The sequence below is a fragment of the Paroedura picta genome, chromosome 6 (assembly GCF_049243985.1).
Source record: "Paroedura picta isolate Pp20150507F chromosome 6, Ppicta_v3.0, whole genome shotgun sequence".
Classification (NCBI taxonomy): domain Eukaryota; kingdom Metazoa; phylum Chordata; class Lepidosauria; order Squamata; family Gekkonidae; genus Paroedura; species Paroedura picta.
The window spans coordinates 109738001-109798948 of NC_135374.1; the positions used below are offsets into that span (position 1 = coordinate 109738001).

Sequence of the window (60948 nt, forward strand, 5' to 3'; positions counted from 1 at the left end):
ACTCCAGTCAGACATCACAAAATTCAGTGAAAGCTTGTTCAGAATTTGTCATCAGGCTGAATTTTCAGTACTAGAAGCTTAAATGGTTCAACAGGGATCCCCAAAATATCTGAGCCTGAGGACACTTTTGAAATTATGATACAAGGCACTGGGCACACTCACAAAATGGCTGCCATAGGAGGTGGAGCTGATCACAACATGGCTAGTACAGGAAATGGAGCCAACTGACGGATGACTTCCGTCGCTAGTTGGACCAAGGCAGGTCAGAGCTGATGAAATTACTGGACTTCTCAGCAGTGTTCGACACAGTTGACCATGAGCTTTTAGCTCGCCGCCTCGCCAACGCCGGAATATGAGCAACAGCCCTCCAATGGCTGATCTCCTTCCTCTGGGGTCATGGACAGATCGTTGCAATAGGAGAGAGAACATCAAACCACTGACAGCTTATCTGTGAAGTCCCACAGGGAGCTGTCCTCTCTCCTATCTTATTCAAAATCTTCATGTGCCCTCTTGCACAACTGATATGGAAGTTTGGGCTGGGTTGTCATCAATACGCAGATGACACCCAGCTCCTCCTCCTGATGGATGGCTGCCCTGACTCTCCCCCAGAAACATTAGCCAGCTGCCTGGACGCAGAGATGAGATGGCTCAGACTCATCTGAAGCTCAGTCCTTCAAAGACAGAGGTCCTGTGGCTGGGTAGGAAGGGCCCATGTGAGGAAGTGTGTATGCCCACCCTGGATGGGGTGAGGCTCTCAACAGCTCACTCCACCAGGAAGCTGGGTGTGATTCTCGATGCTTCCCTCACAATGGAAGCCCAGGTCACAAAGGAATTGTGGAATTCTGCTGGAATTCTACCATCTCCGTCAAGCTTCGTGCCCTACCTGGCCCCGGAACACCTAGCCACAGTGATCCATGCGACGCTCACCCCTAGACTGGACTTCTGTAACTCGCTCTATGTAGGCCTGCCCTTGGCCTTGACCTGAAAACTATAGCAGCGGCCAGGGTCCTCACAGCAACATCATGGAGGTCCCACATTCGACCCATTCTCCATCAACTACAGTGGTTGCCAGTTGAATTCTGGATCAAGTTAAAGGCTCTGGTAATTACCTCTAAGGCCATACACAGTCAGGGCCCAGTGTACCTGAAAGACTGCCTCCCTGCCTATGCCCTTCAAAGATCTTTATGGTCTGCCACCACCAACTGGCTAATAATCCCTGGCCCTGAAGAAGCCCGCCTGGCCTCAATCAGGTCCAGAGCCTTCTCTGTCCTGGCCCCCACCTGGTGGAATGAGCTCCTGGAGAAGATCTGGACACTGACAGAGCTAAAACAATTCCACAGGGCCAGCAAAAGGGAGCTCTTCCACCAGGCATTTGGTTGAGACCAAGCAAAACCCGCAATATCTACAGAGCCCCTGCTCCCAACCTCCCAGAAATCCATTCATGCATTCTGCCCCTGGACCTGTTTGCACTGTTATAGTTACCTCTATTACAATTATTAAAGTTAATAGTATTATTGTTGTGGTTATCTACACATTTTTGGAAAAACTAAGTTCCTTCTATTGTTTTCTATGTTTTATGTAATCCGCCCTGAGCCTCGGGAGGGTGGCAAATAAATAAATAAATAAATAAATAAATAAATAAATAAATAAATAAATAAATAAATGAGAAAGAAAGAAAGAAAGAAAGAAAGAAAGAAAGAAAGAAAGAAAGAAAGAAAGAAAGAAAGAAAGAAAGAAAGAAAGAAAGAAAGAAATACACACACACGCATTGCATTGCATTGCAGAGAGTGAGCTGGTTAGCCTTGGATGAAACTGACCTACATTTATACATTTGGCTCTAAGCATTTTACTGTTTCCTAATGTGACCTCAGCTCTGTTTTTTTCACTATTCCCACTAGGGTTGACCGCTTCGGCATGGTTCGGCCACCTCGGTGATCAACGAAGCTTGAGGCGGCCAGTGCCGTGGTCCGGAGAGGAGGGGAGACAGCAGTGGCCGCCAGCCAGCAGATGCACGCAGATGCACAGCTCTGCACCTGCGTGTGGCTGCCGGCTGGGGTGCCACCACCGCCCCCCTCTCCACGCCGCAGTATTGGCCTCCTACTCACTTCCTCAAGCTTCGCTGATCACTGAAGTGGCCGAACCGCACCGAAGCGCTCAACTCTATCTTAACATATAAGTCTTCTATCAGTTGGCATGACTGGTAAAAGTCTATGGAATTCAGTGAAACGTCAGAAGTTATATATAAAAATTATAAACCATAATTCAGCTTTCAGAAACGGCAGCTGTTCAAATGTTTTTAAAAAAATAAAGGAATAAGTTAAGCCTCCAGGCATCCCATTGTCTTCACAGAGAGAGCTATGCATGTGCCGAAATTGCTTTCTCCAAATTAATTCAATGGAGTGGATGGTACCCAGACTTCATTGCAGGCCTAAAGTATTCCACAGGTGTATTTGGGGCGGGTAGCATGAGGGTGGGGGGAGAATGGGAATGAAAAGTTCCTGCCTAGAATGGAAATACAGTGGGGCAGGGGGAGGCATCAAGTGTGCATTATCTCTATGCTTGTTTTCTATTCAATTTCCATGCTTGAAGAACTAAAACTCTAATATGAAAGTTCCAAATTAAACTGTGTATATCAGGAGGCTAATAGTGCTCTGTAGCATGTATAATAAACTGTCACTTTGCTTTCCCAACTAATCATTAATGAATTAATGAAAGGCTTTCTCTTTCTCTCTTTTTTTTGTACGCTGTAACATAATGAGATATACAGCATTTAGGGCTTTTAAAGATTTAGGGCCTCTATTATTGAAAAATAATTATTAGCCTACAACAGTAATTAAATGTAATTTGCATGAAACCGACACATTTTCTTATCCATAATAAACATTAGCAATGTCAACAGTTCTTTATTGCTAGCCATGCTATGATTTTTAAAAAGGACTTTAAAAGGGGGAAAGGAATTGTACTGGGGAAACATCAGTAATTAAAGCTGGAGCAACAGGTAGACCTGATAACCACTAAGAGTAAGTTAAGGGCTGATGTTAAAACTGGCGCTTCAGTCACAAGAATCTCCTGGTTGTTTTAGTGGTACCACTCCATTTTATGCATTGTCAAAATATCTGTTCTACTGACTGCTGATTCCCATGTTACAAAGTTTTCATGTCCACCACATGGCTACCATGAAGACTTTCAATCAGATGTACCCTTGAAGAAGAAGATCAGTACTTGAATGCTTAAGGGATTTTGTGGAAGACACTGGTTCTTATATGCCACTTTTCTCTACTTGAAGGAGTCTCAAAAGCAGGGGAGGCTGGGGGAAAACTGACAATAGAGAAGCAGCCCTTGACTCCATGAAGGGATTGTGACAGAGATGGGTCTGGCTGGCTAAGCACAAGCCATCCTTCTACTACCAACACTAAGGGCCATTCCGCATGAGTTCAATGTAGCAGAAGGCTTGCAAATGATAAACGCAACTAATTTGCCGTTCCACATGACGTCGCACACAATCTGCAGCAGTCCTGCAACACTAGTGCTAAAATCGCTTCGTTGTAGCGATTTCTGGGGAATCCAGAAAAGTGGATTCACCCTCAGAAAATCGCTACAAATTGCCAACAACCTGCAACACTTGCAAAAAAGACCTGTGCGTTCTCAATGTAGCGGCTGCAACAAAGTCCCTCCCCCTGGCTCTTTCCTCCGAACTTCCGGCGAAGCGATCGCCATTGTTTTTTTCCCTCGGAGCGAGCGGGGAAAGCAATGAACCAGCGAGGCTTCATTCACCCAGCGAGGCTTCTCCGGCTACAGTCCCTCCACAGAAGTGCTTTAAAGCTCCCCTAAGTCCCCAAGCACAACACAGTCCCCTGTTTGCAAGTTCCCTTTATTTTCGGCCGAAAATCGCACCCGTGCGGGGGGGATTTTTTTCACTTGGGGGAGCGTGGTAATGATGACTCGCCAGCTCACACGCCTGCTAGATGGGTCTCTACGTTAAGAAGAATCAATGCATATTAGTTGCAACGTGTGTGTGTGTTTTTTTTAAACCTGTGCTTAAACGGAAAGGGGCTTTTCGGGAGCATGATAACAACCGCCCATTGGCTGTTCGTTTGATTGATGGCCAGGGGTGGGAACAAGCACAGAAAAAATCGCTTCCTTTCTAGCGATTTTTGCAAGACCAGAAACCTGTGGGGAACGAAAGGAACACTACTGGATTCCACTACAAAGGCAGGTATGCGGAACGCCGAGATTCCACTATTTAAAATAGCGTTTCCGCTTTGTGAAACCAATTGGAAACATTGGTCCTTGTGCGGAAAGGCCCTAAGCATCCCAGTCCCCAAGAGAACAACATGCCTGGAAGAATTGCTTCCCCTTTCTCAGGAAGGGGCAAACCGGAGACTTCATTTGTGCCTTTGGGTCAGCAGAGCAGACATATGGCGACAGGTCTCACCTGCACAGCCAACATTAATAAGTACCAAGTCAACATTAATTAGCTTTGGTTTCTGTCTCGGATGGGGGGGGGGGATTTCCTTACACTGGAATCGCATTGTTCCATGATTCTATCCTTAAAAAAAAAAAATACCAGGGTGGGAAGGCATGGTGCTCAAATGCGACAGAATGCTGCTGGAAGATGATTGGGGAGTTTTCGCCATGTGACAATGATCGGCGCGTAAAACAAACAGTGGGAAGTTTTGAGTCCCTGTCCCTCGGCTCTCCCATGTGTACACAACTCCTGGGAGCAAACGGGGGACACCAGGGCAAGGGCTTCCCGTGCGGTAGTGGGAAGAATCGGGGCAACAATCCGCGGGCCAAAAATCAGGGGGCAGTGTGGCATAACATCCTCCACGCGGTAGGCATTTGGCTGTTCTCACTCCTCTCATCCAAGTAACTATTCTTATATTTCAAGGCATACTAATATTTCTCATTTCCCCAGTTGCTGTGCTTCACATCGCCGCTTGCGCTGCTGCAGCGAAAGACGATTTCCCATACTTCTTTATGAGCAAAAACCAGAGTGAGACATTCAAACCTAGGCAATTAGCAAACGTGCATGCTAATCTGAAAACATCATGACATCTCCCTGCACAGCCACTGACTTAGGTATTACCTGGAAGTGTGAGAAAAGGAGATGTGATTGGCTGACTTGTCCCTCCAAGCTAGCACCCAGAATTTCTATTGGCCTCCTTCACACAGGCTAAATAATGCAGTTTCCATCCGCATCAACAACAGTTCACAAGTGGGCTGCGCCATTTCACACAGTAAAATCTGGTTGCAATGGGCATTGAAAGTGCTTTTTTTTTTTTTTTTGCATAGGAGTTCCCAAAGTAGGTGGTACATCCCCCCTGGAGGTGGTGGAAAGACCCAGGGGGGCAGTTAGGAATATTGGGGAAATAAAGGTGCAGCAGTTTCACTCTTCCTTCTGCAGCTGCGTTTTCCTAGCAAGAGGCGTTCCACAGTAGCTTGCCAGTGCCTTCCTCTGGGTAGCAGTGACCCTGGACTTCCTTGCTGCTCTCCCATCCCAGTGCTGACCAGGGCTAACCCTGCTTAGCTTCCTGAAGAAAATAACATCTTCAGAAGGTGGGCTGGAAGGGATCAGATTCCTGCCAAGCTCCTTCCCCTCCTCAGACTCTGTCCTTCCCAAGCTCCACCCTGGATCTCCAGAAATGTCTTAACCCAGAGTTGGCAACTCTTCCCCAACAGTCTCCATCTAAGCCTTCTCCTGCTTGCTCCTGGCACTATTACATATTCTTTTCCAGACTAAAATATAGCTGCTGCCCCACAATGAAAAAAGAAGTGTAGGCAATACAGTGTGTTTTGAATTTGCAGTAGGCACAACACCAGGAAAGCGATGTGTGTTCATGTGATGTATTTGGGGAGGGGGGGCACTAGGGATGTGGCCCGGAAGCCAAGGGGGTGGCAGCCCCCCAAAAGTTTGGGAATCACTGCTTTAGCATGTATAAAAGCACCTTATGTCACATGCTGTATTCCTGGTCAGGAAGGTTTCTAATCTTCCCCGTTTTGCGTTTTGCAATGCCCCCCAATAGCCACAGAAAAATGCATTATTCACGCAAGGGAAATCCCCTGCGTAAAGCCGCCGGAACGTGAACTTCCCAAGCACGGAGTCCTGTAGTGTAGATGTTATAAATGGGAAGCTGAGTAAATGATCCTGTCAATAATTAGTTTACGCTTCCCCTAGTGAGGCTCTTCCTACCCGTCTCCTGCTAATATCTTGGTCCACTTGGGCTTAGACACATCAGCGTTAAGTGTCTACTGTCGCCGTGAATCAATGAAAGATTTAATTGCTGCCACTGCTCAATATACTTGTGCCACTTCTCTGGAGGACCCAACTCAAAGTCAGTTTCGTTGACAAGAGAGAAAGGGACGGCCCACTCGTCTGCAAATGACCGCCTGAGTGGCGGAAGAACAGCCTTCCCAAAAATTTTGGGAAGAAGTATCGAAAGAAAGTTGCATCAGGACTGGTTTAGAGATTCTCGGGGGCCATAATGCCAGAGCCAGTTTAAGGATCTTTAGAGCCTTAGCCAGACTGGGGGCTGAGACACCACCCTGTGGGTGAAAAAGGGTGTCACTCTGAATGCCCTTAAAGAGCTCCACCAACCACGCTCACTTTTTTTAAAAGGCCCTTGCCAAGACTGTGTGGGAAGGAGCGAAGGAGGAGGGGGCTTCAACTCACCTGCTGCTGCCTCATTTGTGGCCCCCTCAGGAAGGGAGGGGAGGCCGGGGAGGCCATATGTGCACAGGGCATGGAGGAAGGAGCAGCACCAGGGAGGAAAGAGACCAAGCTCAGATGGAGGCAGACAAAGAGGGCTTCCTCTCCCCACTACGGTGCAGAGTGTGTGTGCCTGCAGGGGCACCCTTAGATCCCACCAGGTCTCTTGACTCCACCTTCTTAGGGCTGCACCCACACAATGTGGCCTCCTTCCTTCTGGCCCCGTTGCTTTGATGCTGCAATCCTAACATCCTCCCACCATAAAAGCTCATGGGGAAAGGGAGGAGGTGAGAGGCTATGGCCCTGATCTATGGGGGGGGGGGAGACACTATGTGGGGCTCCTGGAAGCGCAGAGCTGCCTGTGCAGCATGGATAAACCAGCCCTGACCTTCATATAGTCTATTTGCTAAGTTTGCTGAAAGTCAAGATTTGTACTCCAGGGATATGGCTTTTTCACGACTATGAAAGATCTAACAGATCAATATACGCCAACATTTTGCTCAAGCACAGGTTAGTCAGGTGCCTCTTAATTTGCAGCCAGCCAATGAAAATATCTAACAGTAGATTCAGATGGCCCCAACCTGGATAACCCAGGCTAGCCTGATCTTGCCAGGTCTTGAAAGCTAAACAGGGGCACTCATGGCAAGTAGTTGAATGGGAGATCCTCGAGGAATATCAGGGCTGTGACACGGAGGCAGGGAGAGGCAATGTCTCTTGTTGGAGTGTCTATTGCCCTTGAAAACGCCACCAAGAGTCTTAATTATGTTTTCAAAGATCTTCTCAAACGTAGCAGAGGACGTTTCAGGACCTCATACCGATTACCACTTGCAAGATCCCCTCAAATCATCTCGTAATCCCCAGCCCCATAGAAGTCTGACTTGCCTCAACCAGGGCCAGGGCTTTCTCTGCCTTGGCCCCTGCCTGGTGGAACGAGCTCCCTGAGAACATCAGAACCCTAATGGAGCTAGTGCAGTTCCACAGGACCTGCAAAACAGAGCTCTCCTGCCAGACTAATAGTTGAGGCCAGTTCGGGCAAGCGAATACATTGAACGCCAATGGGCCTCCCCTGTTGCAGCAAAGACAGCTCTCCGCTCGCCTTCCTTCAAATGAGGATGATAACAAGAAGCATCTAAAACTACATCCACTAAGTAAGAATTTCTGTCTTCAGAATGATGCTCAGTGACAAAACACAAGGAGGAAGAGGAGAACTGGGTTTTCATACCCTGCTTTTCACTATGTAAAGGAGTCTCAAAACAGCTAACAATTGCCTTTCCTTCCTCTCCCTACAACAGACACGCTGTGAGGTAGTTGTGGCCGAGAGAGCTCTAAGAGAACTGCTGTGCAATAGCAGCTCTAAGAGAATTGTGACTAACCTAAGGTCACCCAGCCGGCTGCACATGAGGGAGGAGTGGGGAATTTCCAGATTACAGTCCACTGCTCTTTAATCACTATACTACACTGGCTCTCTCAACACAATAAAAGCTTCCCTACAGCTATATTTTTAATCATCTTCATCATCATCCTCATCATTATTAAATGTATATACCGCCCCTCTCTGTAGACAGGCTTAGGGCAGTTTACAACATGTTAAAATCAGTTTAAAATACAATAAATCAATTAAAAAACCCGAAATGCTCCGATCTGCTCGCTACTTCTCCATGTATCCAGTATTAAGTATTCAGTGGTGGGATTTTATTCTGCTTGTTCTGGTGCAAGCCCTGCAGAACTATCATTATCTCTATATCAGCCCTTTACTCCGTACGCCCCCAAATTTCCTTTTTAAAAAAACCACCTGCCCAGTTAAGATACTCAGCCGAAAAGCTAGACTAAAACCTTCTCCTTGTGAGAACAGGCTCTCTGAGGAGCTCTGCTGTTTAATTAAGTTTCTGCCGTCGACCTGCAGGATCCATCCAGAGGACCGTTTTAAAGAAATGCACAGGAACCGTTATAAAGAGCACCTCCCGACCAGTCACTCATTCAGGGACTGTGCTTATTTATTCAGAAGGACCACCTTGACATTTAAACATATGTCGCTCACTTCACACATCTGGTCTAGCTCTCCTACCTTCTGGCTCCTTTGAAAAGGAAGCAGCGTGCCTTTTAAGGTCACCTGTCAAATGTCAGGCAAGCATGCATAATCGGCCAGTGTCCTTCCAGGGGCTCTATAGTGTTGGTCCTACCAAAAGATGAAATGAAATGCTATTCCATTTGGAGGGGTTCAGCAATAGTTTATTTTTTCCTACGATTTTCCGGCATGAGTTACAAAAACATGGATCGATCTCTTTGGACTGACTCCATTATCCCGTGATGTCATCAAATAGCAAGATCTGATTGGCTACACAAGCATACCTGTCTAGGAATTAAAATAACAAAGACAGACCCTTCTGAGTGTCCCATCAATCAAAGAAGCTTGCTTGGTAGCAGGGTCCACAAGAGAGGGTCTTTTCAGTGGTAGCCCCACTATGAGGGAACAACCTCCTCAGGGAGGTTAAATATTGTTAAATATATATCGGGTGATGTTAAATATTGTTTAATACCGGGTGAAATATTGTTAAATATATATGGCCATATATGGTCATGTTGACTTGCCCTCTCACTCCCCAAATCGCCAGTGATGGATCTAGAGGGGGTGGGAAGGGGAGGGGCACTAGGTGGGCATGTATACAACTCTGCTCCCCAACCATATTCTGTACCATTGGGCCACTTCTGGGGCTTCTAGAAGCCTGAGGAATGTTTCATTGGGTTCTCAATGGTTAAAAAGCTGAGAAAGACTGTCCAAGGACATATGGACATATGGACATCCTGTATGGACACCCTTGGACATCCTCAAAATACTGCATATCCTGGATCAAAAGGGGAACTTCAGTTGCTAAATGCATAATTGGAAACCTCAAGTATCCCTTCCTCCATAGAAGTCCGGGTCAATGATATGCTAGAGACCTTTCAATAAAAAACAGAATAGCTTCCAAAACCTTCAATTCTATATAGCATGAATTCCTGTACCTGTTTGAATAATGTTATTTCTTCACTTTTATTTCTTTTCTTTCCTTTCATCTGACTAGCGCTCCTTGAGTAAAAGTCTTGAGTGGTCAAAAACCCTTCTGTTAAGCACCATCATCCAGACACAACACTGTTTAATTGAATCCATACTATAGAAGAAGAAGAGTTGGCTCTTATATGCCGCTTTTCTGTACCCGAAGGAGGCTCAAAGCGGCTTACAGTCACCTTCATTTTCCGCTCCCCACAACAGACACCCTGTGAGGGAGGTGAGGCTGAGAGAGCCCTGATATTACTGCTCGGTCAGAACAGTTTTATCAGTGCTGTGGCGAGCCCAAGGTCACCCAGCTGGCTGCATGTGGGGAAGTGCAGAATCAAACCTGGCATGCCAGATTTGAAGTCCACACTCCTAACCACTACACCAAACTGGCTCTCTATTGCACCTGTAACCTGACTTTCCTAACCTACATCCCTGCTCTACCTTCCCTTTCACACTCCTTCTCTGCTAATAGGACACATTAGGGAAAGGGGGATTGTTTACTATATTAACTTCAGCATGCGGAAACAATAAAAATCTTAAGTTTAAGATCTCTGTTTCTGGCGTGTACAGGTACCAGGGCTGGTAGATTCATGAGGACTCAGATAAACAATATGATTTTTAATGTGTGCGTTCTCAGCCCCTGATCTGATTTGATCCCCAATTATCCAGGGCTCCTGTTTCAGATCGGAATGTAGCCTGTTGGTAAATGCACAGTCCCCCAGTGGGCCAAACAGCCTCTCCCCAGGATGGTGTCAGGTAGGGGACATGGTGCAAGGGGAAAAGATGCTGCGATCACAATCTGAATCAGTGCCTGAAACATGTTCCCCCACACCTACCATGGAACTGAGTCAAAGTAAGGTCAGGGAAGCCCAAGTACAATCTGTTGAAATTCATAACATCTAAGAGGAACCCTAGAAATAAATTGCCAATTGAATTCAACAGGTAGGTGGACCAACTTGTTATATGGATGTTTCATGCATTCTCCATAAACTTATGATGTGGCAGGCCACAGTATGAAATGTCCCAATGCACAGATCTTCAAAGACTTTCCAAGAGGCAGAGGAAATCTCCCTTTTGCTCTTATAATGATTCATAAGTTTGCATGTATTAGTCTGGGCGGCAGTTCTTTTCCTACTTGCAGAAGTGTTTATATATGCAACATATCTTATAGTACAAGTCAGCTCCCCGAATGATTTATCTTTTAGTCTGCAAATTACATTAACGACATAATTAATAACTCCGATATTAAAAACGGAGTATGTCAGAGCAGCGTGTCATGTAATCAATGGCTACAAATCGGTTCCTCTCGTATTTAATGATTTTTTTTTTCCGGGAGGACGGATCTGTAAAAACAGAAGAGTCAATCAATGCAGGGGTTGCATACATTGTCTCCCTTATTTGCAGCGCTGGAAACTGAAGTTGTCTTTATTGTTTAAATGTTAGAGATTGGAAATCAATTCAGGAGGATAAACAGAAGGGGAAATATATTAACGGTAGGAGGGGGGAAAAGTGTTGATATCTGCAAAATCTTATCAAATAATCACACCGTAGGCTAAGTGCTGAGTGCAGGAAATGTTTCTGAAACAATCATCGCTTGCAGAGAAAGCTCGGAGATGAACAATACTTTGAAAAATTAGTTTTTAAGGAGGAGCGCGACTTCTCCAAACTATAATGCAGAGCCTAAATCAATGGACTCCCTCAACCAGTCTAGTTCATTCTCCGGTGTCCCAAGGAGCAAGCCAGACATCGCGCTAAACAGGGGCTCCTGCCAAAAATGGCATTCACATGCATAAAACTGCTTCCAAGTGGCGACAATTCTCTGCATTCAAAGAGGCAAAGGTCCATCTGAACAACAGTATTCCCTGAACTTTTCTTGCCGCAGCCCCCTGTAGCTCAGCCATCACCCCAGGCCTTTTTTTTTTAATGACATTTTCAAGATCACTATAGCATTATAAGATTATAACAATCTACCTGTTTTTGTATATAGAAACCGGGGATTGTGCTATTGCTGTGTTAGTTTTGGTAAGTCTACTGATATTTTGTATTCATTTAGTATTGCAGAGCGGAAATGAAAAAGAAACAGAAATAGAACTTGAACCACCGATTCTTGAGGATGAACGGGTCTTGAATCGATTGCCAAACAAGGCCCCAGGCATCGACATCATGCCCCTGGAAATGCTGAGAAGCGTACCAATCAAAACTGTTACAGTTTGTTAAAGAAAATCTGGGAAACTAATAACTAGCCAGAGGAGTGGAAGTGATCTGTGTTCATACCTCTACCCAAAAAGGGTGACTCAAAAAATTGTTCCAGTTACCATGCAATAGTCCTCATTTCTCATGTTAGTAAGATCCTGCTTAAAATCAGATGACACATACCATAGCAACAACCATCGAAAGGGAACTGCCAGATGTTCAAGGTGGCTTTCGATGGGGGCATGGCACTCGTGACCACATAGCAAACCTGAGCTGGATTTTGGAAAAGTCACAGGTATATCAGTAGTATCTCTAAAGGTAAAGGTATCCCCTGTGCAAGCACTGAGTCATGTCTGACCCTTGGGGTGACACACTCTAGAGTTTTCATGGCAGACTCAATACAGGGTGGTTTGCCAGTGCCTTCCCCAGTCATTACCATTTACCCCCCAGCAAGCTGGGTCCTCATTTTACCGACCTCGGAAGGATGGAAGGCTGAGTCAACCTTGAGCCGGCTGCTGGGATTGAACTCCCAGCCTCATGGGCAAAACTTTCAGACGGCTGCCTTACCGCTCTGCTACATCTGCTTTATTGACTACAAGAAAGCTTCTGATTGACCGTTTACGCACTAGAAGTTTCATGCCGGGCTGCAGGCTGCAGTTTTAGTCATGGCACATTGCTCCACCTCTTCCTGCACTCACATGGGGGAGCATTTGGCCCGGTGCATCTCATCTGCCCCCGATTTGTGCTCCTGCATGGGAGCTGGAGTAGTAAAGTTCCCAGTGCATAAATGGGTATTGTGTGGATGACAACAAATTATGGGAAGCCTGGCAAAATTTGGGGGTGCCAGTGCATTCGATCACACTGATACAGTCACTCTAGTCTACGCAAACCAATAAGCCATTGTATGTATACCATTTGGTGACACTGACTGGTTCAAAATAGAGAAAGAAGTGTGCCAAGGTTGTATTCTTTCCCCCTTCCTGTTTAACTTGTATGCTGAGATCATTATGAAACTCAAAGAATCAAACATTGGAATTAAGATTGGAGGGAGGAATATAAATAATCTTCGGTATGCTGATGATACCACCCTCCTGTCATAAACCAAGGAAGGCCTAGAACAGCTGATTACAAAAGTCAGTGAAGTAAGCAAAAAATTTGGCCTTTTCTTAAACACTAAAAAGACAAAAATAATGACCACTGCAAAAAATAGACATGTCACCATAATAACTGATAGTAAAGAGATTGAATGCGTTTAAGAATTCACTTTTCTTGGATCACAATTTGATGAGAGTGGCGATTGCAGTATGGAAATAAAACATCACATTGCTTTGGGTCACTCAGCAATGATGAGCTTGAACCAAACCAAACCAAACAAGTCTGACAACCAAACGTAGATTAGTTAGATCTATCATATTTAGATCTATCATATCCGCAGGCCTGTAAGACGGAACTCTTCCGCCAGGCTTATAGCTGAGGCCGGGTGGTAAGGAGATCAGCCCCCCCCTCACAAACTGGCGGTACTCACCCCCCTCCTGTAGTTAAGGATGCGGAGACCAAATGAGTAAGATTAAGCCATCATTGTTGCCATTATTGTAAATTCATTGGATCTTATTGTTATTTTATGGTTTTTAGGGGACGGGGTTATGTAAGCCAGCTTGAGCCTTCGGGGGGAGACGGGGTATAAATACAATAATAACAACAATAACAATAATAACAATAATAACAATAACAATAACAATAATAATAATAATAATTTCCAATAGCCTCTTATGGCTGTGAAAGTTGGATGATGAAAAATTCAGACAAGAGGAGAATCGATTTGTTTGATCTCTGTTGCTGGAGAAGGCTTTTGCAGGTTCCATGGACAGTCACAAACAAGGAAATACTACAGCGCATAAAGCCTGATATATCCCTGGTAGGCAAAATCAGGAAACTCTGGCTCACTTTGGCCATGAGATTAGACCAGCGGTTCACCTAATCCAGCATCCTGATTCATACAGTGACCAACTGGTTCTTCTGGATGGCCAACAATAGGGCTTAGAGGCCGAGGCCTTCCCTTAATGTTGCCTTCAGGCTCTAAGATTCAGAGGTTTAGGGCTTCTGAATGTGGAAGTTCCTCTCAGTCCCCATGGCTAGTAGACATTGATAGACTTATTCTCCACGAATCTATCTAATCCCATTTTCATTTCATGGAACCATACATATAATAATTATAACATTCATATTATTAACTGGTATAACCGGGTAACAGTATAACATAACAGTATAACAGTATAACATGCAATAATAATTCAAACAGGTCCAGTAGTCTTAGTGGGCTTCTGGGAGGGGGGGCAGGGGGGGAGGGGCCCTGCAGATGTTGGCTTGGTTGGCCTGGCCTCAGCCAAACGCCTGGTGGAAGAGCTCCCTTTTGCAGGCCCTGCAGAACTGTTTTAGTTTTCTGTTTAAAGCTGTTTAGTCATCACTACATCCCCTGGCAGGAAATTCCAAATTTTAATCACTGTCTCTGAGTTGGAACTTTTGGACTAGGTTCCTCCAGAAAATTAGAGCAGCAGAGTAACAGCGTTTTGAAAGTATGTAGGTATTAGTTACCTTGATGAATTATACACAGATCAACACTCTCATCCACACTCTTGAGGTTTAAAAGAGTTATTGTCAATCATGCATTTTATTGCTTATAGCCGTAGGACATTGCAAAACAGATACACAATACACTGGATGGTTATTTACAGAACTATATCATATTAATCTGCTTCAGTCTCTCTACTGAAGCAGAGTGCAAAAGCTTAAAGAGTAGTTACAAAAGCAGCACATTGCAAGCCTCTTCTGGCTAGGCTGCAGGCAGACTACATGCCACACATCAGCAGATGAAGAGAGCTGAGAGCCTTAATGGATGCTGCTCCTTGTTGCAGCAAAGTGCGCACATGAGCGCGCACACACAGACACACACTGATCTTCTTTCTGAAGAAGAAAAAAATGGGTGGGAGCCCACCTTAAATAAAGGAATCACCAGGACATGTGCTCTGGATGTTTCCATTGCAACCTCACCTGTGACCACGATGCACTAGTGAGCATGCAGATATAGTTCAGCTGCTTAAACAGCTTAACAACAGCCTTTCAAGGCTGACTTCACCAAATTACTTGCTGATTGTATTTCCTTTTGTCTGTCTGGAACCTACTGCCCATCAGTTTCATTGGATGTCCTCAAGGTCTCCTCTTCTCAACACCACCTTCCAAATTTCTAGGAATTTCCTAACCTGAAGTTTGCAACCCTGTCCACTCAACAGCCAACCTACCATTGTTGATCCTTCCATCCTAAACTGTTCCTCTCAACCCCATTCCCCAGCAGCCTCTACCAGTTGTAGGGTGCTGGTCATCGAAGAAGGCCCACTTGTATGTTGAGGAACCCTCAAGGACTTGTGAGGTCATATCTCACTTTCCTCCTATCCATACTATTCCTCTTTCTCTCCTCTTGGCAACATCTGTAATCCCTGACAATCACTGCCTCATTCTCTCCTTCTCAGCCATTCACCAACCTACCATCTTTGGCTATATTTATTATTTCTTTACTTCACTTATACCCCTCCTTTCTCCACAGTGGGGACCGAAGCAATTTACATTATTCTTTCCTTCTCCTCTTTATCCATACAACAATCAAGTGAGGAAGGTTAAACCAAAAGTATGTGGCCTGTCCAAAATCACTCAATGAGCTTCCACAGTAAGGCCATGCTACAACCTCCCCACCTTCCCAAGCCCTCCCCTCCTTGGACTCTACCCCAAAAGAGGAATTTTCCAACCTGAAAGGAGGTTCTACCCTGGCTAGATCCCAATGAGTTCTTCCTCAAAGGCCAAAATACACCTGGAAAGGGCCTTGCTTTCTCCCTCTCCCTCTGTAGTTTTTTAGATTTCACATTTTCCTGGTGTACAGAAAGGTCTCTCTTGCCTATCCTCAACTCCAGCCACCACATTTAAGTATATAAAGATATCTCTAATTCACTATTAGAATATTAAACAACCTTATTGTCTAGTAGAGCTTACCTATATCCTGCCATCACAACATTCAGTCTTCCTCCATTTTCGTTCCACCTCACCAGCTGTTATCAGCAAGGGTTGGAGAAATGCAGAAAAAGATAGCAATTTGGACCATTTCCGCATTAGGAGACATACCTTCTTTTTGGATTTCCTTTGGATGCTGTGAGCCGACTTTAGCGTTTCCACATTTGGGCATTCCTCCCCTCATTTCCCAGGCTGAAATTCACGACATGCTTTCCGCATCCCACAGAGGCAGCCTACCATCATGCTTTGCTCCCTTCCCATTTTCCAAAAAATGTGCTTTTTGCAAAATGGTGCATGCTTACACCATTTTGCAAAAAACACATTTTTGGAAAATGCTTGCATCCTTGTTTTCTTGGCACCCCTTAATCCCACCATTCTGCATCTTTCTCCCCAAGTGTACTGGATATTATTATTTTTTTAAAAAAAACCCTTGGGTTATAACCCAAGTTCTTGGAAGCAAAGATGTTGGAGTCCCAATGCAGATTCAAGAGTAAAGGTTCCCAGCTCACCCTATTCTAAACACTCACACAGCTCAACTGGTTACATTTGAAAAATTATAATTCAATATTATGACATTTAAAAAAACACAACATGAACAATGACAGTTAAGTTCTGGATTCCTGCCAAACAAAGGATGATGATAATATGGCATGACTCAATTGATGCCTCATGGCCTTCTCTTAAGCTGTTGTTCTGTCTGAGGCACCAATTTGCCATGCCCAAAGGTCATCATGTTAGGACACTGTGATCCAGACAGAGCTTGGTACTGAGACGGGGACACCATTCGGCCTTACAGCTGGAGACGGAGCAGAATCAGCGGTCCTGTTGGAGCCATCGTCCTTGTCTTGGGCGGCTTAAGAATAAAAATGTTCAAGCTGAGGAGGCATTTGCTCACCCCCCCCCCCCCACTTCACGAGCGAAGGGCATTCTCGCCACTACGAAACCGTTTTCTCCACTTTGGATTTGATGTGTGAGACTGAGGAAAGATTTGGGACCCAGGCTGTACGCAGAGAAGAGAAAGAATGAGGGACAGAGAGAACCCTGACGTCACAGCACTAAGCATTTTTCAGACAATAATTAATTCTATAGATACTAATTGTTATCTGTGTGGTACATTTTTATCCAAGGAACACAGGGCAGCCTACATGGTAATCCCAACTTTAAATCCCCCCCTCACAACAATACTACAAAATAAGTTGAGCTGAGAGAAGAAGGAGAAGGAGAAGATGAAGATGAATTGGTTTTTATACCCCGCTTTTCACTACCCGAAGGTGTCTCATAGCAGCTTCCAATCGCTTTCCCTTTCCCACCCCACAACAGATGCCCTGTGAGATAGGGGAAGCTGAGAGAGCTCTGGAAGAACTGTGACTGGACTAAGGTCCCCCAGCTGATTACATGTGGAGGACTGGGGAATCAAATCCAGTTCTCCAGATTAGAGGCTGCCACATTTAACCACAACACCACACTGAGACAGAGAAGAATGGGGAAAGGAAGGCAATTGTTCCCTGCTTTGAGACACACGAAGCCTGCTGGGTGACCTTGGGCGTTCACAGTTCTCTCAGGGCTCTCTCAGCCCCACCTACCTCACTAGGTTCCTCTTTGAGACTAGATTAGGTAGTAAAAAGCAATATAAAAAAACAGTTCTTCTTTAGTCATAATTCATTTTGACTGAAATGGGGACCTGAGGCATGATTGTTCCCAAAGTGGTCTGGATTGCAGAACAATGCTTTTGCAATTACTTTTCTTTACCTCCTTATTTACCTCATTTCCACACCACTTTTCTTCCCGATGGTAACCCAAAGTTGGTAGTATCTTTCCCTCCCATTTTAACATTACAACTATACCTTGCTGGCTTTCCATTTTTGGAATATGGAAATGTCTCTATTTCATTATCTGTTGAGGTATCTGAAACACAGCTAGTGCGGAAAGACACTGGAGATTTTGGGCTGCTAACTTCTAGGTAGATGGGGTTTAGGAAGGGGCAGGACTTCAGAGGAGCATTCAGCGTACCCTCCAAAGCAAGTCAGGAACCGGAGCAACAACATATATTAAAATACAAATATTTATTATTATGTGCACACTATGATTAAAAACATTAAAACATCTCTAAGGGACCACCATTCTGAAGATGTCCTCCGGAGAGCGCTGTGGTCAGCTAACGTTAACCAATTGGCTGTCCCAGCCCCAAAGAAATACGGCTGTCCCTGACCCCCACCTAGAGGGGAGCATCTGGGCCCTGAAAGAGCTAGCACAGTTCCACGGTGCCTGCAAGACGGCACTCTTCCACTGGGCATATGGTTGAGGCCAGCACATTTGGAAGATCCAAACAGCCTCTGGGCCTCCCCAACAGGTTCGGGGTAATATCTAAATTAACTTCCACCCTGGTTGAGAAAGCCTGGTGTATGGTCATACCACCTACAAGCATTAAGGCTGTACCTGCAATATTGCAGACTCAGACTGAACGTTTTAATGCTATTTTTCATCTTCAAAATGTATGCCTCATAATACAACAATTTGTATTTTCATTTTTAATATATTTTGTTGCTCCACCTTCAGGTTCCTGACTTGTTTTCTCAGGATGGGTTTTTGTTCCCTTTTTGTTTGTTTTTTTCCTTTCGCCCTCCAAAGCAACCAATTTTTCCAAGGGAACTGATCTCTGCCCTCTCGAGAACTCTTGTAATGTCAGGAGGTCTCCAGGCCCAGTTTGGAGGTTAGTAACCCCAGTCTTAAACAGCATTTATGGGCCTGGAGCGGTTGAAGGCACTGCTCATTGTTTTATTTTTCCACCCTAGCTATAAGGCGCCAAGTTCCGAATACTAGACCACTGGTTCGATCAGTAACAGAAATTCGTGTCGGAAAGCAAAAATACACAGGAAAAAAGGGGCCCTATTTGTTTTTGCAATCGCCTAACCACGAGACAGACTGCCATCAGGATAATAGGAATGCTTCTGGTGTCTCCCTGCCCTACTGCTGTTATGCATGAAAGAAGCAAATTATTTGTGGACCATTTTGTTTTGGCCTATGGCTAAGCTGACAAACTGTTTTCAAATTGCAAAATATCCGAGAGTTTACGGGACGGAGCAACCGGAGTCGATCAGAACGGAGCCACCTGGCGAGAAAGAGAGCCGGCCTGTGAGCGGGGAGAGTCCGAGAGAGTCCGGGATCGGTTACACGCAGAGCCCCTCTAATGATGGCTTGCCGTCAAAAGGCCTTTCAAGACACTGGCAACGTACCTGTCTTCCCCAAGGCCCCCGAAGCGGAGGCTAACACAAGCATCCATCCAATATCTTCCCTCTTTTGTGAACGCTCTCCAGAAAGAAAAGAAGCAACACCGACTCCGGTATTTGGTGTCCTCTTGAACAATACCTGGCTACAATAAAGCAACCTTATTTGTACCAAAGAATTAGGGGGGGAGGACGGTGTCTGTTATCGTGGACTCGAACGTTTCCTATTCTCTTTGCCATGATACAGGACTCTTCTTTCCCTCCTGGTTCGTGATTTTATTTTCCCCTCCCCCCCTTTTAATTCTTATATAGAGCGTGGGAGTTTTTTCAAAACACTTTGCAAATCAGTCGAGAATCCCTTTTCTCTTCTCTTTCCCCCCCCTCCCCCTTATTTGTTGCCTGAGCAGGTATTTACATCCGCCTTTATCTCCCTAAACCTCTTAATATAAAGAGTAAACTAGTCTGCCTGGGAGTGCATTGACTGTATTAAGAATGGCGGATTGTGTTGCAAAGAGAATCCAGGCCTCTAATGTTATCACCCAGCGGGAATGGATCCCATCAGAAGGCACATGGTGTGCCATGACGTAGCCCGTCTTAGACCACAAAAGCAGACTTTTCTCTGTGAATTAGACAAACCACACAAAAGGCAACAATAGCTAGCATAAACACTATTTAATACTATTCATGGGCTATTGAAGAGATGGGCGTTGACTAAGAATTGCAGCAAAGCTCACACATTGTTGTTAGATGAAAGGAGGCCTAATGAACAGGAAGCATCATTTGAACAGGCTGACAGTAACCGTATAACTGCAGGATTGTGGGACTGGCATTTACCCCGTGGGTCTTTACAGTCAGAAAAATAAAGAGAAATTAAAGCATACGGGATCCTTTTCTCTCTCTCTCTCTCTCCCTCTCTTTTTTTGGTGGGTACTTAAAGCCCGCGAAGCGACACAAGGAAGTTTACAATTGTCTTTTCAAGACTCATCCATGCTTTAGATAATTATGAAAAGAGAACATGGGAGGGGGGGTGGGGGAAGCGGGGGGGGCAGGGAGCGATAGGTTGTGCGCGGCACAAAGGCCACTTTAACCCGCAATGCAGGATTTCGCTCTTTTTTGCAAAATCGCAGCCCCGATTCCCCCTTCCCCCCCCCCATGCTAATATAAAGGACGGTGTTATGGGTCTCTCCGCATTTGGCAGCATTGAAGTTCTTGCTGTTAAGCCGGTCTCCGCTGAAACTGGTGTGATGGGAGTTATGCAGACACAGATAATATAAGCATTCGGTAGAATTTCTCGTTAAAGCATCAGAATGCTTTTGACATGACTCTCCCCTCGCAGCTATTTATCTGGGCTTCTCCTGAACCATATTTTCCCCCACTGTTAAAAAATTTGTAATTAAAAACAAACAACGGTGTTTCAAAATCATGTCTCTCCTTGCCGTATTTTGCTCTGGGTCCATGGCTGCTGCAGTCTCTGTTGGCTTAGGCAGCTGCTGCAGAAAAGTGAGCATTCTTGGGTTCGCTAATTTAATAATTGCTTATTGCTTATCTGTTACATAGCATTTTTAATTCCATCCTATCACCACTCTGTAGTTGGCTCACCTGCAACACAGGTGGGAGAACAGATTGTTCCCATCAGTCACCTCCATGTGCGGATGCTTAAACACCTGCATTAGGGTCAGGCTTCGAATCGAAACTGATCTTATCAAATGTCAGGGAATGGAAGACATGATGCTGTAAGTGAAGGGCTGCTTCTACAGGCTGGCATCCATGCCCACAATCCCCCTCCCGAAGTCTACCTTCCATTTCTGTTTTATTTGTTTGTTTACAAATTTCTCCCCTCCTCACAATTGCATTGTTCAAATAAGCAGTGCAATGGTCACTTCTGGGATTAGTCTGAAATACTAATCAAAAGAAGCTGTGCACCAGATCGGGGCAAAATTCAAAATGGGTGATGAAAAAAGTCACCCCGACGTCCAGCTTTATTTGGGGGCCTAGCGCCCTCCTGAGTATTGCAGAAAACCGTAGCAAAGTGGACAAAATGAAAATGGTCTGTCTCTGCTGGAAGAGCATCTCTGACTGGGGCCAAGCTGCCCTACAGTGTCTGCCCAACGGTACAAGAAATTGCCTGCTTGATATTGAAGCCTTGCGATAGAGGATGTGCGCATGGTGTATATTCATAATGTCATCTCACAGCTTTGTGTGGTGGTTAAGTGTGGCGGCCTACAATCTGGAAGGGCCAGGTTTGATTCCCCACTCCTCCACATGCAGCCAGCTGGGTGACAGAGCAGTTCTGTCAGGGCTCTCTCAGCCCCACCTACCTCTCAAGTTGTCTGTTGTGGGGTAGTGAAAAGCGGGGTATAAAGAAGAACTTGTCTCCTTCCTATTGGGGAGCTTGCATTCCTGTAGATTTCAAACCTTTCAAATTCTGTGTAGTGTTCAGTTACTTGACGGTTACTTGTAGCTTTCCTCTGGCCCTGGCAGAGGCTTCTTCTAGAAGGGGGTGCCAAAATGGCATGCAGCATGTCACAGAAGTGGCCAGGAATAATGGCCACAGGTACCTATTCCCATTCTCTTGTTGCTGTTTTCACCTCATCCCCCTTTTCCCCTTTGCACTTACACAAGTGTACAGATGACTTGGCACTCACCTTGAGTCCCCCATGGCTTGAGGCAGAGCTACAAGCTCTGGAATATGAAATTCCTGGGCCTATAAGGTTGGTGCCTGAGGAGGATGAAGTTTAGTTAGGGACCTCAGTGGGGTTATAACGCCATGGATTACACCATCCAAAGCAGCCATTTTCAGATGGAGGGAATGATCTCTGTAGTCTGGAGACCAGCTGTGATTCCAGGGGATCTCTAGGCCTCATCAGTATGTTGACAGCTTTGGTATCTGTGTTCTTTCCCTAAGTGAGCTATAACGCTCTGTTTCTTTCCTAGCTGAGCTGTAACACCATCGGCAAGTTGACAGCCCTGATTTCTCTGTTTCTTTCCAAACTGAGCTGTAATACTAAACTGTGTTCCTTAGTAGGAATTTTGGGGCAAAAAAAAAAACACCCTCAAAGCAACCCCCTAAAAAAGTGAAGGAAGGATGTTTTGTGCCATTTGAAAGCAGGGCTTAGTTCCTTGCTCCTCCGTGATGTCTACTGTATGGAGGACTCTATGCCACACTGCCCCCTGGGGATAATTGCCCCGATTTTTCCCGTGAGCACACAGGGAACCTTTGGCCCACTCTCCCCCATTTGCCCCCAGGATTTGTGTATGCACGGGATAGCCGAGGGACAGGAAGTCAAAACCTTCCACCATTTGTTTTACTCATCAGTCATTGTCACATGATGAAAATTCCCCAATCACCTTCCAGTGCCATTTGAATGCCCCCCTCCAAGTCCAAATTTTTTAAAAATTACTACAATTGTTTATGCCAATAAAAGGTTACCGACTGACTGACTGAATTACTACAATTGAGTTTTAACACAAAATTATTACAACGCAATAAAAGGGGATTTAATAAGTGGGCTGTTTTATCACGCCATTCCCCTCCCCCCCCCACACACACACACATGGGTAGACTGTCCCTGATCTCCTAGTAAAATCAAGAAAAAATAAAAAGAAGGAAAGGTGCCAATCAAACTTGGCAGCGAGGGTTTTTTTGTTTTTGTTTTGTTTTGGGTTTTTTTTTTTTTTTGCTATTTCGTTACTAACATACTGATGGATCCCAGGGCAAAAAGGAGAATGTGGAGAAAATTAGGGCTTTTCCTCCACCTCAAAAGAGAAAGCACTCAAGCATCATGGCTGGAAGGAGCATAGCTTCTTCTGGAATCCTTTTGTCCACCATTTTGTCCGCTTCTGAAATTTCACCAGACATTGCCCATGTCATTTTCAAGACCTTTAAACTTTAAAGACGAAAACTGGGGTTCTCTGGAAACTGGACCCAAAATCACACTCTTTGCTCTTCTTTTGTATTTGTGTGGCATCATCACACACACAGCTCTGCCGTTAATGAAGGGTTAATTGCTCCCCACCCTTGATTCAGCCCCAATTTTCTTTCTATGTTCTGTTAAGCAAATTTCCCTCTACTGTGGCTTGATTTTTATAACAGTCCATAATCATCATAACCGTTCATAAAAATGACGGACCTCTTTGGAACGAAATCACAGTCAGAGTAGTTCAGCAGTGGAATAGGCTGCCTAAGGAGGTGGTGAGCTCCCCCTCACTGGCAGTCTTCAAGCAAAGGTTGGATACACTTTTCTTGGATGCTTTAGGATGCTTAAGGCTGATCCTGCGTTGAGCAGGGGGTTGAACTAGATGGCCTGTATGGACCCTTCCAACTCTATGATTCTATGATTCTATGAAATATGCTCCCCACGGGACGTTGAGCGGTGTCGTAAATTTGGTGCATTTTCCCATCCTGTGCATAGCTACCCAAGAGGATTGTGTTCATTGCTGAAACATCACATGAAGGCTCATTCTGGTGTTATGAAACGCAACCCTGTGACAGTGAAATGAATGCCACTTTAGATTGCCCTCTCCTGCCAAGACAATAAGAGAAAGGGGCCTGAATTAGACCACAAGAATTTGTTTGTTTGTTCCTTCATTCGATTTAAGCTTCCCTTTCTGTTCTCATCAGGGCTACCTGATCAAGAACATACATAATCAAGACTCGAAAACTATTAAAACCATAGCTAAAATAAGCATACAAGTCATAAAAAGAACCATTAAAACACAGGCAGGAGATATCACCGAGGGAATACCAGGCAAATCAAGGAAGTTTTCCCCTGATGGCAGAAAATGGTTAACAGAAGGGGACAAGCCAATCTCTCTTGGGAGAGAGTTCCAGATTGTTGTTACACTCCTCTGTGGTTTGACTTGGAAAGGAGAAACCCCGGCTGGAGCCAAAGCCTGGTATCTGTATGGTCCCCTGATAAGTAAAAACATCGGTAAAAACACCTCAAATTTTGATGTGAAAGGGTTTGAATGTTGAGTTCTGGATTCCACTGTGTCAATCAGCTGGGAGCTTACCTGTTGGACGATTGAACAGCTGCCAATCAAGTGTACAAATTGCATTGTTCAAACAGCATGTGCACAAAGATACTGCCAATTGAACACGACGGGCAGCTATTACTGACTTGTTTAGGCCAACGCTGAACAGCAGTTGTCTTAAATAGCGTGGTTCTTCATGACTGCTTTACGAGATCTGTGATGGATGAATCAGTTTATTTTAAATGTTTTCTTCCAGCTGAAGAAGCGGCAACCAGCTGGGTGACCTTGGGCTCACCACAGTACTGATAAAGCTGTTCTGACCGGGCAGTAATATCAGAGCTCTCTCAGCCTCACCCACCACACAGGGTGTCTGATATGGGGAGAGGAAAGGGAAGGCGAATGCAAGCCACTGAGACTCCCTCGGGTAGAGAAAAGTGGCATATAATAACCAACCCTTCTTCCTCAGTAATATCAGGGCTCTCTCAGCTTCACCCACCTCACAGGGTGTTTATTGTGGGGAGAGGAAAGGGAAGGCGACTGTAAGCTGCTTTAAGACTCCTTCTGGTAGAGAAAAGCGGCATATAAGATCCAACTCTTCTTCTTCTTCCTTCTTCCTTCTTCTTCTTCTTGGAGGGGCCCCTGATCATAAGGAAACCTTTGTCTGACCCTGTAAGCAGCAGCAGTAGCCTACACCTAAGGTTGCCATAGTTGGGTTCCCCCCAAGATTCAGGTTTGGGGGCTCAATTTCAGGGCAGCAGGTTGAACTCTGAAGGCAATCCGTTTGCTGGCCCACACATTGGATGGCTTCTTCTAAGAGCCCTAGGAAACTGAAGACTGGAAGCCTTAATCTGGCATGCTTGCATGTGCAGAATCCCTCCAAGGAACAACTAATGCCTCCAGGGGTCAGTTCGGGTGAGCAAAATGGCCTGGTGGAAGTTTGAACCCCTCTCCCCCCCCCCCCCGCATCAAAATCCATATCCAAATTGGATCCCTGTGGCGTTTCAGAAGAAGAGCTGGGGTTTTTTGTACCCTGCTTTTTACTACCCCAAAAGAGTTTCCAAGTAGCTTACCATCCCTTTCTCTTCCTTTCCCCAAAACAGACACCCTGTGAGGCAGGGGAGGCTGAGTGAGAGCTACCTGACTTTATCACTGGTCAGGCATAAATAAATAAAGCAGCATACATAAAATACAAGCACAGCTATGTTAAATATACAGTTGGCTCCTTTACATACAGTCATTTAGTATGTTAAATATGTAGGGCACCAAGGACCTCTGAAAGGAGAGAAGAAAAGCTGTGTTAAAATAGCAAAATATAAAATAAATCAATTAGGGAAACCTGTTTCAAAAAGCTTATAAGCAGCATTCCACCTCAGCATACTTTTGAGAAAAGTTTGCTCCTATAGGACACTCATGGAACACTGGAAACAAGATGTTATTCTTGGGCATTATATTGCTGTGTAACTTTATAAATATCATAGGAGAATTTTTAATAAGCACATGCTTATAAACTGTATAGGTGCTCATATGGACCAGGGCCTGCTTTAGAAACATAAGAGGCCTCAAAGAATTTTATCTGGCCTTCTGGTCCACAGAATCGATCAGTAAGTAAGCTTGTAAGTTTTTTGAAACAGTTTTCCCTCATTGATCTATTTTATATTTTGCTATTATAGCACAGCTTTTCTTCTTCTTTCTTTCAGAGGTCCTTAGTGTCCTACATATTTAACATACTAAATCACTGTATGTAACTGAGCCAATTTTAATAAATATTAATATTTAATTTTACATTTTACCCTACAGTGTCTTGAGCATACTTTCTCTAGTTTGACCCTTTTTTTGGGTGGGTTCTTGACCTGGGTCAGGATGTTTTCTCCTTTTGGTTGTGGTTGGGATGCTAGGGGCCTGGCCTTCTTTGGGAAAGTTGATAGAAAAACCTCTCCAAACAAGCCCCTAACTATCCAGGTAGGCATCAGGATTTAGAAGGCATCACCTGGCCGTCTTAACTCCCCCCCCATCTACTTCTAAATCTGTGCAAGTCAAAAAAGTGTGTTGCTCCTTAGACTCCGTGGACCAATACTACCTCCTCTGTTTCCTCCTCTCCAGCTCCAGTTTTGCTGGCAATTGGGGGTAGGGAGGAGGAGTGGTTTACACGAGCACGAAACAAGGATGAGGTCTGTCGACCTGAGCCATCATTATCAAGCCTTCTATTATTGAGTGTTCTCAGAATAGCCTGATGGAAATGAATGTTCTTGCAACACTGGCAAGAATAGACGATGGAAAAGGTTGGGCAGGAGAACATGATGAATTATCAGAGAGACATACTGTACTCAGTGAAAAACTGAACAATAGAGGATTCGTAGGAGTCCCTCCCTTTCTCCTGTTGCTGCTGGCTCCCATCCCCTCCCCACTCTGCCTCCAGCTCTGACCCCCTGCCCACATCACTATAAGGCCTCTTTATGCTTCCTCTAGGTGGCCACCACTTTTCACATACCTTTTTGGGTTGCAATCCAACATGATGCTTAAGTTCCAGTGGCCTGCTTTTTGCAACACCTGCAAAGATTTGAAGGCATTTTAACCCCACTGCAGAAGTCAGATTCCTGGGATCCCCCAGCTTTGCAGAACCCTATATCAATATTAGTATTGGCCCCTTTGTGCAGATTTAACTATCCGCACCTGTCATTTGCTATTTAACATAGGAACTGTTATGCAGAGTAATAAATGATGCTGTATACAAAACATAAGAATAAAAAAGGGGGAGAGGCCTTTGCCCTAAAGAGAATATAATCTCAGGTTTGAGATTTTTTTTGGGGGGGGGGGTAATTAGATGAACGGAAGGAAGAGGGAACCGAAGAGGTCCGATAGAGTAGGAAGGCAATATGTAAAGACTTATCACAAGTAATAATTATAAGCTAATGCAATTCTACGCACATTGGCTTCAGTTCAGTTGGCAGAATGAGGCCTAAGTGGTGGTTAAAGTCTTTGTGGAAATGATAGGCACGGTTAGAGATGCATCCCTACAGCAATGAAGAGCTTAATACTCTTATGGAGCGACTCTCTGGAACACCAATCCATGCAGGGCCCAGTATTGACTCCTTGCACAAAGGTGTGTGAAGTGAGTCAGATTGGGTTCAAGTGCTGGACTGGAATCTGGGAGATCCGGGTTCAGATGCCCACGCTGCCCTGGAAGCTTACTGGGTGTTCTTTGGCCAGTCATATACCGCCTAGCCTATCTCACAGGGTTGTTGTTTTGAGGATACAGTGGAAGAGGGAAGAACGATATAAACCACTTTGCATCCCTGCTTGGGAGAAAGGCAAGGCGTAAATGATATAAAGACACCAATAACGTCCCAGCTCGATTTGGTGACCATTGCTCTAGTCTAGCCCATGAGAAGGCGCTTAGTCGTTCGGAAGACAGACAGCACCATGCCAAAGCGGGGCCTGACTTGCAACCATACACAGATCACTTAGTACAGTCCGTGGGGGGTGGGGGGGGGGAGAAGGAACCCTAAGAAAAGAATTTTGAAAAGCACTATAGCTGTACTACAATAGAGATCACACATAAAGAGCCTAATTGGTATAGCACAGAGATCCAATGCCACAAATAGCCATTCATAATCATATGCAATTAACATATCAATAGTTCCTTTTTAGAATTATAGTCCATAAGCTAACGAAGCTCTATTGTAAAGGAGCTTGGCAAGACAGAGTTATTAATTAAAATCCTTTTGAAAATCTGGTGTAGCACTCATATCCTTTTCGGCCTTTTTTCGATGATGAGCCCAAAACCTGGAGCCTGCTAAGCTGGGGGAAGGGGGGAGGGGGGTCATTTCATTGTACATAAAATTAGAGAGCTGTAAGTAATACTGGGATTTCAGTTTGTTTTTTAAGATCTTGACACTTTCTCCCCAAAAAGATCAAGTCAATGTACCTATTCAGTCGAATGTCCTATTTGCGGCCAGTTTTCGAAATTAGTGACAAATCTAGAAATCAGCAGCAATAGAAGTGGAAATAATAAACGCAAGTACGACAAAGGAGGGAAAACTTTAAGGAGGCTTTTGTGGATTTTTTTTAAGGGTCTTCATAAATTGGCAGGAAGTGGGTAACAACGATGGGCAGTGAACTTTCCCAGGCAGAAAATTCCATGTGACGAAGGCATTGATTTCATGTCACTGAGAGAAGATGCATGGAACAAAGCGTCATCTCTTGGACCGTTTATGCACTGGAGGTTTCATGCCAAGCTGCAGACTGGAGTTTTAGTTGTGGCAGGTTGCCCCACCTCTTCCTGCACCCGCACGGGGGAACATTTGGCCTGGTGTGCCTCACCTGCCCCCAATTTGTGCTCCTGCATGGGAGCTGAGACACTGAAGTTCCCAGTGCATAAATGGACTTGGTGAGGCAGGCTTAAGACATCCAGGTGGGAGAAAGTTCTCTTGAAGGTAAGCAGGGATCTCCAGACCATTACAGGTTTAAAAGTAACAGCCAGCCCATTTTAGCTGACCTTGAAAGCTAACAGAGAACCAACAGATGAGCACTAAGAGGTGCACTAACAGCAAAGCATGTCCTACCCCATCAGCCTCTGAAAGAAAGGAGGCAGAATTGAGAACAACTTGAAACTCCCGAAAAGTTGGGAAGAAATGGGGCAAGTTACGTCATCATGACAGGTTAAGAATGAAGGGAAGTTATCTGGCTTGTTTCAAGGGCTGGGAGGACTATTTTCTTCATGGGGTCCTTCTTTTACTTTGTTTTACAAGCAAAGAAAACGTACCTGTTTTAACTTTGATCTCTTTGGTTTTAGGATGGCGGCCAAAGGGTTTAAGAAGGGGGCAATGCTCTTTAGAAGGGCACCGCAAAAGAGCAGACTTCAGCAGGCCTAATCGGATCCATTCAATGGGTCCTACTCAAGTCCACTGAAGTGAATGGGTTTAGAAGAGTGTAACTGTTCACACTTTCAGGGCAGACTATGGCTGCATTTTCATATGGAGAGGATTGTTCAAGGCAAAGTCTGGCTTTATTTGGATAAACTTTAGTATCAACCACAGCATTGTGTGAGGCTTTATTAGAGTCTTCCCTGGCTGGTGTACAGAGACCTCAAGCCACAAGTAAGATAAGTTTGGAAATGCTCCAAATTCTGGTATCATAGGATAACAGCAAAAGACACAGCAGGCTTCTAAATACCGTATTCTCCTCAGGACGGATGATGCTGTCGGGTGTCAAGAGAAGAGGAAGAAATCTGCACTCGTGCAAGCTTTTTAAAAACGGCATTAAGGACAGTGTGCATTATTGCAATAATCATAACAATGATGATAACAACAACAACAACAACAATAATTCAATGAAAGAAATTAGAAAATTGCAACCAATTCATCCTGTTCCCTAAATTTATCAGCTTCTTATAATCAGATGACAGCCCTCTTTCTATAAATCCTTTAATATCCATGTTTTCGAACAAATATTGGGGTAGCTGACCACTAGAGCCATTACAGCTCTGCTTGTCCAGTTCAGATAGGGTTGTCTGGGGATCTCCTGGAATTATAACTGACCTCCAGACTATAGAAATCAATTCCCCTGGAGAAAACGACAGCTTTGGAAGATGCACTCCACAGCGTTATACCCTGCTGAGGACGCACCGCCATCCAACCCCTGCCCTCCTCAGTCTTTGCCCATGAAATCTCCAAGACTGTTTCCACATTAGGAGACATACCTTGTTTTAGCCTTCCTTTGGATTTCCTTTGGATGCTGCGAGTCGACTTTAGTGTTTCTGCATTTGGGCTTTCTTCCCCTCATTTCCCAGGCTGGAAAATACCTGGACACTTTGGGGGTTGATCCTGAAGAGGGTGGGATTTAGAATGGGGAAGGACTTCAGTGGGGTATAATGCCATAGAGCGGGGGTAGTCAACCTGTGGTCCTCCAGATGTCCATGGACTACAATTCCCATGAGCATTTGCTGGCAGGGGCTCATGGGAATTGTACATGGGACTACAATTCCCATGAGCCCCTGCCAGCAAATGCTCATGGGAATTGTAGTCCATGGACATCTGGAGGACCACAGGTTGACTACCCCTGCCATAGAGTACCTTCCAAAGTGGTCGTTTTCTCCAGAAGAACTGATCTCTGTTACCTAGTCATCACCTGTAACCCTAGGAGATCTCCAGCCACCATCTAAAGCAGCCTTTTCCAACCTTTTGACTATGGAGGAACACCTAAAATAATTTTTAGGGTTTGAGGGGCCCATGAAAGTAGTGTAAGCTAGTCATACCTCCCTGCCAGGCCCCTCAAAGTGACATCACCACCCACGTTAACAGGCAGGTTTGAGGAGGACTGAGGGGGGAGAGACGGGAGGTGGTTTAAAGCAGGAGTAGACATGCAGGCTCCACCCCCATGACAGAACTCACGCTTTTGAGTGGGGGGGAGCAATGGATGCAGCTGGTTCCCTAGTTTGTGGCCAAGTCCATTAAGGCAGAGGGCAAAGGTCATGGACCCCGTCCAGAGCTCCTGCAGACTCCTGGGGGCCCATAGACCCCTGGTTGGGAATTCCTGCATAGAGGCTGGCAACACAAGCTCTGCAGACTCACCCTGCAAGAAATGTTTGGCCATACATTTTTCTCCCTAATAATAAGTACATTCAATATAGGTTATTTGACAAAAGAATTGATATTGTGTTTTAACTATGTTTTTAATGGGGTTTATGGGATTTTACTGTTTTCATGGATTTTTGTAAACTGCCGTGAGACATTCGAGAGCGGCAGTTTATAAATATAAATATAAATATAAATAAAAATAAATAAATAACTATTCTGTAAAACGTATGCACTAGAACACCTGTATTTAAAAACATAGCATTTGTATTTTAAATAGTTTTAGGACAATTATTATGCATCTTTGGTATATAACTGGTTTATCTGAGTGCATATATAACTTCACAATTATATCCAGCCATTTTACATCTACGTCTATATGGTAAAGAATAACAATTAATTACTAATAACTAACTGGATTACAAATATTAATTAACAAAGGATGAGCAATTGGTTACAGAAATGAAAGAGCAAAATAATAATTATTTATGGTCATAAGGCTTCATTATATGCTACTGAGTTTTCTCATGAGTTATGCCTGTCACAAACAAACAGACAGATCCTTTTAATATTAGATCACAATCGGTAGTCATGTTAAGGCTGTCTGTAGCAGCAGAAAAGATAATTCAATAGCACCTTAAAGAGTAACCATATTTGTCGTAGTGTATGAGCTTTTCTGAGTCACTTTTCACTTCTCCGGATTGAGCAGTGACTCACAAATGTTCATACCCTGCCACAAATTTTGTCAGTCTTTAAGGTGCTGGTGGACTCTTGCTCTTTCTTTTTAGGATTACAAATTTATTTACTTCAGCGACACTCCACCTTCCTCCCCCGTGGAGACTCAAAGCAGATCAGCTCAATCTCCTCAGCTCCATTTTATCTTCACCACAACTGTAAAGTAGATTAGTCCGAAGGTGCGTGATCGTCCCAAGCTTATCCAGCAAGCTGTGCTTGGCTTCCGACAGGAAAATGTGGTGTGGGCAACAGTTACGCTAACTTCATGAGAACGGTGATGAGGGTCTTTGTGGGAGTTTTCCCACCAAAAATATTTCAGTTCCTACTCCTGCCACCCCAATTAGTCCCATAATACCAAGAAAAAAATTAGACAAATGATTCATGGCAGCTGCTTCGACTGTTTCTGTGGAAATACAATCTACATCAGGCTTTCTCAACCAGGGTTTCTTGATGATTCTGAAAGTGTCTTGTGAATGGGTGGGAGTTAATTTTTCATATGTTTTTAAAATGTGTTGAAGATTAATTGGGTGATATGACGATATATGGTCATATTGACCCCCAAAATGGCCAATGATGGGCATGGGGGGATGGGAAGGGGAGGAGCTCCAGGTGGGCATGTACACAGAGATGCTTCCCAACCATATTCTGCACAATCATGTCACTCCTGGGGTTTCTCAAAGCTTAAGGGATGTTTTAGGGGTTTCTCAGTGGTAAAAAGTTGAGAAAGGCTGATCGACCTGTCAGCAGTCTTCAGGTTTATACGAAAAGCTGTACATGGTACAATCTTGTGTTAGAAAGAGTATCCCTGAAAGATATTTCACAGTGTACACATATTGAAAAAAAAGGACATGTAATCACTTCACACAGCAGAAGTGGAAGATGCAGGAATATGCATAATCCTTAATTATTTCGACCTTTTATTGTAAACGCATGAAGTGGTCCTCATAAAGAAAAGGACGGGAAATGAAGAGCATTGAGGACTTCAGGCTGAGTTCACACATGTCGATGTCTACAAAATCAAGTAATGATGTGTGGCTGTGAAAGGTGCTATCAAAGTTTGAGTCAAACACCAGAGGAGTAAGATTGCCAGAAATTTAGAAGCTGGATGTCTGTGTGTGTCTGGTTTTCCCCAGAAAAATAAATGGGATTTGGGGAGGCGGGAATTGAACTATATGCAATACTTCCACTATTATCAACCCTAAAGTTATCGTACTTCTTCAGCAATTGAGAATGCATCATTTGTAACTTGGTTAGCAAATAAAATTGGACTGTTTGGCACATTGATGTGACTTATGAGTATAAATACCTTAGTATGATAAATTGATTGATTGATTGATTGATTGATTGATTGATTGATTGATTGATTGATTGAATGAATGAATGAATGAATGAATGAATGATACGTATGCATATGCATACAAGCCTGGAGACTCCATTAGCATCCTTTGTTGCCCACCACTGCTGAGTGACAGCAGGAGGGGAAAAAATAGAATGCCAGCATCGTACCTGGCATGCTGTCACCTCCAGGAAGAGCCCAGAAGTGATACCAGGTCACTCTAGGAATTGCCATAAACTCTATGGTACGAAGACAGAGTTTTACAGCGATTCCTAGAGTGATGTGATTTCACCTCTGCTTTACCCCAAAAGTAATGTCATGGTTTACATGATCCCATCAATGGCAACCTTTGTGGGTATCTGTGAATGTTTGTGAGAGATGCAAACTCTTGCACTCTGTGACATTAACACATCTGTCTTAGTTTTTGCTATCTGAAAAGTAGGGAAAATAAAAGTGGAAATATAAAAAACACATGTTGTAATGAAGTCTCATACAGAAGACTCATATAGTCAGAATAGATCTTTCGGCAAATTTGGATATAGAGCTAACTTTATAACACTGAAAACCCTGAACTCTTCAATAGTATATTATCACCACACACACATAAATTTAGGACAGATTTTAGGACAGTTATCTTTAGGATGCTTTGGGCTGATCCTGCGTTGAGCAGGGGGTTGGACTAGATGGCCTGTATGGCCCCTTCCAACTCTATGATCTTTAAATAATGGAATATCTTTGAAAATATGTTGAATATGTCAATGAGATGTACAGGAATTATCACCCTGTAATACTGTAGATGTAAAAAATCTTCACTTTGCACACTTGGAATTAATGAAACCTTATAAACCATTTTACTCATTCCAAAACTGAAAGTATGCCACTGGTGTTCATTCATCCTTACCATCAACTTCCAGTAGATAAACTCTTATAGTTCCTTTCTCCCCCACCATGAATGGCCAGAAACTCTATGGCACCTGCATATTCCCCCAACTGCCCCCAATTGCCAGACTATGTCCAACTCACTCTACCTAGCTCTAATCTAAATCCTGACAAAACCAATAATGTGATATGCCCAGCTTCCCGTTCTGGAACAATAGGGTATAAATGTTTCATATCTGAGGGTCACTCTGGGGCTAGCCACTGCCATGAGAGCTGACAGAAGAGAACGGGATGGAAATGTTAGTGAAATGTCATATAATATAAAAAGACACAAATTAGGAAACGTTCCCCCGTTTTCAAATTAGATGTGTTGGCTAGAAGTCCATTTCCTCGGGATGTTTGATAATCCTGTCAAGGCGGTTGATCCGAGGAACAGAATTCCATGCCTTAACTTGTCTTTTGAGAAGGTAACTCTGCCACAAGCTCAGTTGGCAGGGATTCTAAAGCTGCCTGATTGAGATTCTTCCTTATTTGAGACGAACAATACTTAGCAACGAAATCGGCAACCGAAATTGAAGAGGGTTATGTGGTATCTCTGCTTGGCTCTCTGCTTTGTTTGCCCTGTAAGAAGACAATATAACAAAATTTAGCTGGGAAACAAGGGAGAATTAGTTGTGGCCACAGGGAATCTGATCTTATTTTGAAAGCGTTTGGGCTCTGACCTTCAGTTACCCAAAGGAATCTCAAAACAGTTTATGATTTCCTTCCTTTCCTCTCCCCAGAACATACACCCTGTGAAGTAGACGGGCCTGAGAGTAAGACAGTGGTTCTCAACCTTGGGGTCCCAACCCCAAGTGGGGTGGTCTGGCCCCTTTTGCGGGGTTGCCAGGACAGGATGGTGGTGGTGGTGGTGGTGGTGGTGGTGGTGGTGGGTGGCCGCAGGCAGTGGTGGCCGGCAGCACCATGGCACTGACCACCTCCAAATCGTTGAGTGCCTGCACATGTGCGCGCCACCACAGTTGGGGTCATGGTGTGATTGCAGTTGAGAACTGCTGCTCTAAGAGAACTATGACTAGCTCAAGGTCACCCAGCTGGCTGCATGTAATGGAGTGAGGAATCAAGCCCATTTCTCCATATTAGAAGCCACCGCTCTTAACCACACCAAACTTCAAAGAGGTTGGAGGTTGAGGCCTAGTAAGTTTACTCCCATCCCATTTCCTTAATACATTTTAAGCAATTACTGTATATATTGCAGCATTAAGCACCAAAACCTAACAAAGCTGGGGTAATTTATGAATTACAATCCTTACTTCTGAATTTCAAAAGGAAGCCACATCATTGTGAAAGCCCTTACCTTCTGAGAAATGTCCTCTCATTTATAAGACTAGATGGTTCTCTTTTGCCATTGTTTTTTCCATTGATTTGGTTTAGGGCTGCCAGATCTGGCTTGGAGAATCCCTGGAGATTTGGAGGCTAGATCCTGGGAGAGGTGGGGTTTGGGGAGGAGGAAGACCTCAGTGAAATATAATGCTACAGAGTCCACCCTCCAAAGCAGCCATTTTCTCCAGGGGAACTGACCTCCGTCACCTGGAAATCAGTTGGCACCGTTAATTTTGTTCTGTGTTGACAGGTCAGTGTTTTGAAAAGGTGACAAAGCATATCAGGGTCTTTAAAAGAGTTATGTACATGGACAGAATACTGTTAATGTGAGCCACCATGCAAATGAACGCTTGTAAAAGGACCAATCACTGACTCTAAATTCTGAACTCTATGGACCAATCATAGGGCTACGTTAAAAGCCAATCAGAGCTCTTGGCAGGCCGACTGAATTGTATATAAGTTCGTGTTTTCCTTATGTTGTTGTTCAGAATTTGGTTGGCGTTTGGATTCAATAGAAGCTGCGTTTTTAAAGAACTCGTAGTCTCTGTCTACCGAACCCACAGAGTGAAAACAAAAAAGACTGAAGGTGTTTTCAAAAATTGCTGAAGTCAAATACAGACGAGTCCTATGCAGAGTTCCTCCAGTTTAAGCCCATCGAATTCAGGGGGCTTAGATGAGAGACACTTTATAAAGCAGGACCTTGTTAAGACAGTGATCACAAGGACAGGGAAACGAAAATGGAAACAAGGCCTCCATATAAATCGGTCCAGGCATTGCTTGAAATGCTTTCCATTTTAACGTGTATTTATTATCAGCAACATGCTCAGGTTTTAAAGATCAGCATTTTACATTCCGATAAAAAGTTCAAGAAACTTTGAGCGATAACACAATAGCAGATGCTACGATGAATATAGATGAAACTGAAGTGGGGGGGGGGGCAGTTGGCCATATATATTTGCATTTATAATTCCCTGAAAGCAGCATACATTTGCCTGCCTGGTTGTTTGCATGAAATCGGCTACCTGCACTGACCTCGAAAGGTAGGAATGTTTAGCTGATTTCCTATTTTATTCTCACTTGCAAGTTTCTGAACTGAGTTGAGTAATGAAGATTCACCATTCCTTCCATCGCAATGGGCTACTTTGTTGGTCTGGTTTTACGTCTCCTGACATTTAATTGACAAAGACCAAAAGGCTGTGGATGGGAAATGTGTACAACATGCCCAACTAGAGTACGAAAAAAAAGTGGGGGGAAAGACCTATGTGGTGGGAAGCTTGTGACACTAGCCCTATCATTCTTCTAGATTTTGGTCTTTATCCTTTCTGACCCTGTGGGCACCCTGGGAGTTCTGAACAGAGAGCGATGGGCACAATCACAAAATGGAAGCCCTAGTAGGCGGAAACAAGCACAGAATAGTTCAGGAGCGGTGTAAGGATTCGCCAGGCCTGTAGCAGTAGTGTCAGTTTAAGGATTCATGAGACTCTAGCAGAGTACAATTGTGGCGGGAGAAGCCAGACTGGGGGCAGAGGGGTCCCCACAGTGGAAAGGGGTGTCACTCCAATGTCCTTAAACAAGAAAAAGTATCGTTTTATACCCTGTTTTCACTACCCAAAGGAGTCTCAAAGCAGCTTCAACTGCCTTCTCTTCCTTTCCCCTCAACACACACCCTGTGAGGTAAGTGGGGCTGAGAGAGCTCTGACAAGGCTGCTTTGTGAGAACATCTCTAACAAGACTGTGACTAGCCCAAGGTTACCCATCTGGCTGCATGTGGAGAATCCAACCCAGCTCACCAGATTAGAAGCCACCACTCTTAACTGCGACACTAAGCTGGTTCTTAAAGAGGGGAAAGGGGGAGAAAGAGAGGCTACAGCCCTAACCTATGGGGTGGGAAGGCACCTTGTGGGGTTCCTAGAAGTGCAGGGCTCTAGCACATGCTGCATAAACTGCCCCTGTAATAGATGATACAGTGGAGCCAACCACATAATGCTGGGGATTGAGTTTATATATCACCCTAATAATTCTTCCATTGTAGGCAGAAACATTATTTAAAAGGATGCCTTTTAATCTACACAGCCAATCAGAAGCTCTGCTGGCCATAAGCCCCACCAAGATCCATCCATTGGTTAAATGCACTTGACAGACACCAGAAAGGTGTGGGGAGGGTGCAATGTTGTCCATGGCCACTTTTGGGACTCCTGTTCTATATTTTTAATATGAAGTTGGTACAAAACCAAGCAAGTACATTTTTCAGGGAAAGCAGGGACCTCACTTGACATTGGCATATTGGAGGGAAGCTCCCCACCCCATGGGTTAGGGCTGTAGCCTCTCTTCTCCCCCCCCCCCTTTCCCCTCTTTAAGAGCCCAGCTTGGTGTCACGGTTAAGAACAGTGGCTTCTAATCTGGTCACAGAACCTAGGTGTAAACTGCACGGAGCTTTTATTCCAACCCCAGATTGATTCAGTCCCTGCCCTCTACACAGAATGCGATTTCCATTTGGATTTGGGGTGATTTAAAATTTCCTTCTGCAGCAAGAAGGATTGATCCAGAGTGACCCTACCTTTATTATGCGATATCTTAGAGTGCTTTTAAGCCTCAATATTTAAAGGCTGTTTTGAATCTGGGCTCTTCTCCATGATAGAGGACCCGTGATTGGCCACAGGTGGTCATGTGACAAACTTGCCTTAAAGGAGGAGCCCCTAATTTCTCTCAACTTCTGTCGGTCCTGGATTTTTTCTCCCTTTTCTGCCTTTTTTGATCATCTCTCCCCCCCCCCTTCAAGAAAAGAAACAGGCTCCCTGCTTGGCTCCTCTTCCCCCACCCTTCAAGAAAAGAAAGAAAGAGGCTTGCCCCCCCCCTTCCGAACTATGCTAACCATGTGCAGAAAACTTTCCTGTTTCAATGGGGAGTGGGGGGAAGAGGAAGATCCGAGTTCAAAGCGGTCTGAATTCAACAGGATTGACAATGGAATAAACAAAGTAAGTGCAGACTCTGCCCTAGTTGAGATTTCCCCCTAGGAACTGGAAATCTCCTGACTCTATCGTCACACTTCTTCAGATATGGAAGTTTATATTTTCTCTCTGCAAGTTTAAAACTTTCTCTCTGCAACATGCATGATTGATTTTTGGTGACCCTACCTTTCCCTAGCGATATCCTGGAGTTGATATAAGCCTTGATATTTCAAAAACTGCCATGAGTAAATATGCAGATTTTTGCTTTTTTGAAACAACTCATTGCTCCCTGCCTCATAGCAAAACAGTCTTCCCTGATTGGCCAGGGCGTCATTTCAAAGACTTCCTGGTTCCCAGTTGCTAGGCTTCCCTTAAAGTGACTGTGCTCCAGAAGCCCTAACTTCTCTCAGCAAAGATTTGCCTCTTGTTATTTCCCTCTCCTCTGCTGTCTCCAATCCTCTCCCATCCATTCAAGAAAAGAAAGGAGACTCCTGCTGCAATTGGCACCCCTCCCCATTCTGAGCTTCCCCAATCAAGTACAGAACACTTTCTGTTTCAATTGTGGGGGGGGATAGAGTTCAAATCGAGTTCAAATCAATCTGAATTCAGCAGGATCCATGACGGAAAAAACAGACTAAGTGCAGAATCAGCCCTGGTGGAACGAGCTTCCGGAGAACATTCGGGCCCTGCCAGAACTGGCACCATTCTGCAGGGACTGCAAAACAGAGCTCTTCCTCCAGGCTTTTGCTTGGGGCTAGTGAAGTAGTAACATCTACCGGGCTCTTCCTGCTAAAAAGATGCCTCCAGACCATATTCTGGCTCTGGAAGAACACAAGACTAAGTGCTTGATGCTGCTACTCTGTTTTGATATGGATGCTATTTAAAATTTTAAACTTTTAGTTTAGATTTTAAATTAACTTAAAGAGCTAGCTTGGCGTTATTTATTTATTTATTTATTTATTTATTTATTTATTTATTTATTTATTTATTTATTTATTTATTTATTTATTTATTATATTTACATACCGCCCTCCCCGAAGTCTCAGGGTGGTTTACATGGAACAAAGGAACAATATATGAAACAGTCTATAACATATGAATAACCAAACTGAATAACCAATAATATTAATAACTAATAGTTATAAAAATATAACAGTATTGTGATTAGGAGTGTGGACTTCTAATCTGGCAAGCCGGGTTTGATTCTGCGCTCCCCCACATGCAACCAGCTGGGTAACCTTGGGCTTGTCACAGCCCTGATAAAGCTGTTCTGACCAAGCAGGAATATCAGGGCTCTCTCAGCCTCACCTCCCTCAAAGAGTGTCTGTTATGGGGAAAGGAAATGGAAGGTGTTTGTAAGCCGTTTTGAGTCTCCTACTGGTTGAGAAACGTGGCATATAAGAACCAACTCTTCTTCTTCTTCTTAACTAACCATTCTACCCGTCAGTGTTGTTCAGTATAATGTACACTTCCCAAAGTTGGTTCACTAGCATATAAATCAATCAAACAAATAAATAAATAAACCAGGCACTGGTTAATGTCATAGCAACTTATTTTGGCTGGGAAGACACCTCTGGGGTATGCTAGGATGTTCAAGTATCGAGAAGTCTTTGATTATTGAAATTATGTTGCAGAAGGAAAATTTAAAGTGTCCAAAATCAAGTAAAGTGTTATTGAAAAGACTTAGGGGCTTTACGCACCGGGATCTTTGTTGCAAATTGGTCACTGAATGAAAAATCGCCATTTAAAATAGTGGAATTCGTCGTTATGCATACCTGCCTTTGTAGTGGAATCCAGTTGCATTTTGTAGCGTTTCCCACAGCTTCCGGTCTCGGCAGAAATCGCTAGAAAGGAAGCGCTATTGCCGAGCTTGTCCCGCCCCTGGCCGTCAAGCAGCCAATGGGCAGCCGTTAGCATGCTCTCAAACCTTTAAGAAAGGTTTTTAAAAAAAAAAAAAACAGACCCATTGTAACGAATCTGTGTAGATTCGTTGCAATGGAGAGACCCATCCAGCTGCCTAATGTGTTTGAGCTGTCGTTTGATCGTATGATCGTTGCCACGCTGCCTCGAGTGAAAAAAAAAAAATCCCCCCCCCCTCTCACGGGCCCGATTTTCGGCTGAATGAATGTGTAAAAATTAATGGGAAAATACATCAGCAAACGGGCTTTTCTGTGGTTTGTGCTTAGTGACTAAAGGTGAAGGACTGAAGCCAGGGAAGCCTCTAAACAGAAAGAGGCTCGCTGGTGCGTTTATCCCCGCTCGCTCGGAGAAAAAAAAATGGCGATCGCTTCGCCGGAAGTTTGGAGGACAGGCTCAGGAGGAGGGACTTTGAAGAAACTGCAACAATGCTAACGCACAGGTCTTTTTCGCTAGTGTTGCAGATTGGTTGCAAGAGTGTAGCGCTTTCCGGAGGGTGAATCCACTTTTTGGGATTCCCCTGAAAGCGCTACAAGGAAGCGCTTTTTGCAGATTGGTTTCAGGTGTGTGGCAGATTGTCTACGACATCGTGCGTTATGGCAAATCAATAGCGTTTCCAATTGGCAACCATTGTGCGATTTTGAAGGCGTGCAAAAAGCCCCTTATTGTTATTGAGGACCCTAAGCTGAGGGAGATTGCACACTTCTGGCACACCTTTCCTTTCCTGAGATTTTCCATTGTCATGGCTGTACCCAGGTTCCTTAAGACAGTGGTCCCCAACCTTTTTATCACTGGGGATCAGTCAACGCTTGATAATTTTACTGAGGCCCGGGGGGGGGGTCTTTTGCCAAGGGACGTCACCACTGCTGCCTGAGCCCCTTCTCCACTTGCTTTCCCGCAGGCGCTCCTGACTTCCTGCCGCCTACTGGGGGCGCTGCCAGCAGCAGTTGCACAGTGCCAAGCCAAGGGGGAGCCCCAGCCATGGCGGCTGCCGGAGAACACCAAGGTGAGCCTGCAGCAGAGTGGCAGGGCAGCCCCCGAGGCAGCATCTGGGGAGGAGGACAAGGAGGAGCTGTGGCCCTGTATCAACTGACCGATGGACCAATACCGGTCCCTGGCCTGAGGGTTGGGGACAGCTGCCTTAAGAAACTCCCCAAGTTTCAGATCCCTTTGGTACTTAGGCTATAAAAAGGGGTGCCCACTGGAACGATGAAATCCAAAATAAGACAAGGATCCCACTAATCAAGAGGGTCCCAGCTAGAGGAGGGGGTGGGGTCCTCCCACTCCATCTACCACACGTGGAACTCTTTCACAGCATTCAACCCCAAGATATAAACCTTTCACAAAACACACATCAGATCACTAATCCAAACCAACCACGGCACACATACACACAAAAAAGATCAGCCATTACTTAAAATGATTTCGGTGCACTTGGGTTGAGAATTGATCCATAATTAGAAGAAGGCCACATTCCCAGCAAGCAACTAACCTCAGAAGAGCAGGGCATTTGAAGCAGAGACTGGGAAGTTTCCTATAAAGGCAGGCAGGGCCTTAGAAGCATAATGCTTCTGAACCTTGGGCGTTCAAACGCCTACTGATGGAGCTCCAAATGGCCTCCTCATACACAGGGAGCCTCTTTCATGTTTTCCTGGGTGACTCTTCCGTTTGCATGAGGCAGGACTTTACGGTTTTTCAATTCACATACAAGCGTGAAGCATTTTCATCTGATTTTGCCATGCCCAGTGCTGCATCACTGAAGGGAAAGATGTTTTTGCACAAGGCAGCTTCGGACATATCTTGGAACAGATCTCCCACAGCTCCACACTAGCTGCTTCTTGGCTACACGAAGGCTGCTTGGAAGCTCTTCCACAGCTTCCCCTTGTTCTCTCGGCTGAATGGCAGGCAACTAGCTCGTGACTGTTGGAGTGATGCTAGCAAGCTTTCATCAAGATAAAAACAATCCAGCAGGTCCCGAACAAAGTCAGGATGCTATCTATTTGTACGTGCCTGAAACCCAGGTTTCAAAATGTCGTACGCTTCCAATGACTACGGCAGAAAAGAAAGAAGGAAAGCTCCACAATCAGCTCTTTCTGTATGTTTTGTGAGGGTGGAGTTCTGCCAGATGCTACTTTTAAATGCAAATGTTATGGAAGGGATAAGCTTGCCAACCTCCAGGTAATGGCTGGAAATTTCCTGGATATAGAGTTCTATTCCCTGGGAGAAAAGGTTGAGTCTATGGTGTTCTCTGTCTCTTGAGAAACCTATATGCAGGTCAAGAAGCAACAGTGAGAACCGGGCATGAAATCACAGATTGGTTCGAAATTGAGAAAGGAGTTCGGCAAGGCTGTATACTGTCGCCTTGCCTCTTTAACTTGTATGCGGAGCACATCATGAGAAAGGCGGGGTTAGATGAGTCACAAATTGGGATCAAGATTGCAGGGAGAAATATCAACAACCTCAGATATGCAGATCCGGGGAATGGTAGAGGACAGGAAGTCCTGGAAGATCATTGTCCATGGGGTCACAATGGGCCGGACACAACTTCACAGCTAGCAACAACAACAACAATGGTGTTATACCTTGCTAAAGTAACTCCACCTTCCCTAAGCACTCCCCAAATTTCTAGGAATTTCCCAACCTAAAGCTGCCAAAACCCGCCAGTTTCTGAGTAACACACATTGTCCTGCACTTGCAGAGTGCCAGGTGTAGTGGTCAAGTGTGGTCTCTGATCTGGAGAACAGGCAGCCAGCTGGGTGACCTCAGGTCAGTCATAGTTCTCTCAAAGCTCTCTCAGCCTCCCCTCCTTCACAGGATGTCTGCAGTAGAGAGAGGAAGGGAAGGCGATTATTGTATGCCGCTTTGAGATTCCATATAGTAAAAAAGTGTGATACAAAAAACTAGCTCTTCTTCTTCTTCTTCTTCTTCTTGCGCAACAGTGCCCCTTGTGGCTAGTGAGATAACTCTTGTTCTGTCCTGTCCCTCCTTCCTTCCTGCCACACGTATGCTCTGCAGCCGTGATTTGAATTCTCTCTCCTATCATGCTGTTTCGTTATAAACTTTTAAAAACCATAGCGTAAAATACTGTGCTATAAAGCCAGAGTAGCACATGTCCTCCATTCCACTACATGGCCCGTATTATTAGTCCGACCCTTGGTTCTAAAATACCCCCTTCTGTTCTCTGCCTTTTAAAATATGGGTTGGTAGTCAATCTACTCCTTTGCTTTGTTTGCATTTTGAAAGAATTATGCCTGACCTTTGCTTATATTTACACTCTGGTTTGTTCATCTATCCCCAGCAATTTGCTTGGCCGGATCGTTTACGGCCTTCCCTTTGGCTGTGCGATATCCCTCCCGCTTCTGCTCACCAAGATAATTCACGTCACCCTCCCAAAGTTTACTAGGCATGCGGATCATTTCTTTCTGTCTGTCTCTTTTAATGGCAGCCTGTCTCTCCCCCACCGCTTGCAAGTTTTAAGTGGGAAATAAATATACGGCGCCGGAAAGGAAGGAAGGAAGGTGCTGTGCATATTGATCTAATTAAATACTGGGCGTTGGGAGGTTGTTTTGTTTTTTTTGGTTTGTTTGGATTTTTTATAAGAATCGGAAGAAATGAGGATTAATTCTCGTCGTTTTGCACCGCGGTAGAAGTATATACATAAACAGATAATCTCACCCTCCCATCCTGCTGCCCCTGATGCCGCCCCCCCTCCCGCCTCACCCCTTTATAGGCATACAGTTGGCAGAAAATGAATTTCTAACAGGAGGGCCTGGGAGACCAGGCTCCTGCAGCTGCTGTGAGTGTCCCTCCCATAGGTCTGGCCAGCAGTTCTGACATCTCCGCACAAAGTAATCACAGATCACAGCATTTAATCACTGAAAACAAGCACTCCTGAGGACAGCCGTGTCAATATCCCACTCTCTCATTATCTGTTTGGATTGCACATCCGCACTGTCAGATAAACAGAGTGGAAAATTAAGATTAAAAATATGGTAATTTCATTTCAGGCGGCAGGCTCCACTCACTGCCCCTATTATGCTATTGATTACCTCTGAATTCAATTTTTCTTTCAATGCAAACTTTAATCTGTTTGCTACCCAGCAATTCAACTCCCCGAGGGCTATTTGAGAGTAAGTAACCATTTAATCTGATGCTAACTGAAAAATCACCGTCCTTAATGAATTGTGTAAATCATTCAGCTCTGAAGCACCTTTGACTTCTATTTCATTTTTTATTTTCTGCTCGATATAGGAAGGGATCGGCGTGTGAATAATTACAAAGTAGCAAGTATTTTTTAAATAGAGCAAATATGATAAAAACCCTATTATAGTGGGGCATGTGTAATGAACAGTACTTTTTAATTTCAAAATAGCTATTCATTAAAAAAAGAATGGAAGATTAAAAAGAGAGGCTCAAAGCTCAAGGTAGAAGTTGATAGACATTGTAATTACATGGTTAATTTCAAAGATTTATATGCTGTTATGATTTAAAAGGAATTTTTATGACCTGACATTTTCATTTGAGGAGATTTTTTTTATTTAAAATTAATCTTCTAGCTCCTATTCTTAATTATTTCTTGGCAAGCGATAAATGGGAATACAAAAAAATGCCCTATATCATATTTTTAAGGAGAATAAATGCAGGCGGATTTGTGTGTGCTTCTACTTCATAGTGGAATGGCATCCCCTTGCATTGAATTCCCACATTAACAGGAAGAAGGAAGTTACTGGCCCATTTTAGCAGCCGCTTGGCTCGCCAAACCTTCCAATTATATATATATATATATATATATATATATATATATATATATATATATATATATATATATATATATATATATATATATATATATATATATAATATTTGTGGCTTTAAAGTTCAACTGGAATTACCTTCCCCATTTCAATTTCCATCTCCTTCCTCCTATTCTAAATGGTATTGGGTTCTCTTTTACACATACACACACACACACAGAGAAATATATTCTATGTGAGACCTGGGAAGAACTGAAATTGAGCTGGTTCTCCCAGACACACGCGTGTGCGCGCACACCCACGTTATTCCATGCGGAACTTGGGAAGAGCTGAAACGTAGCTGTTTCTCCCAGAACATTCAGAACTAAATCTGGCTTCAAGAGAATGCTTGGGTGGTTGTTTACAATTATGATTTTAAATGGTGTTTCCTGTCCCAAGTTCATTATATAGGCCAAGCAGCAAGGCCTGAAGCCTGCTCAAACACACCATCCCACGTACACGCTCGCTCATGAATGCACCTTCATTTTGTTTTCCCTCAGAGAGGGCTATTTAGCTAGCTCTCCGCACAGACATTTCCCCTTTCAGACTAGTGAAGACATTCACTTTTACGATGATCGAACCTTCACAGAGTGGAAGCCTGTTATTAAACGTGGCCAAGGCCTCTCTAATTATCTTGTAATGGGCACTTGGGAAGAGCAGAGCACCAGCCAAGGCCACCTTCACCACCACCACCGACAACACCTCCTCCTACTGAAGAGGAGCTGAGAGACTTGCTAAGGCCAAAATTTTCTTCAAGAGCTGGGTGCTTACTCAGCACTGTAGTGGGGAGGCTGGTGAAGCGTTCATTAGTGGTGGCGGGACAAGGCGAAACAACAGCCCTGGCAAATTCGTTGACTAGCATGTTGTGTGTCTTTGACAACACTCACATCCCTTCTCTCATTTTCTTGGATCTTCCTCTTCACCAAGTTGTCCAACTCTCCCAGTTAGTTCCAGATATGGTTGGAAAGAGATGCTTTGACTGTGGTACGCTTCTTCCAGCATCATTCTGTTGAATTTTGTGAGACACAAAAAGTGCTATTTCATACAATTGTATTTATACCCTGCTTTCCTCCCTTATCTGGAGATACAAAGCAGCTTACAAAACAAAACAATTTAAACAAATGCGATATTTATGTAGATATCTGTACCTCACTTTTCTCCCAGATGGGAGCTCAAGGCAGCTTACAACATTTTCCCTTTTCCTTTTATCCCTAAAACAACATCCCCGTTAGGTAGAGAGAGAGTGATTGGCCCAATGTTGCTCAACAAAGTTTCATGGCAGAATGAGGATTTGAACCCAGCTCTCTCAGATCATAGTCTGATGCTCAAACAGCTGCACCATGTCAGCTCTGGGATGGCCAGCTGTGGCTTGGGAAATACCTGGAGGCTTTCAGGGTAGAGCTGGGAGTGGGCGGTATTTGGGGCAGGGAGGGACCTCAGTGGAACATGACGTCTACTCTCCAAAGCAACCATTTTCTCAAAGGGAATTAATCTCTGTTGCCTGGGGATGAGCTATAATTTCAGGGGATCTCCAGATCCCACCTGGGGATGGGCATCCCTGTACTGAACTAGCAAAAGATGGCGCCACCCTTCATCCCCTCATGCTTTCCATTCTTAGCCATTTACACAAGTCTTTCAGTCCCAAGTGGCAGCAGCTCTTCAATGTTTGAAACTGGCATCTTTGCCAGCCCAGTCATCTGAGACTTTTCTACCCCAGGCCCCAGCTCTGTCAACTTCCACGTGCATGGGGTCTCAACTGTGGACATCTACCATCTTCGTTCCTTGCTGTTTCTGTTCGCCACGTTGCACAACTCATATAGCAATGCCCTTCCCCCTTTCTGCCACCTACAGACCATGAACTTCTTGGATTTCTTGGCAGATCCATGCCCTACAGAGCAAGGGCGGCCCATGCAGTGGTTCATGATACTCTGGGAGCCTAGGGATGCCAGCCTCCAGGTGGGACCTGGGGACCCCCCAGATTCACAGCTGATCTCCAGAATACAAATATCAGCTCCCCTGAGAAAACGGAGGCTTTTGGAGGTGAACTCCATGGCATTGTACCCCATTGAGGTCTCTGTCTTCCCCAGTCTCCATCCCCAAATCTCCAGGGGTTTCCCAACCTGGATCTGGCAACCCTACCACCCCATCCCCCACCAGTGATCTGGGGGGACCTGGCCACCCTGATGGCTGAAAGGTAATATGGCAATCTTATTAAATAAAAGGCTAGGATGGTGTCACTGAAGAACTGAAAGGCCATTTTACCTACCAGCTGCCATTGCCAAATCCCAACAGGGAGCGCAAGGGATCAAGTCTTCCCTTCACAAAACCACTGAATGCTGATGACAGCTAGGGAGTGCCTTGGTTTTCCAAGTTTCTCCACAGTGTTATTTGTGTGCTTCCAATCCACCCTTCTCACTGGGACACAAAGTGCATTACACCATGTAAGTGCATGCCTTCAACAGGAAGGGGCATCCGCAGAAATCTGAAACAGAGCTGAAACAGAGCATAAACATTAACACAATGCAGGAAGAAACCTGGAAATGGATTATTTATTATTATTATTATTATTATTTATTTGATTTGTATGACCGCCGCTCTCGGAAACCGGCTCGCGGCGGTTCACAACATTTTAATACAATACAATATATTAACCATTAAAATTCCCCATTAAAACCCCATTAAAACAATGACTAAGTCACAATGATGGCGATTAAAACTATTCCCGTACAGGCCCACTGGATGAGCAAAAGGGAACGGAGGATAATTGGGCATAGGATGGAACACTCTGGGGAACCAGGTCAGTTTAGTACTGGCCTCCCCCCTCCGGGGAGAGGGGTCCGATCTTAGCCCCGGGCCATCACCCGGCCTTAGACAAACGCCTGGCGGAAGAGCTCCGTTTTGCAGGCTCTGCGGAACTCAGAGAGCTCTGACAGGGCCCGCAGCTCTTCAGGGAGCTCATTCCACCAGGTAGGGGCCAGGACCGAAAAGGCCCTGGCCCTTGTCGAGGCCAGGCGTGCCTCCCGGGGTCCTGGGATCATCAGCAGATTCTTACCCGCAGAGCGAAGTGCCCTGCGGGGGGCATAAGGAGATAGGCGGTCCCTCAAGTATGCAGGACCCAAGCCGCGTATAGTCTTAAAGGTTAGTACCAAAACCTTGAACCTGATCCGGAAACAAACTGGCAACCAGTGCAGCTGCTTCAGCAGAGGCTGAACATGGGACCTCCAAGATGATTTAGTGAGGACCCGTGCAGCTGCATTCTGTACCAGCTGTAACTTCCGGGTTAGAGACAAGGGTAGGCCCGCGTAGAGCGAGTTACAGAAGTCTAATCTAGAAGTAACCGTTGCATGGATCACAGTGGCCAGGTGTTCCGGGGGCAGGTAGGGCGCTAGTAGCCGAGCTTGGCGTAGATGGAGAAACGCCGTCCGGGCTACCTTAGTGACCTGGGCCTCCATGGAAAGTGAGGCATCCAGAATCACTCCCAAATTCCTGGCTTGGGGCACAGATGACAATTGTACCCCGTCCAGGCAGGGAAGACGCGCTTCCTGTTCCTGCTCCCTTCGGCCTAGCCAAAGGACCTCCGTCTTGGAGGGGTTGAGTCTCAGGCGGCTCTTCCTGATCCATCCAGCCACTGCTTCCAAACAACTGGCGAATTTTTCTGGGGGGAGATCTGGCCGGCCATCCATCAAGAGATAGAGCTGGGTATCATCAGCGTACTGGTGACACCCAAGCCCATAACTCCGTACCAGCTGAGCCAGGGGACGCATATAGATGTTAAATAACGTGGGGGAGAGCACCGCTCCCTGTGGCACCCCACATGGGAGTGCAAAGGAGTCGGATAACTCCTCCCCCACAGCGACCCTCTGTGATCTGTTCTCTAGAAAGGAGGATAGCCATTTAAGAGCCACCCTTCCAATCCCAGTATCAGCGAGGCGGTGAACCAAGAGCTCGTGGTCAACCACATCAAATGCGGCTGACAGGTCTAATAGCACGAGAATGGCCGACCCGCCCCGGTCCAGCTGGCGCCGGAGATCATCTGTCAGGGCGACCAGCACAGTCTCCACCCCATGGCCAGGACGGAAGCCAGACTGGTATGGATCAAGGGCCGAAGTTTCCTCCAAAAATGCTAGGAGCTGGTCCGCGGCGGCCCTCTCAACCACCTTGCCCAGGAATGCAAGATGCGATACCGGGCGGTAGCTGGCGGGGTCCCGCGGATTCAGCGATGGTTTTTTCAGAAGAGGGCGAACCACTGCCTCCTTGAGCCGCTGAGGGAATTCTCCCGATGTAAGGGAGAGGTTTATAATCTCCCTCAGGGGAACACCTATCCGTGGGTCGCTGATCTTAAGCAACCACGACGGACAGGGATCAAGGGGGCAAGTGGTCGCCCTCACCGACCCTAGCAATTTGTCCACTTCGGATAAAGAGAGCCGCCTGAAGCCATCAAACCTGATCCCCCGCAACGGCCACGGAGCTTCTAGTTCACGAACTGTATCAACTGTGGCAGTAAGGTCACGACGGAGCGACAAGATCTTATCCGCAAAATAGCTCGCAAAAGCCTTGCAGCCTAGTTCCAATTGACTACTATTTTGATGCCCTCCTTCGAGGGCAGTAAGGGTCCGAACTATCCTAAATAATTGGGCTGGGCGAGAGCTAGCGGACGCGATTTCCGCAGCAAAGTAGTCACACTTTGCCGCTTTCACCGCCATCTCATACGCCCTCATAAGCGTGCGATGAGATGTTCTTGTAGCTTCGTCGCGGGTCTTCCGCCACACTCGCTCTAGCCGTCTCACCTCCCTCTTCCTCTCCCGAAGCTCCGCGGTAAACCACGGGGCCTGCTTGAGGCGAGGGCGGAGAGGGCGCTCAGGAGCTATCTCGTCAATGGCGGCCAACAGGCGGGACTGCCAGTCCTCCACCAAGGCCTCCAACGAGACACCGGAGGGCATCGGGTCCCGCAGAGCATTCAGGAATCCTTCGGATTCCATAAGTCTCCGTGGGCGGACTAAAATGCGTCCGTCACCCAAACAGGGGAGGGGTGGCATCCGTAGGCGAGCCTTCAGGGTATGGTGGTCAGACCACGGAACGATGTTGTTAGCCACCAGATCGATCTCAACACCAGCACCAAAGATCAGATCCAGGGTGTGGCCAGCCTGATGAGTGGGACCAGCAACAAATTGCGAGAACCCCAGTGTCGCCATGGCCGACACCAGGTCCAGGCCAAGTCCTGGAGCCGACGAATCCGCATGGACATTAAAGTCCCCCAAAATTAATAATTTGGGGAACTGCAATGTCCAGGCGGCCGCCGCCTCCAGCAGGCCCAGCAGGGCATCGGGCGGGGCAGTGGGTGAACGGTACACCGCCCAGATGGCCACGTTCTCGACCGATTCCCACGTCAGGCCGACACATTCAACTCCTGGGATCGATGGTGCTGGGAGAGCCCTGAAGGCATAGCTGTCCCGGACTAGGATCGCCACCCCACCCCCCCTACCATGGAGCCGGGGCTGATGAAGGACCGAGAAGCCGGGTGGCGCAAGATCTTTAAGGGCGACTGTTTCACCTTCGCGCACCCAGCTCTCGGTGATGCACGCCAGGTCTACCCCATGCCCTGCGAAATAGTCCCGCAGGGTTGAGGATTTGTTCTTGATCGACCTGGCGTTGCATAGCATCAGCACCGGCTCCGCCCTAGCCCACATTTAGTGTGTGTGAAAGGGGCCAATGCTGATTCTGCTTTCACACACATGCAACTCAACAATAGTACAAAACTGCCCTCTGGAGCTACCAAGTTGACGGGGGTGCACTGAGGCAGGGCCAGTCCCAGCTACCCGAATGCGCGAATTTTTGTTTTGCTTCGCCGGGAGCAGGAGGCATGGCTTGGTCCAGCAGGCCATTCAAAAGGAAGAGGCATGCATTCCTCTGGCCCATTCTGCACACATGGTATAATGCACTTTCCATGCACTTTAGAAGTAGATTTTCCTGTTCTGCACAGGAAAACCCAGCTGCAAAAGTACACTGAAAGTGCATTATCCGATGAGCCAGATGGAAAGATTTCCCAAATCAAACAAAAGTCCAGTGGCATAAGTTCAGTTCAGATGCCCTGATCTGTCTAATCATAGGAACAACTGCTAATTCTCTTGATTTATTACAGGAGTCACACAGCCAATCTGCCACAGCTCCTCCCTCTTCCCCCTTTACACAAGAATTTACACTTGAAAGATTTGCGAGGGCATTCACATCAAATGTCTGTGCTTCAACTCCTCCTCCAGCTACAGATTGGGAAATACCTGGAGATTGGGGGGGGGGGACCAAAGGGTGTTGAGGAAGGGAGTGACTTCAGTGAAGTAAAATGCCACAGACTCCACCTTCCAAAATGACCATTACATGGCAGCTGGTCTCTATTGCCTGGAATTAGCTGTAATCCCCAGAAGATCTCCAGTTCCCTTCTGGAGGTTGGTAACCCTCCCTCCCTCCCTTTAACTCTCCCCACAGGAGGAATTTATGGGATGGGCTCCCATTTCACATATCTGAACTGAGTTGTGAATCCCAAAAGCTCATACTGAAATAAGTAGGTTTAGGTGGGTCTCCGTGTTGGTCTGAAGCAGCAGAACAGAGTTTGAATCCAGGGGCACCTTTAAGGCCAGTTTAGGTATATTCAAGGTGCAAGCTTTCATGTGCAAACACCATTCTTCAGACTCTGCTAGCACACAAAAACTTACACCTTGAATAAAATGTCTTTGTCCTATTGAAATAAATGTTTGTTGTTAAGGTGCCACTGGAATTTTGTTTCATTTTGCTACAACAGACCAAAACCGCTACCCCTTTGCGATCATTCCAGAATCCAAAAGGGAGCCCAAGAGGCATGTGTTCCTCTGGGATTCCTCACTCGATCCTCATTACCACTCTCTGCTCCAGACCTCACCTGTAGTCGTCCACTCAGCCTGTACATGACCCTGCATCCCTTCCTAAGGAACAACACATCCGATATAGGATTCCGCTGGGTTTGCTTTAGAGCTACAAGGCAGCAGAAAGCTCTCATTGGACCACCGAATTAATCAGCCCCTCGGGTACCTCTGCTTCTCCTGCACACAATGCTAACTTTGTAGGCTAGGCAACTTTTTTTAGAAAATAGGGGAGGGGGCTGCAATGGCCACAGAAAAAGACGGACTAGATGACAGCGGGGATTGGCGCTCGCTCAAAAATGTTACCTGAGGTCACAGCTTTGGCCTGCTTACAGAAAGACTGCTTCGGAAAGCACTCTGTGACCCATGGCTGAGACTCACTGCTTGCATTTAGAATCCCTCTACACAAAACATACACCGTAGACAGTGTGGTGTACTGGTTAATAACAGCAGCCTCTAATCTGCTCCTCCACATGCAGCCAGCTGGATGCAGACCTAGCAGTCCTGTTAGAGCTGTTCTCGCAAAGCAGTTCTCTCAGAGCTCTCTTAGCCCCACCTACCTCACAGGGTGTCTGTAGTGGGGAGAGGAAGGGAGGGTAATTGTGAGCCACTCTGAGACTCTGTCAGGTAGTGAAAAGCGGGGTATAAAAACCGACACTTCCTCTTCTTGAAGATGCACACAGCTGTTTCCTTTTTGTAGATAAAGACTGCTGGTCAACCCCTTGGCCACAGGCATGGATCACTATGCAGGTATTTGTTTCGCTTCTAGTTTGGTCACTGGAGGGGAAAAAAAAGTATGCATGAAGGCAAATTTGGCCTTGAGCCCACAGGTCATTGATCCCTGTTAAAAGAAACCAGGACTTTTCCAGATTTGCTTTTTTGCATTGTTCTAACATAAAATAAAGGGTTTTTTTGGCAAGATAATGTTTCTATTGCCGTTTCCACACGGCAGTATTTAATCACAGGAGACATGCAATTCCCACCCCTTGCAGCCCTCATCTCCATTGCAGGACGAAGGGCTGTGCTGGAGGGAAACAAGCACAAGGACTTGGACCCCTGCAGACCTTCCCCAGCTGAGCGGGGAAGAAATATTCCCTGTTAACACAGAGATTTTTCAGAGCTGTGTTTTTACTTTTCAAGATCAAACCGGTAAGCAGCATCCCTGGATGACAGGCACTCTCAAAATTGGAATGGGGGGTAGGGATGGGGAATAGTTTTTACACCATAAAAATAATTTTAAAAGCTGATATGGACCATGATGCTTGTAAGGAAATATTCTTAGATTGCAGTCCTAAGTTTCATACTAATCATGTCAACTCATTTCTCCTGCAGATGGTGGAAGTCAAAATGTGGAAGAGGTAATAGTGCAAAAAAATCTATGTTCTCTTCCTGTAAATAAATACACACACAGACACACAGAGAGAGAGAGAGAGAGACAGAGAGAGACACACACACAGAGAAAGAAAAACACTCTGTATTAGTGTAGGGTCTTTAAAAATACACTTATTCCTATGGAGTTCAAAGCATGTAAACATTTATGGGTAAATAATAAAAGACTAGCCAAATGTATGCTTATTTATACATGTAAAATGTTTTCTGTACTCTGCCAAAGACACACAATTCTTATAGCAGCAATTTGCCACATCTGCGCAGAAATCCTATGTTAAAGTATGGATTTTAATAAGTTTCACTGGAGCATGAATAGCATGATGCTCTTGCAGAAAGACGTGTGCCTAGTTTGTTTCTTCAGCATGAGAATGGGATGAATTTCAGTGCACAGATATCTCACATGGACCGAAAGCTGATCCATTTTGCACCTAGGTAACTTTTGGGATGCCTTTCGAACAAGCCGATGGCAGAGGATCTATACTATTCTAGCTGAAAAATGGCATTTTGGGTGTACTCGAAATATATTAGTCTCAATTTGGGTTGAGCAAAGAGAGCAAAAACAGATTTATAACTCTGTTCATTACCAGATTGAATAACTCTAGACAAGACACAAAATAATTGGGAGAGGCGCCTGCAGAGAGATGCCCAAGACGTTTGGAACGATGTAGCAGTGAGCCATTGTCGGACTCATCTACACATGTGCTCCTGCACCCACGGTGCTTTCCAAATCACCCTGTACACCGCAAAGACCTTCATGTGCATCCACAAAAACATATATATATATATTGTCACGTAATTAAATTACACGGATGGCAAAGGAAATCAATTGCAGGGCAAGGCAAGGAAACGCCTCCCACCGGTGCGTGGAAGGCAACCTCTGCCTCCTGAAAAGCAGCCGTCTTTTGGGCAGCCTTGGCTCTTGAAGCCGCCTTCCGCATCCCACGCGGAGACCCATTTTGCCTGGCGGGAGGGACCAGGCCCCTGACCACATTCGGCAAGCCTCTCTGCCTGCAGCCTGCGTGTCAAATGCTGCTTAAAGGAATCGGCTCTCCCTTCCAGCAGGATTTGTTTCTTTGTCACTTCGGGTTTCACGCCCCTTTCATCACCCGCCTGCCTTACCTGCCCTCCCGCTGCGGCCGCTTCAGTGCTGAGCATCCCCCAAATAATGTTTTGCCGGGCGCCTTTGGCTGGGCTCTGCCTCCTCGCCCTCGGCTTCACCCAAGCTCCTCCAAAGGCTGCATCGGCCGAGAAGCTCGGGGAGAAGCCTTTTTGCAAATGGGGCTGGCTTGGTGGCAGTAAAAACCCAGGGTGGCTTTGCATATTTATTTGTTTCCCTTGCACTCCTGCAACAGCTGTAACTCCGTGCGTCTGAAGCTTCCCGAGGCTTGTGGCTCCTGCAAGGGGCAGAAACTGGAATTCCTCCCAGGCATCTTAAGGAATCCGGGCCTCGATTCCTAGTAGCTTAAGACATATACAACATGGGTCCATTTTTTAATTATTATTATTATTATTATTAATTAGATTTATTTCCTGCCACTCCCCATAGGCTCGTGGCGGGTCACAATAGTGACAAGGTTCACTTTTGACAGGGTTCGGTCTTTCTCAGTGCAGACTCTGCATCCAGAATTTCACGAGTGAATGCGTGATGCCGAAAGGTGGGTAATTATTGATTTGTGCACTTTAGAAAAGGGGAGGGGAGATGGTGCGCAAAACTGTCAATGGTTTGTGCGTCGTTTGCCGAGGATGTGATAAAACTCACAGGGAAGCCGGCCCAGAGAGGTCTCCCGCGATGCTGGAGTTAGATTTGTGCAGCCTCAGACGTCGCAGATGGTACCTCTCCTTTTGGATGCTCTCGTACAAAAAGTCTGGCATGCTAATAGGTGCCTCTGTGTCACCCAAGGTTCCGCTGGAGAGCGGGGACAGTAAATAGATTCCGAGCAGGAACAAGGGCCAAAGCAGGGCCTGAATGTCGTTTGTTCGGCCATAAAGGGGCAGCTGTTGATTGGCATGGCTTTTGCTTGCTGGCTTTGCCAGAGCAGACATTTAATACGAAAGCGGCAAGCGCTGCGGCACCTTGGAGAGTAACTGATTTGATTGGGGCTCAGGCTTCCAGAGGTAACCTCCTGCTTCGTCCGGGCCGACCCTCTCTTAGCTAGAGAGAGTCGGGCTTCAGTAGACAAGTCAGCCAGGATATATGTGCGCATTGAACACATTCATGCCCGTGGGGTATTTGAATGCCCTGTGCAAAGGGGAACCTGCGTGACAAGGTGAAGAACCTTCCAGCACACAAACAGGGAGACGGATATAGAGAGGCAAACATGAGCAGAGATGGGAATAATGGGGTATTTTCACCTGTTCTCTGTGCGGGCTCAGAAAGTAGGCCGAGTCATACAGCAGGGGGAAGAGAAGGAATGAGAAGGCAGGTTTATGAGCAAACTCCTGCTTCCAAGAGGACCTCTTGCGCCACGCCTAAACCGGTTTAAATCAAGGAGTTTTGGCAACCCTCCATAGTTATCAACTTGGCTTCCAAATTTCCCATGCAAGTTCTGCAGACTAATCAATATAGAAATTGATTCTGAATTTAATCAGAATCTTCTCATAAAGAAGAAGAGCTGTTTTTTAATACCCTGACTTACAAAACACCTTTCCCTTCCTCTCCCCACAACAGACACCCGGTGAGGTAGGTGGGGCGGAGAGAGCTCTAACAGCACTGCTCTGCAAGAACAGCTCTGAGAGAACTGTGACTAGCCCAAGGTCACCCCAGCTGGCTGCGTATGGAGGAGCAGGGAATCAAACCCAGTTCTCCAGATTAGAAGCTGCCACTCTTAACCACTTTACCATCCTAGCTCGATAAACAATTGAATTGCCATTCCATAAATAAAGTTTGGTTTGAAAGCTTCATTTGGGTTTTCACCTACAAAACTGGGGTCACGCTAGGCTCTCAAACAAATTACCACATTTGGAAAGATGATAGTCCATCTTTGGTTAACAACTGGATTGAAGATCTTAGAACTCTATCAATGAATGCATGGCAAGCAGACAACAATAATGTCTGGACTTATATTTAGATATTTGAAAACAGTTTATGTGCAGTTCCACCAACATAGCTTTATTTTTGTCTCCACTTTACATATATCTTTTTTCCCTTTCATTTAATGTCATGGAGTTGCTAGATTTGAGGTTTCTTTCGCCGGTTCTTTTTTCTGTTTGTCTTTTGCAAAGAAGAAAAATGAAAACAGAACATTCTGACAAAATTAATCAGAGCAGCTATTGTGTAATTAGGATGTTCCTTGGGGAAAGTTGAAAAATTAAGACATTAGCATTGCAGTTGACCTCCGCTTGTAGTTTCTTCCCTTGAAAAACATTTAGGTGGATGTGAAAAAATTAGCTTGTGAACATACCTGGTTTATTCCCTTTGGTCTTGTGTTTCTTGCGTTGACTTAATGTATCAGCAGAAGAAGATTCTTGTCTACAAAAGCTGATATCACAATCGGTGTGTTCGTCTTTGACGTGCCATAAAACTTTTTGTTATTCTTGTTCTTTTGATAAAACACACTTGCTTTAAAAAAAAATTCTCAATTGCATCCTTGCAATCTTTTGTATAATTTAATTGGTTGGTAAACCCTTGGGAGACAGGGATCCTTTTCCTGGTTAAACCCTTGCCCCTCCAGAGTCCTTGGTTGTAACAATGGATCATAAATTACTTCTCTCCCTCTCACATATTCTGGATGAATGTAGGCATCTAAGTCCAGCAGAAACCATGAATACACTTTAATGCTATTGTCTAGTCTTCCTTGATAATACAAATACGCCCCCTGGTCGCTTATTTTTACATGCCATTCTTCTGTTTTAGCCTTTCCACATCTGGGATTGAAATTGGATGGATCCAGTGGGTTGCTGTGTTGGTTTGAAGCAACAGAACAAAATGTGGGTCCAGTGCTACCTTGAAGGCCGGTGTGAACACTTAGAACTGGAATCAAGTTGTAAAGTTCTTACTTTGGATGAGTTAGGCCTAAATTAAAAGAGCCTCTTGTGGCGCAGAGTGGTAAGGCAGCCGTCTGAAAGCTTTGCCCATGAGGCTGGGTGTTTAATCCCAGCAGCCGGCTCAAGGTTGACTCAGCCTTCCATCCTTCCGAGGTCGGTAAAATGAGTACCCAGCTTGCTGGGGGGTAAACGGTAATGACTGGGGAAGGCACTGGCAAACCACCCTGTATTGAGTCTGCCATGAAAATGCTGGAGGGCGTCACCCCAAGGGTCAGACATGACTCGGTGCTTGCACAGGGGATACATTTACCTTTAGGCCTAACTTGCCTACTGAGCAGAGTCACGAGTTTTGCCACAAGTGACTATGAGGCATGTATGAGACCATCGCAGTCAATAAAAGCATCTTAAGTCTGCTTGATTCGGAACACAACGGAAGACGGTGGTGAAAAAGAAGAATTGGTCACTGCCTGAAGGAGTCCCAACGTGGCTTACAATCGCCTTCTCTTCCTCTCCCCACAACAGACATCCTTGTGAGGTAGATGGGGCCGAGGGACCTCTGACAGGAAAGCCCTGTGAGAACAGCACTATCAAGGCTGTGATGAGCTCAAGGTCACCCAGCTGGCTGCATGTGGAGGAGTAGCGGGGAATCAAACCAGGCTTGACAGATTAGAAGCTGCCACTCTTAACCACTACACCAAGCTGAAACAAGCAATGGATTTCCGGTAGTACTATCTACTTCTAGTGAGGATTTCCCCTCCTCTTGCATTGCGTGTTCTGTGGACTTTGGAAACTTAAAGACCACTCAACGTCACAGACTGGCTAAAAAACAGGTACTTAACCCACAGGAGGTACAAAAGGATTCACAGCTGAAGCAGCACAACCCTGCAAGCTCTGGCTGAATCACGCAAAACAGTAGTTGGGGTGAGCTATATTGTGAATGCTTATCGTGCTGTTCTTCAGCTAAGTTGGCAATGGACCAAACTCTTCTCTCAGTATTCTGCCTTGAGGTGGGGTGTAGCGGCACCCTATTTAAATTTTCCATTTATGGGAAGATTGTTCCTTTTATGACCTTAATTGAGAAGGTGAGCGTTTCTAAGTTGCATCAGACAGCCTCCTGCCAAGAGTTCATTCCATGAACCAAAAACAGGTTTATAGTCACAGCTCGCTTTAACACTGACAGAGTGGTTTCATATGTCTATTACTTATTATAAAATTCTCTGTAATGTTTTTATGGCTTCTATTTCTACCCTGTTCCAAGCCTTAAACACAGGTCAAAGGAAAGCCCTTTTGCTGTTTCCGCAACCAATATCAGAGTCTCCCTTCAAAGGGTATAGTTAAGAACCTTCTCATTGATGAAAACTGTCAAATAACTTTGGAGAGCCAGCTTGGTGTAGTGGTTAGGAGTGTGGACTTCTAATCTGGTAAATTGGGTTTGATTCCATGTTCCCCCACATGCAGCCAGCTGGGTGACCTTGGGCTCACCACAGCAGTGATAAAGCTGTTCTGACCGAGCAGGAATATCAGGGCTCTCTCAGCCTCACTTCCCTCACAGGGTATTGGTTGCAGAGAGAGAAAAGGGAAAGTGATTGTAAGCCACTTTGAGACTCCTTCTGGTAGAGAAAAGTAGCATATAAGAACCAACTCTTGTTCTTCTTCTTCTACACTGGTGACATTTTGTGCAGCTGCCCATTACATTGCACGGTATTTATATAAGCCAGAAAATTTCCTCTTTAACTGGGTGACATACTGACTCGCTATTTAGCCAATGCTGTTTCAATGATGAGTTTTAACCCCAACGTGTTTTCTATTTTTGATTATAAACACCCTTCTTGTATTCAAATGTTTGTTTTCGTCTGCATTTTATATTATCATGGTGCATTTAAACTTTGCTCGGAATGATCGTAAATAAAGCCTGATATTGCTGTAACCAGGGGTAGTCAACCTGTGGTCCTCCAGATGTCCATGGATTACAATTCCCATGAGCCCCTGCCAGCGTTTGCTGGCAGGGACTCATGGGAATTGTAGTCCATGGACATCTGGAGGACCACAGGTTGACCATCCCTGGTTGTAACCATGCTAAATACCCATCTCCTCCAGCGCCCCCTTCAGTATGCTCTTCATAGATGCTGTTGAATCTTGCAGATCTTGTACATTCCAGCCTAGACAAGAGTTCAAACTCTTCCCAATTGGGAATCCCACCTGGCAGCATCAGGTGAGATCATCTTGGAACCCACAGCGTCTTAAGACGAGTCTAGGGTCTGTCGTATCTCAAAGTCGTACGTGTAAGATGAAGTATTGAACAAAACATGTACAAACCAAACAAGTTGCCTAAAGTCATACAAGACGGACTTAATAACGAAAAGTACGCGCTTGAGAGTGAAATGTTCAACCCAGGGCGATTTTTTTTTTTAAGCGAACATGAGACATTAGTGCACCAAAATGAATGTTTATCGCAGAAACTGCTCTAGGGGATGGATGACAGATAAAAAAAAGAGTTGGTTTTCATACCCTGTTTTTCATGACCTCCCGAAAGAGTCCCTAAGAGGCTTACAAACACCTCTCCCTTCCTCTCTCCACAACAGATACCCTGTGAGGTAGGTGGGGATGAGAAAGTGCTGAGAGAACTAGGACTGGCATTTTCCTGGGCATGCAAGAAAGGGCCACCAGAGCCAAGCACCTACACAATCCCTTCTGCCCCCCACTCACAATCTGCTTATGTTCACAGCATTTCTGTCAGATGGTTATCGAGAGTCTGCTTTAAAACTTCCAAAGGAGGAGAATCCTCCACCTCCCGAGGAAGCCTGTTCCACTGAAGAACCGCTCTAACTGTTGGGGACCTATTTAGGTTTGCCTAAGAAGAAGAAGAAGAGTTGGTTCTTATATGGCACTTTTCCCTACCCGAAGGAGACTCAAAGCGGCTTACAGTCGCCTTCCCATTCCTCTCCCCACAACAGACACCCTGTGGGGTGGGTGAGGCTGAGAGAGCTCTGATATTACTGCTCGGTCAGAACAGTTTTATCAGTGCCGTGGCGAGCCCAGCTGGTTGCATGTGGGAGAGCGCAGAATCGAACCTGGCATGCCAGATTAGAAGTCCGCACTCCTAACCACTACACCAAACTGGCTCTTGTATGAAGAGTATGAAGGTACAATCCTCACCCAAGAACTAGACGACCTCAGAGTTTTTGTGTAAGGGATTGTTTGCTTGACACACACTCCTAGAAGAAGAGCTTTTCTTTTCTGTGGGGCTTTTTGCACGGCTTCAAAATCGCACAATGGTTGCTAATTGGAAACGCTATTGATTTGCCTTAACGCACGACGTCGTAGACAATCTGCAACACTCCTGAAACCGATCAGCAAAAAGCGCTTCGTTGTAGCGCTTTCAGGGGAATCCCAAAAAGTGGATTCACCCTCCGGAAAGCGCTACACTCTTGCAAACAATCTGTAACACTAGCAATAAAGACCTGTGCGTTACCATTGTTGCGGTTTCTTCAAAGTCCCTCCTCCTGAGCCTGTCCTCCAAACTTCCGGCGAAGCGATCGCCATTTTTTTTTCTCCGAGCGAGCGGGGATAAACGCACCAGCGAGCCTCTTTCTGTTTAGAGGCTTCCCTGGCTTCAGTCCTTTACCTTTAGTCACTAAGCACAAACCACATAAAAGCCCGTTTGCTGAAATAAAGTCCCTTTATTTTTTACACATTAATTCAGCCGAAAATCGGGCCCGTGAGAGGGGGGGGGATTTTTTTTTATCACTCGAGGCAGCGTGGCAATGATCATACGATCAAACGACAGCTCACATTAGGCAGCTGGATGGGTCTCTCCGTTGCAACGAATCTACCTAGATTCGTTGCTATGGGTCTGTTTTTTTTTTTTAAACCTTTCTTAAAGGGAAAGGGGCTGTTTGGGAGCATGCTAACGGCTGCCCATTGGCTGCTTG

General features: G+C 45.4%; 1 long non-coding RNA gene across 1 annotated transcript; it reads right to left on the minus strand.

The window, feature by feature from the left end:
- Positions 1-44831: 44831 nt before the first annotated feature.
- LOC143840776 (uncharacterized) lies at positions 44832-53013 on the minus strand. Its single transcript, XR_013232401.1, has 3 exons — positions 52204-53013; positions 47020-47246; positions 44832-45759 (listed from the first exon to the last, which is right to left on the minus strand). It is a non-coding gene; the product is annotated as an uncharacterized LOC143840776 (long non-coding RNA).
- Between the last annotated feature and the right edge of the window lie 7935 nt (positions 53014-60948).